The sequence below is a fragment of the Trachypithecus francoisi genome, unplaced genomic scaffold (genome assembly GCF_009764315.1).
Source record: "Trachypithecus francoisi isolate TF-2019V2 unplaced genomic scaffold, Tfra_2.0 Lachesis_group3, whole genome shotgun sequence".
Taxonomy (NCBI): Eukaryota; Metazoa; Chordata; class Mammalia; order Primates; family Cercopithecidae; genus Trachypithecus; species Trachypithecus francoisi.
Window position 1 is genome coordinate 35,355,903 of NW_022681468.1, and position 60,948 is coordinate 35,416,850.

The following is a 60,948-nucleotide window of genomic DNA, read 5'->3' on the forward strand; positions in this document are numbered from 1 at the left end:
TGTAGCCTTGTATCTAGAGTTACTAGCACAAACTGTACTGAGAAAGCCACCCAACCACCTCCAGTGTCTCTGAGCAGGCAGAGTGGGTGGAATCAGCAGTGCTAAATGATGGGGTTTTCTGGGCATCCTGAAAAATCTCCTCTGCCCAAAAATATCTCGAGTAGAGAGGTTCATTATTTAGAATAAGCACCATAGGCTCCACTAACTTCATCAGCCCTATGGGTCACCAGGTCTGTTAATAATGTTCACCAGTCATGAACATCTTCCTATTTGGTGGTGTGTCTGATATTCAGGACAGCATCTCAAGAGATTGTGGCACGACAGGCAAGTTGAGGTTTTTGTTTTCTTTTCTTGGAGGGGACCTAGGCTGCTGGGACTCTCTTCTGCCTGCAAGGTGCTGCTTACAGTATGTAGCACAGACCATCGACTGCTCATCCACAATAATATTCATCAACATTCTTTTTCCTGGACACTCAAACTACACCTCCCAGACTCCTCTGCAGACAGATGGGGCCATGTGACCATGTTTCAGCCAATTACATGAAAACAGAGGTGCTCTGAGTCACTTCCAGGCACAATGGAAAGGGGAAATCCTTATGGGTGACTGGAGAATATGACCCCAGGCCATCCTTGGAAGCCACCAGTTCATGATGAAAAAGTAGCTATCATATAGGTCCTCAAATGACATATAAAAGACTCTGGGCCAGGTGCAGTGGCTCATGCCTATAATCTCAGCACTTTGGGAGGCCCAGACAGGAGGTTTGCTTGAGCTTAGGAGTTCGAGACCAGCGTGGGCAACATAGCAAGACCTCGTCTCTACTAAAGTAAAAAAAAATGTCAGGGCGAGGTGGCTCACATCTGTAATCCCAGCACTTTCAGAGGCCGAAGTGGGCGGATCACCTGAGGTCAGGAGTTCAAGACCAGCCTGACCAACATGGCAAAACCCCATCTTTATTCAAAATGCAAAACATTGGCCGGGCGCGGTGGCTCAAGCCTGTAATCCCAGCACTTTGGGAGGCCGAGACGGGCGGATCACAAGGTCAGGAGATCAAGACCATCCTGGCTAACCCGGTGAAACCCCGTCTCTACTAAAAACTACAAAAACCTAGCCGGGCGAGGTGGCGGGCGCCTGTAGTCCCAGCTACTCAGGAGGCTGAGGCAGGAGAATGGCGGGAACCCGGGAGGCGGAGCTTGCAGTGAGCTGAGATCGGGACACTGCACTCCAGCCGGGGCGACAGAGCGAGACTCCGTCTCAAAAAAAAAAAAAAAAAAAAAAAAGCAAAAAATTAGCTGGGCATGGTGGCACACGCTTGTAAACCCAGCTACATTGGAGGCTGAGGCAGGAGAATCGCTTAAACCCGGGAGTTGGAGGTTGCAGTGAGCCAAGATAACGCCACTGCATTCCAACCTAGGCAACAGAACAAGACTCCGTCTAAAAAAAAAAAAAAATTAGCCAAGTGTGGTGGTGGGCACCTGTGGTCCCAGCTACATGGGAAGCTGAGATTGGAGGATCGTTTGAGCCCAGGAGATCAAGGTTACAGTGAGCTATGATCATGTTACTGCCCTGCAGCCTGGGTGACAGAATGAAGCCCTGTCTCCAAAAAAATAAAATTAATAAAGGGCTCTGCAGAGTCAACTTGCACAAGCAACCAGAGTTTTTGTCTCTATTGTCTCTACTGCTGCATCTAGGACCAGGGCAGTGCTTGGCACATAGTATATATCACCGAACTTACGACACCAGCAAGTACCATGCACATTGTCATTTTATGTGCCAACAAAAAATTAGAATGCTGCCAATTAAACTATGACACTCTCCTTTCACTTAGAATTTTTATTTTGTACTTACTGAGAAAAGCTTTTATAGATTCAGTTCATCATAGATTTCTATTATAAATCACTTTTGTGCATAATAAAACAGTAAAGAGAAGTGAAAGAAGTTGGCTAAGATATTTCTAGAACTTCTTCTCATTCTAAATCTGACTCCTCTGTTTTTGACTCAGATTTGACAATGACCATCTTTTCTCGCACACTGTCATTCTCTGTGGCATCAAGAGTGTTGGTGATGAAACATTTTTCAAAAGCATCCATAAAAGAACTCAGGGTCATATGTGCTGGGTTATTAAAACCAGCTTCATGGCCGGGCATGGTGGCTCATGCCTGTAATCTCAGCACTTTGGGAGGCTGAAGCAGGCAGATCATCTGAGATCAGGAGTTCGAGACCAGCCTGGCCAACATGGTGAAGCCTGTCTCTACTAAAAATTAAAAAAAAAAAAAAAAAATTAACAGGGCTTGGTGGTGGGTGCCTGTAATCTCAGCTATTCAGGACGCTGAGGCATGAGAATCACTCGAAATAGGGAGGAGGAGGTTGTAGTGAACTAAGTTTGCGCCACTACACTCCAGCCTGGGCAACAGAGTGAGACTTTGTCTCAAAACAACAACAACAACAACAACAAAACAGCTTCCCAATTTTGTGGATTTAGCTTGCTGTTGACTCCTATAATCACAAATGCTGCCAAATATGTTTAATTGGCCACTTCCCCCACACCATTTGATTCTTATGGGCTAAAAGCATGCTTCATGACTGTTTGTGGATTTAGTCCTCCAAGCTATTGACACAGATTCTGCAAGTTCTGATGCTGGAATTTTTTTTTTTTTTTGAGACCAAGCCTTGGTCTGTCGCCCAGGCTGGAGTGCAGTGGCTCAATCTCGGCTCACTGCAACCTCCACCTCCTGGGCTCAAGTGATTCTTGTGCCTCAGCCTCTCAAGTAGCTGGAATTTCAGGTGCACACCACCACACCCAGCTAATTTTTGTATTTTTGGTAGAGACAGAGTTTTGTCATGTTAGCCAGGCTGCTCTCAAACTCCTGACCCAAAGTAATCCACCTGCCTCAGCCTCCCGTAGTGCTGGGATTCCAGGCATGAGCCACTGCTCCCAGTCAATGCTGGAACTTTTGATGTTTGCACAGGTAATGATAACCTCATCAAGACTGCAGCATGGCCAACAGCAATTGCAAGATGCCAAGAATTTAAGATACAACCCAACTTCAGAGATTTTTAAGTTGTGAGGGCAGTGGAGAAGCGTCATAAAATTTTAAAAAATATCTTGTAGGTTATCAATAAATATTTGTTGAATGAATGAGTCGATAAATTCCAGTTCCCTTTCTGTGATTGGAAAATGCTTTGGCTTCCTTGGCAAAAGGCCTTCAGACTTTGAGGATCATACAGTTCTGATAAAGCTAAAGTGACTGTGTTGGTTAGACTGTTCTTTTGTTTGTTGTTGTTTTTAAGATGAGGGTCTTGCTATATTGTCCAGGCTGGGCTTGAACTCCTAGGCTCAAGTGATCCTCCCTCCTTGGCCCCCCAAAGTGCTGGGATTACAGGCATGAACCACTAGGCCCAGCCTGGTTAGGCTGTTCTTGTTTGCAAATGAACAGAAAACCCAATCAAAATGGCCTAAACTGGCGGGGTGTGGTAGCTCATGCCTATAATCCCAGCACTTTGGGAGGCTTAGGTGGGAGGATCACTTGGGTCCGGGAGTTCAAGATCAGCCTGGGTGACACGGAAAAAAGTTACAAAACACTGGCCGGGTGTAGTGGCATACACCTATAGTCCCAACTACTCAGGAGTCTGAAGTGGGAGGATTGCCTGAGTCTGGGAGGTCGAGGCTGCAGTGAGCCCTGATTATGCCACTGCATTCAAACCTGGGTGACAGAGTGAGACCTTGTCTCAAAAAACAAAAAGAAAACAAAATGGCCTAAACTATAAGGAAAGGTAAATTAGTTCATATCACAAGGAGCCCTGAAATTGGGCAGATCCAGTGTTGGTTAATTCAGTGACTCTACAATTCAGTAAGGACCACGGCTTCTTGCCATTTTTCTGCTTGGCCATCTCAGACATGCTGGCTTGGTCCTCAAGCCAGTTGCCCTCACGGTCCCAAATTGGCTGTCTTAGTTCTAGTGTCATATTCAAACATAAAATACCCTGTAGAGAGAAAAGGATTGTATCTGCCCCATGACTCTTTTTTAAGGAGAGAAAATCTGTCCCAGAAGTCTTCCAGTGGGCTTCTCATTTCAGTGGCCAGCCTGGGTCGCATGCCCACTCCTAATGAAATCTCCGGTAGAGAAGTGAAATTGCCATGATTGGATTAAACTAATCAGGATTTACCCTCAAGCTTGAAATAGAGTTCACCTTCCCCTTAGGGGTGAACCAGGATTTTGTTCTTAAGGAAGAAGTGAATGAATTTCAAGTGGTAGGGTAATGCTATCCAAGTGTTTTATTGTACAATAAAACTGTTTTCAGCATCACTCCCCATATACATGTATTATATTGTCAGAGAAAATATCTCAAGGCTCAATAGTTGCTTTTTTTTTTTTTTTTTGTAGAAATGGAGTCTCACTATGTTGTCCAGGCTGGTCTTGAACTCCTGATCTCAAGTGAGCCTTGCTCTCCCAAAGCGCTGGGATTACAGGCATGAGTCATGACACATAGCCTCAATATTCACTTTTTATGAAGTACGTCATTAATGATGAGTGAATGTGAATCCATACTTAAGCACTTTTGTGGCAAACACTAATGGTTGGCTAATTTAGCAGATACTTCTAACTCCCTTCTTTCTTGCTACCACTGCCACAAAGACTAGAAAGCCAAATAGTCCCTCTCAGCCTCTTTTGCAACTGGAGGTGGCCATGTGATCCAGCTCTGGCCAATAAAACATAAGCAAAAGTTTTTGAGGTGCTTTGGGGAGTTTTCACGAAAAACAGGTCAAACGTGCAGACATTGCCTTTTATTTCCTTCCCACCTTCTTCCTGCCTTCAATGCCGATGTGATGGCTGAACATCTTGCAACTGTGAGAGAAAGGCCAAGAGAATGGCAGAGAAGCTGGCCCTCGCTTCTTTATGTGATTTAGCAATATCATCAGCTGCCTGCTTTCAGATCTCTAGATACATGAGAAAAATAAGCCTCTGCTTGTATAAACATGCCTGTAATCTCAGCATTTTGGGGGACTGAGGCAGGCAGATCACCTGAGGTCAGGAGTTTGTTTAAGCTGCCATGGTTGGGCTTTCTGTTACTTGCAGCTGAATACCTTCCCAAGTTTTCTTAATTATTTCAAATCTAGGGGGCCAACTCCTTGTTAGGTCTGATTAGATCATATTTGTTCTTACCTATTGTAATAGAGTTAACATGGCTCTTATGGGGTGGGGAGAATGTCAGCACTTCTTTTCCTTGTTGTATGCTTGTACTTGCGTTAATAGTATGACTTGCAGCTTCTTTGCAGGAAATGTTTAGAGCCATGTATGCAGTCTATGAGAGTTAACTTGTTAAAACTAGATGGTGTAATCTGTATACTCATTTCACAAGATATAAACTACAATGCACCACAATACCCTGAATTTGACATGGGAGAGTGTCATTGTCACTTCCTCCTCCAAATTGTGGCACTCAGAAACCCTCATGTTATCATGACATAACATCCCTGGCATCCAGGGTAAGTGAGGGTGCCAGTGTCAGTCCATGTATTGAAACTAAGGAAGACTTCATTTTCTTTTAATTATTTTAGAGAAGAAAACCATTCGAGAAAAAGTTTTACATGTTTATTCCCCATGGCTCAAATGGGCCATCGTGTGTGTCCCCAGGGTGCCCACACTCTTCTTTGGAGACCACTGAAGTTGACCCACAGTGTCTGCTCCAGTGACCTGGATGGCAGGTACCCTGCTCTAGATAGCCACGTGCAGGAAGCTGCCTTCCAGTGGATGAAGGCAGGCGGTCACAGGGGAGAAACAGGGATGGCGTTTAGCAATGTGTCAAGGGAGAAGTTCTATTGACTCCAAAAACAAAAACGGTTTTTCAGAAATGTGCTGATATTCATTTCCTGCAAATGTAACATTCTTCCCAAAAAACCTCCATAGGGTAGAAATTTTTTATAATCTATACCAGGATTGGAGGAGGGTTTTGAGAGCATCTAATTTCACACCCTCATTTTACAAAGGGGAGGTTGGATGTCTTGGATTAATAATTGGCTCTTCAGGATCACCCAGGCCTTCAGATCCCCAGCCCAGAGGCTTCCCATTGGCTGCCTCCTCTCTAAGACGTTACTTCTCTTCTAGAGGATACTGATGTGAGAAGTGTGGATAAGGGGCAAAGGAAAGAGAAAATCAAGAGAGTGCCAGCTTGGAAGTGGTTGAAGGCAGCAAGAAACTAGGCCTGTTGGCCAGGCACAGTAGTTCATGCCTATAATCCCAGCACTTTGGGAGGCTGAGGCAGGAGGATCACTTGGGGCCAGGAGTTTGAGACCAGCCTGGACAACATACCAAGACCCCACTTCTACAAAAATAAAATTAGTTGGGCATAGTGGGACATGCCTGTAATATCAGCTACATGGGAAACTGAGATGGGAGGATCACTTCAGCCCAAGAGTTTGAGTCTGCAGTGAGCTATGATCACACCACTGTACTCCAGCCCGGGCCACAGAGCAAGACCCTGTCTCTAAAAATAAATGAAGAAAAGAAAAGACCTGTTACTTTGGAAAGTCTTTAGTGCAGAAACTCTGAACTTCTTACATTGGACTAACCTGACTTCCAAAAAAGAAGAGTTCTTATGAGACCAGCAGTTACCAAAGAGCTGAGTTAATCCCTTAAGAACTCATGATAGGAAATCTCTAAGTGAAGATTCTTGGGACCTAGAATATAGAGGAGCTCGATATATTTACTGAATGAATGACTGAATGAATGAATGAGGCAGCAGAAGAAAGTCACTTAAAACTTTTACATTTGTTTAGGGGATGCTAGAAAAAGCACTGCCCTTGAGCTCAGATACAAGCTGAACTTCCAGTTACAAGCTGTGTGACCTTAGGCAAGTCCCTCAAACTATGTGGGTTCCATTTTTTCTGTAAATCAAGATATGTGAATACAGAAAAGAGAAATCAAAGTGAAAGAACATGGTATATAATGGACTCAGTAAGTGATGGCCAAAGCAGACTCCTTTGTTTCATATCTCAAAGGGAAGAACAAGGGTGAGACTCAACACCAATAGTGCAAAACCCCAGCAGATTGTCACCAAAACCCCTCCACCCCCGCCTTCTCCCAGAGCCTTAGCCCACTTTCCGTTGCAATTTGCAAGCCAGCTCGGAGCATGCTGCCATCTGCTGGGAAGAAGGTAGACATGAACACCAAAGCATCCCTAACACCAGGCCACCGTGGGGAGGGAGAAACCTGGAAAAGGAAAGCGTAGGGATCCAATTTCCTTTGGTTGTGACTCTCTTGTCCTTTAAGACATCCAGGGCCTTCCCCTTTGGCCAACAACTTGTCAGAAGAATTAGATTTCAATCAGGTTTTCTCCTGAAAACTGATAGGACATTATCCAACTTTAAAAAGCAAAGAGATTCTGACATATGCTACAACATGGATGAACTTTGAGGATGTTATCATAAGTGAAACAAGCCAGGCACAAAAAAAGACCAATGCTGTATAATTTCACTTATATAAGGTATATACAGTAGTCAAAAATCATAGAGACAGAAAGCAGAATGGTGGTTGCCAGGGGCTGGGGGTTAGGAGAATGGGGAGTGTCTAATAGATAGAGTTTTGGTTTTATAAGATGAAAAAGTTCTGAAGAGTAGTTGCACAAAATGTGAACATATTTAACACTACTGGCCTGTACACTTAGAAATATATGTGTGTGTGTGTGTGTGTGTGTGTATATATATATATATGTATTTTGAGATGGAGTCTCATTTTGTTGCCCAGGCTGGAGTGCAGTGGCACAATCTCGGCTCGTTGCAATCCCTGCCTCCTAGGTTCAAGTGATTCTGGTGCCTCAGCCTCCCAAGTAGCTGGGATTACAGGTGGGCACCACCACACTTGGCTAACTTCTGTATTTTTAGTAGAGACTGAGTTTCACCTTGTTGCCCAGGCTGGTCTCGAACTCCTGGCCTCAAGTGATCCACCCACCTCAGCCTCCCAAAGTGCTGGGATTACAGGCATGAGCCACCATGCTCGGCTTCTGTACACTTAGAAATATTAATAGTTAAAATGGTCAATGTTAGGTTGTGTGTATTTCACCACAATTTAAGAACCAGTAAGTAAAAGAGATAAGCACATGGTAGGCGCTTGACTTCATGCAATAGAATCACAATAAATACATGTTGAATGCAGATGGAAAGAAGTGGCTAGGCATGGTGGCTCACACTGATAATCCTACAACTTAGGAGGCTGAGGCAGGAGGATGGCTCCAGCCCAGGAGGCTACAGCAAGTCATGATTATACTAGTACACTCCAGCCTGGGTGACAGAGCAAACCTTGTCTCTCAGGGATGGAAAGAAGTGATGCTGACTGATGGTCTCAGATACAGGGTGAACATGACAATGGGCATCTTTTCTTTACCAGAAAAGCCTTCCAAGCAACTATGATTAGTCACAGTTACCTTTTCCTTGAGGTGATAAATTAGTTCTCTTTCCTATTCTCATCTCAAAGTAAAAATATATTTTCATAGAAAATTCTAAGGATGGCATGGCGCTGAGTTCTACCTGAGCCAGAACCTGACATCCTGTATGTTCTCGGTCACTGGTAGCAGTGACGGCCAATTTTCTGTTGATTTCAGGGATGCAACGTCCCAGTCATAGAATTTCAGAACCACAAGGGCTCTGAGCAGCCTGTAAGATTGAAGGGATTTCTCTCTCGCTTAGTAAAAATGCATAAATACCGTAAACATTTTAAATAGTGACTTTTCAAAAGCCACAGGAGCCAGCAAGTGGCAAAGCAAAGCCTTCCCCCACACCTACAGCAGCAGACAGTGCCCAACTTCTTCCCCTTGGTCTCATCTTGCCACTGGAGTCACTGCTCTGCAAGGGGGAAGGCTCTCTTTGTGGACACTCCAAGGCCCACCAGCCACAGCTTTTGCCAGGATTACAAGGGGAGACTGAGTCTGTTCATAATGGGACTCTCAGCCCAGAGGCAGGTGTCAGATCCTTCAGGGGAAGGGTGGTGGAGTGCAAAGAGAACATGAGCCCCCAAACGCAGCTGGCTCTGCAACTGCCTGGATGTTTCCTGGAGCCTCTGCTGTTGAACCCTTGTGAGCAACTCTGACTCACCCCAACTTCCCTGCCTGACTGTCAAGTCTCAGCCAGAGGCAAACTCAGAGTTGACAGTGACAGGTAAAGTTCACCACAAGGGATTTGGTTATTAAGGCCCCCGCCCTGCAGGACTCCTGGACTTAGAGTATTTCCTATATTTCTCATGAACACCTTTAACCCAGTAAGATGGAGCGGTGAAGCTCATTTCTGGGTCAGAAGAGCTGTTAGCCATGGGTGGAAGCCCATGTCCAGGTAAGGGAATGGGAGATGGGACGTGCAGAGTCAGGAGAACTGAACCTGGGGATGTTGACACCACAACCTTCCACACCCACTCGGAAGTTTGAATAACCAGTTTCTACCAGTTGCTTTGTGTGTCTGGGAGTGGCTGTCTTTCAAGAGGTAAAGACAGCCATTGTAATCTCTCCTAAAGCCTTGCAGCAGACATCCCTCCACTCCTGTTTGCCGGGGTCGGGTGAGATAAGAGAAGTCGGCAGCTTTTTCTCCAAGAGTCGAAGCTGCAGGGTTTCTGACTTTGGAGAGACCTTGCAAGGCCTAGGGGTCTGAGAAGCATCAACGTGGCTGATTGCAGAAACACACAGTTCCACCGGGACTGCTGGACTTTATCTGAGGGCTCCAGGACTATTTTGCCCAGTGGGTTTATTTACCTTCCTATTGGATAAAATCTGACATACCTGGACTGGCTCCCTGAGACTTGAGCAAGTTTTGTTCCACTGTCATCATTCATTTTGGACTCCAAACACAAGCTGCTCAGATTATGCTGAGCTGGGTGGGCTTGGAGTGGGTTGGGGGCAAGAATTGCATCCTTCCAGACAAATAGAGGGAGTGCATCTTTTGCATGGACTGGGAACTAGGGAGTGGGTCAGAAGCCAAGTGTTTCACAGATCTCTTGCTTCATCCATTAATATCATTGGCGGAAAAGCACACAAACCGAATAGGAGGAGAATGCAGTCATTACCATTTCTCACTAATTTCTGGTTCTCCTTTATATGATTACTAAACAAAAGCATAAACCTCTCCACATCAGAGCAGGTAAAACTGTCAGTTTCCAGCAGGGATACTGAAACAAACAGGCCATAAAGCTGTGTATCTTGGCTGGGCATCATTGTACGTGTCTATAGTACCAGCTACTCAGGAGGCTGAGGTGGAAGGATCACTTGAGCCCAGGAGTTTGAGGTTATAGTGAGCCATGATCACACCACTGAACCTCAGCCTGGGCAATAGAGTGAGACTCTGTCTCCTAAAAACAGACAAACAAAAAATAGAATACAAAACAAACAAAAAAAACCTAGGTATCCTTTGTCTCCCTGAGGCTATTCCCACTCGCACAATCAGTTCTGTTCCTTTAGTCTGTGCTAAAATCAGAAGAAAATCTAGTTGACAGTCCTTGTTACACAAGGACGGCCAGGACTTCGGGGCTGGAACACAGATTTTTCAATTAATTATTAGGAGGTGCAGCAGTGGGGAGCACTTCCTCAAATGTAGAGAAGCAATGTGCAGGAGTGTGTATTAGAGACAGGACAAGCAGATTCCATAATTCTACATTTGGCCTGCAGGGAGCAACATCTCTCTAGCAATGACCACACCACACACTTAAACAGATACTGCAGGAAATGCATTTAATTAGCCAAGGAATGAGAGTTTTGTTTTTAAAAATTAAAAAAAATTACATCAATATATTTCCACTAAGTAATTTCTAGTCCTGCATATTTTCATATAGAGATGTTGCTATTTTTCTATTTACAGTGCTAGGTGCATAGTGAGCTTTTAACAAATAAACACTTATGGATTGTTCAGTTGGCTGAGAATAACTTAGACTTGCCTGAGGCATGGAAAATACAGGGTGAGAAGAGGAGGAAGTACCGACTGGTAAATGTGCATGGAAAAGCACTGTTACAGTTTGAATGTTTGTTCCCTCCTAAACTCACACTGAAATTTAATTACCATCCCAGTAGTTTGCAGGATTAAAAAAAGAAATTTGATTGCCATTGTAACAATATGTAGAGGTGGGACCTTTTATTTTTTTATTTTATTTTTTTTTTTTTTGAGACAGAGTTTCACTCATGTTGCCCAGGCTGGAGTACAATAGCACAATCTCGGCTCACTGCAACCTCCACCCCCAGGTTCAAATGATTCTCCTGTCTCAGCCTCCTGAGTAGCTGGGATTACAGGCATCCACTACCTCACCCAGCTAATTTTTGTATTTTTAGTAGAGGTGGGTTTCACTGTATTGACCAGGCTGGTCTCAAACCTCTGACCTCAGGTGATCCACAAGAGGTGGGACCTGTAAGAAGTGATTAGACCATGAAGACTCTGCCCTTATGGATGGATTAATGTCATTATTAAGAGGGTGAATTTGTTATAAAAGAATAAGTTTGGCCCCTCTTGCTGTCTCAGCCTCTCTTTGCCTTTCAACAGTGGAATGATGCAGCAAGAGGGTCCTTGCCAGATGCCAGCACCTTGATATTGGACTTCTTAGCCACCATATCTGTGAGCCAATACATTTCTGTTCCTTATAAATTACCCAGTCTCAAGTATTCTGTTATAGCAGCACAAAGCAAACAAAGACTAGCACTTTCCTGTCTGGTTAATAGCTTGCCCAAGAAAAACAAATGCTTTTGAAAATTTATGAAAGATCTCTCTCTGAAAGCAAGCCATGATTAATTATTTTAAAAAAAGGAAACAGTAATCTTGGTTTTATAAATATTCCTCTTAAGTTCAAAGTTCATCCTTCATATGTATTAGAGAAACAAGTTCCAGGTCTATGCATGTTATGCACGTTTAAAGTTTTACATTTAGACTCAGCCCTGTCAAATGCATTTATTCCAAACTGACTCAGCCCTCTCCCCAGCTAGATTCTGCAGAGACTGTGTGAAGCCGTCAAAGTCCACCCATCACTGAAAGGAGCCACTGAGATTAGTTTTGGCAGGCAGCACTGAGCAAAGAGCAGGGCACCCCGACCAGGGCTTGGTGAGCCTAGCAGCAGATGTGCATGTGTTCTTAGAGGCAACAATCTCCTCTCCCCACAGAACAGGTTGTGGGCTCCCAGGGACTTGCACCTTTTGCTGGGACTTGCCCCAAAGCCATCTGTCTATCTCTCAGAACTTCTTGGTTTTCCAAGCAGCAAAGTATGAGCACCTTTACTGCCAACAGTGTCCAAGAGCACCATGATCCCAGGTGGACCCCTTTTCTGGAGGCCAGTAGCCTCAGGTAGCTTTGGAGGGTGGGCCTGCAGGGAGAGGGGCTAGGTAGTCTGTCTGTCCATGAGTGAGGGACAGACACACTCCTTAGCCCCCTGGAGGGTGGTGGTCTTCCACAGAAGCTGCAGATTGGCATTTCAGCTTCACTTCCAATGACACTGAGCCAACCAATGACCACTGGCCTCATTACAGGCCCAGGTTCCCCATCTCCCAGTGTTCATGGCCACATTGCTTCACAGGCTGAAGTCTCTGCAGGGAGAGGAGGCAGCAAGGTGACTAGAGCAGGGGCAGCTGGGAAGGAGACATCTGTGATCTCTCGACCAGCAGGAACACTGCCTCCCTGCCCAACCAGGTATACATAATGCAGGAACCAGAGTGACTTTCCTTCACTCCTGAGCTTGTTTTGTGTTTGTTTGAGACAGGTCTTGCTCTGTCACCTTAGCTGGAGTGCAGTGGCACGATCTCAGCTCACTGCAGCCTCAACCTCCCAGGCTCGAGAAATCCCCTCATTTCAGTCTCCCAAGTAGCTGAGACTACAGGCATGCACCACCATGCCCAGCTATTTATTTTATTTTATTTTATTTTATTTTATTTTATTTTATTTTATTTTATTTTTTGTAGAGACAGGGTTTTGCCATATTGACCAGGCTGGTCTCAAACTCTTGACTTCAAGTAATCCTCCCGCCTTAGCCTCTCAAAGTGCTGGGATTACAGGCGTGAGCCACTGTGCCTGGCCCACTCCTGAGCTTGTTATGTGTCCTCTGGGGGAGGCCCCAGCATCACTGCTGGCCCCAACTCCCAGCCAGGGCCCCAGGTGCACATGCAGGAGGGACACGGCACCATCATTCTGCCCTCGCAAGGTGCCGAGGCTGTGAGTGAGCTCACCAGAGGAGGAGGGGAATCAGTGGGTGACCCCACAGCCAGGGCCTGAGCTCAGGAAAAGCGGCACTGTGGCAGGTGTGTGGTATGTCAGGAACCCAGAAGCTGCTGTCCTAGGCCCCTTTCCTCCCTACACCAAGATGTGGTATAAATGAGGGGCCTCAGCTGAGGGACATTTTGCTGAGTGTCAGAAACAAAGGGATAGTCAGGAAACCCTGGGGAAAAAGGAATGTCAAGGTGGGTAGGTGAGGACCAGGGGCAGGGCAGCAGAGCCCCAGAGAGGTCCAGTGGGCACCAGGGAGGGCTGCCATCTTCCTCTGTGGGGCAGGCCCTGGCTGACGGCACAGTGGTAGATAGCCCCTCCCCACCCCACTCCCCAATCAACGTAAATCTCCACATACAACCAGGTCCTGTCCTCACCTCACCATGACAACCAGCACCCAGCTCGGGCCTGCACAGCCCTGGTGTGGACCCAAAGGTGGGGTGTGGGGTGAGGGTGAGGAAGGCAGCGTCCATGTCCTTTGAGGGCAAGGCTGGCCCCGAAGTGGAGCTCTGGCCCAGAGGAGAGGCAGGCTCCAGACCAGAGAGGCCGGGAGCCAGTAGAGTGAGGCCTCCCTCTGCCACCCCTTCCCCTCCCGGCCCATCCAGGGGAGACTTGGGAAGCAGGGGAGGAGCACCCATCACTTTCCCCCCCGGGAGAGCACTGAGGGGGCTCCAGGCTGGGTGGCCATGATGTGGTAGATGGATTCCCGGAAGCGCTGGTCCCTGCTGAGCCGCTTGGCCACCTCCTTTAGCTCCTCCATGTTGTTGGCATCCAGCTGGGAGGTCATGAAGGACTGGGACGGCTTCACTGGGAAAACAGGAGCCCGACAGTCCTGTGAACAGTGCTCCCTCCACGAAGGCCTGGCCCTGTCCCCAGCCTCACACCATCCCCTCACTCCCTTATGTGTGCCAAGCTTCTTCCAGTCCCTTCTCACCCATGAGCTTCCATATCCTTTGAGAAACCCAGGGCCCTGAGAATTCACCCATTTGCCCAAGGATGGTGGGGCCAGGTTCAAGGCCACACTATCGAGCCTCAGAGCTGGGCCAACCCTTCTGGCTCCCCATGTTGCCCTCTTCCTGCCTTGTCACCACCCTACCAGGGCACACAGACAGCCACACTCACTGTCATTCCAGGAGGTGCTAGACCGGCGCCGGTGGAAGCGGCAGCTCTTGATGCGGCGAGTGGCTGCCTTATGGATGTACACAGAGTTCTTCATGATCACGGGCATCTTGGCCTCCAGCTCGGCATTCCGGATGCACTCCTCAAAGAATCCTGTGGTGGCAGGGCCAGGAAGGGTGTGGTTCGACTGTATCCTTACCCTCAGCCAGTCCCTCCCCTCCCAAGGATCCTGGTGAGGTTGAGTAGGAAATATGCTGACCCCGTCCCTTGAGATTCCAGAGCCACCTGCTGAAGTGGACTTTCTTTGCCTTTCAAACCACAATCTGCAGCCATCTCAGGGCAGGCCTGCTGAGAACAGAGCTCTGAGCTTTTGATAATGGAAGAAGCTCCGGCTTTCCCCCCACCGCAGGTCCAACAGCCACAAGAAAGCAGTGGTGCTGAGATGCATGCAGGCAGGTAACTGGAGAAGAAATCCTTCAATAGCCATAGAGCACCTCATGCATAGAAGAGCCTATATGGGGTTCCTGGCTCTATAGGGCCGGTATCCCATCTGGGGCTGAGTGCCAAGGTTGGGGGCCAGGACCCAGAGGCAGAGCTTACTTTTCAGATGGCTCACATCAGCCCGCATCCTCTCCTCCTTCTCCTTATTCCGCACCTTGGAATTCAGCCCCTGTTCCAGGCTTCGCAAGGCCCCCTCTGCCTCCCGGAGTCGCCTCTCCAGGTCCATGCGGACCTTCACCTCAGCCTGAGGTTGAGGAGAGGGAAATGAGAAGGGAAGTCAGGTCCTGGAAGCAGCTGCCATCTTCCCCAGAAGCCTTCCCTGGTCACCCCTGGCTCAATGGGCTTGGATGGGAGTTATCACATCCTGCCTCTGAGTATTACCCTTTGAACCAGATGGACTGGACTTGGCACCTGCACCCAGCAGCTGTCTGTCAATGATGCAGCAGACTCACTGCTTTCCTTCGTGATGGTTCTACCCCTCGTGCCTGGCCATCTGGTCAGACCGACAGAGATAATTCATGCAGCTACCCAGTAAAGTACAGGGGTGGCACAGGAGTCTCCAGGGGAAGGGAAGGGCCCTGGCACCAGCTGCTCCCAGCAGGCCAGGTCACAGCACCTTGAGCTCCCGCTCAGCCTGCTGCTTCTCTGCTGTCAGCTCCTGCAGCGAGTTCTGCAGTGCCTGGGACTGGCTGGAGTAGAACTCACGCTCCTCCTCCAGGGCCCGTGAGCGCTCCTCGTTCTCCTTCATCCTGTGGGGACAGAAGAGGCACTTACTCAATGCTCACTCGCCAGATGGGATTGCCAATGGGTGGACAACTCCCCTTAGAGACTGGGCTGGAGAAACCTTGAATCCCAGGCTTCATGAGCTCCTGAACTTTGTGAGTCCATGCACCCAGGGGATGAGACGGATGGTGTGGTCAGTGCTGGGAGCCCTAGGTTTAGAGTCAGAAGACTGGAGTCCTGGGTCCAGAGCTTGCTAGTTCTGTGACCTCAGAAAAATCATACAACTCCTCTGAGGCTCCATTTCCTCATTTGTAAAAGGGGGCTTAAAAACTTGCCCAGCCTTCCACAAAGCATGGTGACAAGGACCTAGTAACTCTGCATGGTTCACACCACTGCACGAGATAATTATCAAGCCAGTTTTGGGTAGTGAAAGTTCTCTTCCCACTTTCCTGGTGGGGAAACAGAGTCCTAGGCAAAAGGAAGTGAGTGAGCCCTACTTGGTCAGTGCCAAGCAGAACCCAAGAGTCCGGGTGTCCAGTTCAAGGAAAGTCCCCAGACCCCAAAGCCGATGGTGTCCTCAGGGGTTGGGGCTCCCTCACCGCTTCTCTGCCAGGAGCTTCTCCTCTAAGAGCTGCTGCATCTTCTCTTCGATCTGCTGTAGGTTGCTATGGAGACCCCCGCTGGGAGGGGGCTGCTCACTCTGATTGGCCAGTGTCTGCCGGTGGTTCTCATTCTCCTCCAGCATTTCCAGGGTTTTCTTCTTCTCTATGGAGAGTTCCTGGCATGGAGGGAGGGAAGGAAAAGAAAAGCTCAACTTAGGTTCTCCAAGGTGGCTGCCCTCACCTGCTTTTCCCTTCCGGGGAGTGACCCACTCCTCTCTCAGTCCTCTGTGGCTGCTGAAATGTCTTCATTCTTCTCCAGAGCTAAAAGGCCCAGATCTCTGCCACAAGAGGGCAAGGTTACTCCTCCATCAAGAGCCATAAAGGAACCCAAAGTGCCTTCCAGTGGAGACAGCACCTACCAGAAGGGGGTCGCATGACCTTCTGGGGTCCTGGCTCCTCCAGGGCTGAGTGAGGAGACATATTGGGCTTACGTGAAAAACACCCAACAGGAACACCAGCCCAAGAACAGATTTAGATGCTCTCACAAACAGAGCGAGGCTGCAGTGAGCTATGATTGCACCACTGCATTCCAGCCTTGGCAACACAGCCAGAACCTGTCCCCCCACCAAAAAAAAAGAGATGTCCTCTCCATTTATCAGACTGGGATCTTGTACTAAATGGCATTACGCAGAAGCAGAGTTGAAAATATCCATGGGAACCACCTCCCACGATGTGAAACAGGGAAACATAAATGAATAAAGGCTCCACAAGCTCCAAGGCTCCAGTCAGTCAAGGGAGACAAGAAACCTTTGCAGCCTTGATGGTAATTCATGGATACAGCGCAGATTTGGGCCATATACCATATGTGCCAGGCCCACTTCAGGGGATGGGCTTGGAGAGACCATGAAAACACAGTCTAGTGAAATTCACAGTTTGGAATACACACCTAGCATGTTAAGTCCCATAAAATGTGTACAAAATGCCATGGGAGCCAAGAGCTCAGAGTAGATACCTGCCTAGAAAATTAGTGAAGCTTGACTGAGGAGACATTTGAGCTGAGTCTTAGAAGGGTGTGAATAGAAGTTCTCCAAGCAGAGAAGAGGTGGAAATGCTACACTGTGTAGAAGGAACAGTATGGACAAAGGTATGGAGCATGACAGAGCTTGCTTCCTTGGGATACCTGAGCTCCACGGTTTGGAGCAGGGGTTGGGAGTCTTTGTGCCGTGCATGGAGGGGCAGCAGAGGGAAGAGTGAGGCAAGAGGGAAGGGGAGGCTGGGGCCAGAGTTTGTACTTGCTTGCCATGCTAAGGAGTTTGTACTTTGTCCTTGAGGCATGTCACCTCCCCTTCCCATCCCACTTTCTGTGGTATCAGATGATGGTGACGTGGCAGTTGATTTCCCTTTAGGTTCAATGTCACTCAGGAGCAGCTAAGTAAACAAGACACAAGAAGGAAGTGGTGGGTGGCTCCACTGCCCACCTCAACCAATCCTCCATCTGCTATAAAAATAAAAGCACCTGGCTGGGTGCGGTGGCTCACGTGTGTAATCCCAGCACTTTGGGAGGCCGAGGTAGGCAGATCATGAGGTCAGGAGATCGAGATCATCCTGGTTAACAAGGTGAAACCTCGTCTCTACTAAAAATACAAAAATTAGCCGGGTGTGGTGGCGGGTGCCTGTAGTCGCAGCTACTTGGGAGGCTGAGGGAGGAGAATGGTGTGAACTCGGGAGGCAGAGTTTGCAGTGAGCTGAGATTGCGCCACTGCACTCCAGCCTGGGCAACAGAGCATGACTCTGTCTCAAAATAATAATAATAATAATAATAAAAATATAAGCACCAGAGGTGGATTTCCTGAGGCCGTCGTAATAGCACGAACAAGCCTGAATTTGTCCTTTTGGGTCTGAGAACAGACACTTCTTGCCTTGGGCCTCATGCCTGGGCTGGAGCTTTCAATGACCCATAGAGAAGAGATCCTTTAGATCAGCACCCCTCCATGCCCATTTCTCTTACAGATCACCCCCTGGTGAAACACTGCTGGAAAAAACAGTGTCATGTGGTCCAACCAACCAGCCTGCCACCTGGTCAACTAACCCACCAGTGGCCCCTCACCTCCAGCGTCTGCTGCAAGGACTCCGTGAGGCGCCTCAGTTCCTTTTTCTCTTGTTCTACACCCTTAAGGCATCTTGCAGTCAGTTCCAGCTCCCTGTGGGGACAGAGGGCTGAATATGGCAGTGCCCACTCTCCCCACCCCCCACCAATCACCTCTGCATATAGAAATGCTTTTGCTTCACTTCCTGTTGGTACTGAGAAAGGCTCTTGAATGGCCAACCCCTCTGCACAGCTGGGCCCTGACAGCAGCAGTAGGGGCCTGGAGCTGAAAGGAAGTCCTAGCCACATGGGTTGGAGTCACTTCCTCCAGGTACACATGCATCTGTCACCTGGAATAAACCTAGGGCCACCCCACAGGCAGAGGGAAACACTGGAGAAACAAAGGGACCCCGGCCTCACCCTGTCTTCTCTGGACAGTACTTGCTAGAACCCATGGTCATTCTGACATAGAACATGGCTAAGGCCTCTCTCTGGGGTAACAAGCTCCTTGCTGCCTTCTTCACAAGCTTCAGTCACCTTAGGCTTTTACACTAGTTTTCCCTCATCCTACTGGGATCCTTCCCTCATCCTTCCCTTCTTCTGCCCAATTTTCTAAATCCTACTCACCTTTCAAGGCCTATCTCAATCAGCCCTGTATTCAAGCCCACAAGGATCACAAGGATCATGCATGTGTCTCAATTCCCGTAACATGGGAAATCTGCATGTTTCCTGGGTGCGAACCTGGTTTCCCCAACCAGATCATATGTCCACTCTTCAAGGGAGTGGACTTGTCTTCTACTCCTTCTAGTACCTGGCAACATTCTGGAAGCTGAGTAGGTGCTTGGCTATTTACTTAGTAACAGCCTCTGGGTTTTTCCCTCCTCAAAATATATAGTTAATTGATACCCTTGGATAAGGTAGTTACAAGAAAACTGTTTCTGGGCTATCACTGATTATGTGTGGTGATGATAATGATGAGGATGAGGATGATGATGATGACCACCACCACCCACGGCAGTAGTCTCCACATTCCTGGAGGCTGCCTCAGACTCACCTGGGGTGTTTTTAAAAAATATATAGATTTCTGGCCCAGTGCGGCAGCTCATGCCTGTAATCCCAACACTTTGGGAGGCCAAGGTGGGAGGATCATTGAGGTCAGGTGTTGGAGACCAGTCTGGCCAACATGGCAAAACCCTGTGTCTACTAAAATTACAAAAATTAGCCGAGCATGGTGGTGCATGTCTGTAATCCCAGCTACTCAGGAGGCTGAGGCACAACAATCACTTGAACCCAGGAGGCGGGGCTGCGGTGAGCAGATTGCACCACTGCACTCCAGCCTGGGTTACAGAGTGAGACTGTCTCAAAAACAAGCAAACAAACATAGATAGATGATAGATGGATGGATAGATAGATAAATAGATAGGTAGATAGATAGATAGATAGATATAAGTATATATATATGTATACATATATATAGAGAGATCTCTAGGCTCTACCTTCAAGAGATTATAATTCAGTAGATGATTATAATGTACAACTAGGTTTACAAACAATACATGGTACTAAAGATCTCAAATGACACATTCCCAAAAAGGACTATGCAGGAAAGACAGCGAATATTGAGGGTCCTGGCCAACAGCAGGCATCCCTAGGCCAGCATGTCCTGTCTGGCCCTGGGTGAGAGAGGCTTTCATGAAGGCAAGGGGCTTTGTGGCTTAGAGGGATGCTCCGATGCCTTATGCTCTAGTGGGCAGAAATGAGCCCGTTTGTTTGGGGCAGAGGAGTCTGCAGATTCTTCTGGGAACACCCACGCCTGGAGCCTTGGAAGATAGACTCAAACTGGGATAGAGCCTGGAGCCTTAGGAAGATAGCATCTCTGAGGTGGGGGCCTCCTCAGGTCTGACGGGGAAGGTGGGCTCTGCATGCCCTAATTTAGTGGCACCCCCAATTCCCGGGCACCACCACCACCTCTTGATCTGCTCCTGCTCCATTCTCAGCTCCTGTACCACCTCCTCGAACTGCTGCTTCTCGGCCTCCAGCACCTGGTTAAGGCGCTCAAGCTCCTGAAGAGACCAGAGAGGAAGAGAAGAGTCACAGGCAGCAAAGGAGCCCTGAGATCAGGATCCCCCACTCTATCCCACAGGACCCTCTGGCATTTGGCACAGCGTGGGGCATGTGCTGCACCAGACCGGGAATTAAGTTCTAAGGCCCACTGGCACCACTCAATGACATGTAGTCTTGACAAACCCAAAATCCATGATGAACTGAGCCCACTGAAAATACATTTTGCATGCTGAAGACTGGGTTTAGGAACACTCCCAACATTACTCGCTGTGGCTGGAGGAAACTAGAATTCTAAATGTCTACTCCGCAGGGCAGCCTCAGTCACTGCCACCATCAGGCAGGTTGACTGTCCCTCACACCCGGAGAAAAGAGTGTTGAGTGTGTGCAGCCTCAGTCACTGCCACCATCAGGCAGGTTGACTGTCCCTCACACCCGGAGAAAAGAGTGTTGAGTGTGTATTTCCATTCAAGATCCCTGGAGTGATGTCTGTTAGAAGTGGCAAGGAAGGGCCGGGCGCGGTGGCTCAAGCCTGTAATCCCAGCACTTTGGGAGGCCGAGACGGGCGGATCACGAGGTCAGGAGATCGAGACCATCCTGGCTAACACAGTGAAACCCCGTCTCTACTAAAAATACAAAAACTAGCCGGGCGAGGTGGCGGGCGCCTGTAGTCCCAGCTACTCGGGAGGCTGAGGCAGGAGAATGGCGTAAACCCGGGAGGCGGAGCTTGCAGTGAGCTGAGATCCGGCCACTGCACTCCAGTCCGGGCGACAGAGCGAGACTCCGCCTCAAAAAAAAAAAAAAAAAAAAAAAAAAAAAAAAAAAAGAAGTGGCAAGGAAAAGCTATTCCCAACCCCAAAGTCAGAGAATAAGGACTCTTTTTTTTCTCGAGGTACCTGGGAAGCAATGACTCCAGGTGACTTCGGCTTCCTCTACTCCGGCCCCAAAGTGGAGGAGAACTAGAAAATGCAAGACAGGCCCCAGGGGACCAGACTTGCCCCTTCAGGAATCCCAGGAAGCTCAAGTGTTTTCCCAGCAAGTATGCATCCTCCAGGAGTCCTATTTTCCTGGGGTTCAGTGGCAGGTGGCATGGGGGGCACATTTCATGTAGTTTGGCTTGAACCATTTTTGTGACAACTGCTTTGTTCCTCCACATTTTACACTGTGGGAGGATATTATTTCCATATTCAATTCCTTTCTCATCTTCCAGCTCCAAATTCCACTCTCATTTTCACCTGGGGGCTTTGTTCCCAAATTTAATGGAAACCCCACTGGGGAGGAAGGCTGTCTATATGCAGAAGTTGCCATGGGCCTTGAGGAGATGCAAAGAAGGAATAAAATATGAGGCAGAGGAAGGAGCCTGCATTCAAATCCTATGACCTCCATCTCTAAACTACTTGCCCAAAGAGTTGCTATTTCTTTCCTTTCTAATCATTATTGGCACTTTGGGCATGGATCATTGGTTACAAACTGACCTCAGTTTGCCAAACGTTGTCACCACCAAGGCTGCTCGCTGCTCACTGGTATTATTATTATTTTTTTTTATTTTTTTTATTTTTTTTTTGAGACAGAGTCTCGCTCTGTCGCCCAGGCTGGAGCACAGTGGCCGGATCTCAGCTCACTGCAAGCTCCGCCTCCCAGGTTTACGCCATTCTCCTGCCTCAGCCTCCTGAGTAGCTGGACTACAGGCGCCCGCCTCCTCGCCCGGCTAGTTTTTTGTATTTTTTTTTTTAGTAGAGACGGGGTTTCACCGTGTTAGCCAGGATGGTCTCGGTCTCCTGACCTCGTGATCCACCCATCTCGGCCTCCCAAAGTGCTGGGATTACAGGCTTGAGCCACCGCGCCCGGCCTGCTCACTGGTATTATTATTAATATTATTATTTTTAGAGATGGAGTCTCTGTCACTCAGGCAGAGTGGCACTCATGCAGTGTCACAATCATAGCTCACTGCAGCCTTGAACTCCCAAGCTCAAGCCATCCTCCTGCCTCAGCCTCCTGAGTATCTGGGACCACAGGCTCGAGCCACCAAGCCCAGCTCTCACTGGTATTCTGATGCTCCTTCTGGGCACACCGCATGGCCACAGTGCACCTGCTAAAGGTGAGTGGGTCTGTAGGACTAGCTAAAGCCAATGGAATGAGAGCAGAAGTGGGTTACTTACAGGCAGTTGCCTTTAAGAGGCAATGAGTGATGTGCTACGTTCCCTTCCGCCTGCCATGGCAACCAGTGTCTATATGTGAGATACCATATATAGACATAATGTAAATATAATTAAAATTTTATTTTATTTTATTTTTTTTGAGATGGAGTCTCACTGTTGCCCAGGCTGGAGTACGGTGGCACAATCTCAGCTCACTGCAACCTCCGCCTCCCAGATTCAAGCAATTCTTCGGCCCCAGCCTCCTGAGTAGCTGGGATTACAGGCACTCACCACCACACCTGGCTAATTTCTGTATTTTTAGTAGAGATGGGGTTTCACCATGTTGGCCAGACTGGTCTCAAACTCCTGACCTCAGGTGATCTGCCTGCCTTGGCCTCACAATAAAATTTTCTCCTTATAGACCCTAACCCCTCTTTGATGAAATAAGAGTTTGGAGCTTCAGAAAAGTTTGAAACTCCCTATTTTATTCATTCTCAGTAGCTAACACATGATATTGGATATTGCTAATGACGATAAACCTCTTTATAGCCTCAGATTCAACAAACCTCACATATTCCCTCTCCTCAGTGGGCTCTGCCTGCTGGCGCAGAGCCGTTTAGAGGCCTGGGGAAATTACGAGCTGTGAGCATCCCTGGGCTTACACCGGAAAAATCACAAAGGCGCCCAGCTCTTTTTTTTTTTTTTTTTTGAGACAGAGTCTCACTCTGTCACTCAGGCTGGAGTGCAGTGGCACAATCTCGGCTCACTGCAACCTCCGCCTCCCTGGTTCAAGCAATTATCCTGTCTCAGCCTCCCTAGTAGCTGGGATTACAGGCGCACACCACCACACCTGGCTAATTTTTGTATTTTCAGTAGAGTTGAGGTTCCACCCTGTTGGCCAGGCTGGTCTCAAACTCCTGACCTCGGGTGATCCACCCACCTTGGCCTCCCAAAGTGCTGGGATTATAGGCGTGAGCCACCATGCATGGCCAGGCGCCCAGCTCTTACGGGTCTGAGGCCTCTGCTGCTTCAGAAATGATCACCCTGGACCCACCTGGAGGCTCCACCCCATCCCTGGAAAGCCCCTTTCTCTGACTCTCCAACTTGCAAGTATTTCCCATTACTTAATATTACGCTGGGGTATCTTTTCGCAGTTGAAAATGGGAGGAGCGTCAATGATTAAAACCCATTCCTTCCCTCCCTGGCATTTAAGTGCCTCGTGAAGCCAGCAGATCCCAGCTATGCCTCTGAGAAGCAGAAAGTGAATCTGATCCACCTGAAAATAATATGGCAAGACAATCATTTGGCTTGGAATGATTGGAATCCCCTCCTTTCCCCAGTTGTCCCAGATATGTGCGATAAGGTGCTTTTCTACCTGAGTCTGTACTACATGTACCCGGGCAGCATTTATTGCTCTGTTAAAGGGCCAGAGAAACAGGCACCCATGAATCAGAACCTTCCAGGGTCAAAGGAACTTTAAAAGCAATCGAGGCCTCCATCAGATGCTTTGATCTGCTTGGTTTTCCTGCCAAGAGATGGTCCAAGCTCTGCTTGACTGGCTCTCATGACAGCCCATTTCACCCCTGAACAACCCTGATAAAAGCCTTTTCCTTACAGGCTAAACCCTCTGCTATGCTCAGCACTGCCACTCCCTGACAGCTACAAATACAAAAGCATTTATGAATAATGAAGATTTTTGTTGAAAGTTTTGTGGGGCTTCAATGAGAGCGTTCTATTTCATTCATGGAGCAAAATTCCCCTCCAAAATCTCATAAGCCATCTCTGTCCCTTGCCCACATTTTTTCTCCCTTCAGCAGCTGCCTGGCTTCCTGGGCCTTTCTCTCTGTCTCAGCTATACTCTCTCCTGAAGCCCCTCTCCTCAGCTAGGAAGCCTGCATGTCCCTGTCACCAAAATAAGAGCTAGGGAACACCTCTTAGCAAAACAAAACACAGGCAAAGCCAAGGATAGCAGCCAAAGCCCGGCCACTCTGGGCTGCTCAAGCACACCTAGGGGAGGAGGCACCCCATTTCCACCACCAACTCTACTTGAGCCAAAAGCTGCCTACCTCATAATCCTTCAATGGGTACGGCTTATCCCCCTTGAGGCCATAAAACAAGACTAACCTCTTTTCTCTTCAAGTATTTAAAAGAGCAATTCTGTCCTCAAGTCTCCTCTCCTCCAAACCAAATAATTCCTGTTCACCACACTTCACAGGGCATGATTTCTCATCCTCAGTGAAACTAATTGTATTCTTGAAAAGAATGCAGTGACATAGACTCCTGATTAGGAAGATTTAATACAGTGAAGATTCTTTCCAATTAATTTATAGGCTCAATGCAATTCCAGTAAAAACCTCAGCAAGATTTTTTCTTATAATTCTATTAATTCATGCCACACATATTTATTGTCTAATATGTTTCAAGCATCTGCCAAACTATGCACTGAGGACATGAAGATAAGCAAAAACAGATGTATCCTTGCTCTCAGGGAGCTCACAGTCTAGTGCAACTATTAATAAAAATCAGGGCCAGGAGAGGTGGCTCATACATGTACTATAAGAGGCCGAGGTGGGAGGATTGCTTGAGCTCAGGAGTTCAAGAGCAGCCAGGCCAACATGGTAAACTCCATCTCTACTAAAAATAAAAATACAAAAAATTAGCCAGGCATGGTGGTACAAGCCTGTAGTTCCAGCTACTGGAGGGGCTGAGGCAGGAGGATCCCTTGAGTTCGAGGGACAGAGGTTGCAGTGAGCAGAGATCATGCCACTGCACTCCAGCCTGGGTGACAAAGTGATGCCATGTCTCAAATAGATAGATAGATAGATAGATAGATAGATAGATAGATAGATAGATAGATAAAATCAGACCAGGATTTTAGATCAAATGCAAACATCAAATATTACCAAAATAATCAGATACATTAGAGTAGCATTACAAACCAAGATACATGATATGCAGGGCAGGGACCATAGTTCTATGTAGAGCTACCCTGATGGGCGCGAGGCAGGTATGCCATGTGAGGTTTGGGGAGATCAGATGATTCTTCAGCTGACAGACGAAGGTGAATCAATAGAAGGAAAAAGAAGGAGCATTCCAGGCAGAAGGAAAGGTAGGTACAAAGGCCCTGCGGAAACCTGCTGCCCTGAAAGAACCAAGACTGGCCCACGTGGCTGGGCCCAGAGTGAGAGTGAACAGGACGGGAGGGAAGCTGGATGGACTGACAGTGGCTATCATTTATTAAGCACTTCCTATGTTGCAAGCAGTTTGTATGCAATCCTCCCAACAGCCCTACCATGAAGTACTGCCTCAGTTCAGAGAGTACTGCCTCAGTTCAGAGAGTGCTGCCCGTGCCTTCTCTCTGTCCGCACTAGATCCAAGGCAATCTAGACCACTCCCACTCCCCGGCCCCTCCCTGCTTCATTTGCCATTTATGTGCAAACGACTCCTATGTTGATATCTGTAGTCCCTACTCTTGGTTGAGCTCCATCCTCTTATATCCAACTGTTGGCTTCATATCTCCAGCTATCCAAAGATATCACAAACACATGTCCAAGAACAAATTCATGATCTTCCCCACCAGAGCTTGTGATCTTCCAGTGCACCCTGTCTCAGGGAATGCACCACCATCCACTGTTTATGCAGGTGAGAAACTTGGGAGTCATGCTTCACCCCATCCTTCCCCTCTCTACTCTTTCTCATTCCACCCTCAAGTCCAGTTCGTATTACCCCCCACCCCCAACCCCTACTCTAGAACCCGACAGGCAACTTCTCTTCATCTCACTGCCCTGCTCTGGTTCACACTGCTATTAGGTCTTGCCTGGACTAATGCAGTGGCCTCCCACCTGGGCTCTTTGCACTCTTTCTGGCCCCTCTTCATCCTTTTCTCCATATTGTAGCCAACATCACTATTTAAAATAGAAATCACTGTAATCCCAGCACTTTGGGAGGCCAAGGCAAGTGGATCGCCTGAGCTCAGGAGTTCGAGGCCAGCCCGGGTAACACGGTAAAACCCCATCTCTACAAAAAAATACAAAAAATTAGCTGGGCATGGTAGTGTACACCTGTGGTCCCAGTTACTTGGGAGGCTGAGGCAGGAGGATCACTTGAGCCCAGGAGGTCAAGGCTACAGTGAACTGAGATTGTGTCATTGCACTCCAGCCTGGGTGATAGAGGGAGACAGCCCTCCCCCCGAAAAAGGAAATCAAATCACATTACCCACCCTTTTTCCTTACTCCCTGCTCAAAACCTTCATTGCTTCTTCTTGGTCAGTAAGAAGGATCAAAAATAGAAGATTATTTAAATAAAACATCACATACAATGAGTCAGTACATTGCCATTAAAATTGATGTTTTCAAAGATGTTGAATGACATGAAAAATGTATAATGTTAATGAGAGTACAATGAAAAATATAATGAAAAGGCAGTCTATAAAACTAAATATCCAATATGCTCATAATTATATTTAAAATATACCATATATAAGAATAGTATATAGGGAAAAAAAGACTAAAATGAAAAACACCAAAAAGTTTGGTGACAGTTGTCTGTCAATTATGGGATAAAGGATAAATTTTATATTCTTATTCATGTTTTACAAGTTTTCTACAAAGAACATGATTTCTACAATTAAGGGAAAAGTTATATATTAAGGAGGAAAAAGAAAGAGAATTGAAGAATTTCAGTTTCCAGTTCAGCATGTAAGGAATTTAGAAGTTGTCACTTCATTCTAATAAGTAAAAAGCTGAACAAGCCGGATGCAGTGGCTTGTGCCTGTAATCCCAACACTTTGGGAGGTGGATCACTTGAGCCCAGGAGTTTGAGACCATCCTGGGCAACATAGTGAGACCCTGTCTCTAAATAAAATAAATTTAAAAATCAAACAAACTGAAAAATCAACAAGTCTTCTTACATCATCAGAGAAGTGAGATCTTAAAGCAAAGTTCTATTCCCAAAATTGAAAAGACAGGCAGATTAATAGAGCTTGGATATTTGTTCCTGCCCAAATCTCATATTGAAATGTAATCCCTAATCTTGGAGGTGGGGCTTGGTGGGAGGTAGTTAGATTATGGGGGCAGATCCTTCATAAATAACTTGGGCCATCATCTTGGTGATAAGTGAGCTCTCGCTCTGAGTACACATGAGATCTGGTTGTTTGAAGTGTGTGGCACTTCCCTCCGCCCATACTCTCTCTCTTGCTCCTGCTGTGGTCATGTGACATGCCTGCTTCCCCTTCACCATCTGCCATGATTGTAAGCTTCCTGAGGCTTCCCTAGAAGCTGTGCAGATGCCAGCACCATGCTTCCTGTAAAGCCTGCAGAACCATGAGCCAATCAAACCTTTCTTTATAAATTACCCAGTCTCAGGTATTCCTTTATAGCAATGCAAGAATGGCCTAAGACACAGATACAGAGAGTCACACTAATGAGGCAGAAACTACCAGCAGAAACCTCCATGGGAACCAGTACTGGGGTAGGAAAACCTGAACTGTACTTGACAAATTGCTGGAGGTTCAGTTTGAAGAGTTAAAACTCCAGTGGGGGCCAATCTTAGGGAGGTCTCCTCACTTCTGTGAGTTATAACTCCAGGAGCCCTACCAGGTTCTCAGTGAATGTAAAGGGAAAGCAGCCATTTGGAAATGGAACACAGCATTCTGTTTGTTTGTTTGTTTGTTTGTTTGTTGAGACAGAGTCTTGCTCTGTCACCCAGGCTGGAGTGCAGTGGCGTGATCTTGGCTCACTGCAACCTCTGCCTCATGGGTTCAAGCGATTCTCCTGCCTCAATCTTCCATGTAGCTGGGTCTACAGGCATGCACCACCACACCCAGCTAATTTTTGTATTTTTAGTAGAGACGGGATTTTGCCATGTCACCCAGGCTGGTCTTGAATTCCCGACCTCAGGTGATCCACCCACCTTGGCCTTTCAAAGTGCTGGGATTACACTGTGCCTGAGCCCATTCTGTTCTTCTTTACAAAGCCTGCCATACATAAACTATTATACCAGAGCCTAACCTGTTTTATCAGAATGTAACCTACTTGGGAGAAGGGAAATACAAAATTCCAGCCCACTGTACCCATGCTGTTCTGCCTAAGGTGGAGGAAAGCACTGAGAAGCACATGAGGTTCACAGTCCAAGGAAGCAACTCACCAAAAAGCTAAGATCTAATCATAGGACTGTAGAATGCTTCCCCTCCCACTGCAGCTCACCACCACATCACTAAAGGTCTATTCACACACACAACTCCTTTTACCCAGTACATCATGGCTGGGGGAAAAATAAAGGGGATTCAACAAAAAATCACAAGGCATACTAGAAGGCAAAAAACACAATTCAAAGAGGTAGACCAAGCATCAGAACCAGGTCAGATACGGCAGAAATGCTGGTATTATCAGACCAGGAGTTTAAACACAAACTGTGATTAATATGTAAAGAACTTTAATGACAAAAGTAGACAACATGCAAGAACAGATGGATAGCATAAGTAGAGAGATGAAAATTCTAAGAATAAAAAAGAAATGCAAGAGATCATAAACACTGTAAAAGAGTGAAGAACACCTATGATGGGATCATTGTGAGACTGGACATGGCCAAGGAAAAAAATCTCTGAGCTTGAGGCTATGACAATAGAAATTTCCAAAACTGAAAAGCAAAGAGAAAAAAGGCTGGAAAAAAAAAAAACAAACCCCAGAACAGAATATCGAAGAACTGTGTGACAACTGCAAAAGGTGCAACATGTATAATGAGAATAATCAGAAGAAGGACTAGAAGCAATATTTGAAGCAATGACTGAGAGTTTTCCCATATTAATGTCAGACATCAAACCACAGATCCAGGAAGCTAAAAGAACACCAAGTGAATAAATGCCCCAAACAAACCATACCTAAAAATTTCTTATTTAAACTTCAAAAAATCAAAGATGAGGAAAAATACCTTAAGAAGCCAGAAGAAGAAAAAATTACATATTGAAGAAAGAAGATAAGAATTACATCTGATTTCTCCTCAGAAACCATGAAAGCAAGAAGAGAATGGAGTGAAATATTTAAAGTATTGAGAGAATAAAACACCAACTTAGAATTCTGTACCCTGTAAAATCATCCTTCAAACGTGAAGGAGAACTACTTTTTCAGACAAACAAAAATAGAGGGAATTTGTTGCCAGTAGACCTGCCTTGCAAGAAATGTTAAAAGAAGTCCACAGGGAGAAGGAAAATGATACAGGTCAGAAACTTGTATCTATATAAGGAAAGGAAGAGCATCAGAGAGTGAATAAGCGTGGTAAAGCAAAATAAATATGGCCTGGGAAGAACTCCATACTTTCATATTTGAGTCCTTGTGGATGAACTGTAACCCAGCTTAATAGACAAAACTGAAAACCTAACTTAGTAGTATGCAGCTGTAACAATAGCGGAGCGTTGCCAATTCCAGCTGCCATACTTCAACCTCTCATAGACTGCTGAATGTCCAAACTGCATTCAAATAAGGCAAATGCCAAGCTGTAACCAATCTTGTTGCTTCTGTACCTCACTTCTGATTTCTGTATGTCACTTTACCTTTTTTGTCTATAAATTTGTTCTGATCACAGGCACACCTGGAGTCTCTGTCAGTCTGCTGTGATTCTGGAGGCTGCCTGATTCACGAATCTTTCATTGCTCAATTAAACTCTTTTATTTTTTATTTTTATTTTTATTTATTTTATTTTATTATTTTTGAGATGGAGTCTTCCTCTGCAACCCAGGCTGGAGTACGGTGGCGCGATCTTGGCTCACTGCAACCTTCGCCTCCTAGGTTCAAGTGACTCTCCTGCCTCAGTCTCCTGAGTGGCTGAGATTACAGGCATGCACCACCACGCCCAGGGTCTTGCTGTCACCCAGGCTGAAGTGCAGTGGTACAATCATAGCTCACTGTAACTCCTGGGTTCAAGTAATCCTCTGCCTCAGCCTCCTGAGTGGCGAGGACTACAGGCATATGCCACTATCCCTGGTGAAATTTTTTCTTTCTCTCTCTCTCTTTTTTTTTTTTTGGTAGATACTGGGCCTTGCTGTGTTGCCAAGGCTTGCCACGAACTCCTGGCCTCAATAAGTCCTCCTGCCTTGGCTTCCCAAAGTGCTGGGATTACAGGCATGCACCACTGTGCCCAGACCACAAACATAAAAGAATAGAAATCATGTAATGTCTGCTCCTAAACCAAAGTGGAATTGTGCTAGAAATCAACAACAGAAAGTTAGCTGGAAAATCCGCAAAATACTTGAAGATTAAAAAACACATTTCTAAATAACACGTGTGTCAAAGAAGAAACATCAAGAGAAATGTAAAGATACTTTGAACTAAATGAAAATACAACTCATCAAAATTTGTGGAATGTAACAAAAGCAGTGCTTTGAGAGAAATGCATAGCACCAAATTAATATATTAGAAAAGAAGAAATATCTAAAATCAATAATCTAAGCTTCCACATTAGGAAACTAGAAAAAAAAAAAAGAGAAAATTAAATCAAAGGTAATCAGAAAAAAAGAAATAAAACTTAGAGCAGAAATCAATGAAATTGAAAACAGGAAATCAACAGAGAAAATCAACAAAATCAAAAGCCAGTTCTTTGAAGAGATAAATGAAATTCGTAAGACTCAGCCACATTAAGTAAAAAGAAAGAAGACACAAATTATTAATATCAGAAATGAAAGAGGGGACATAACTACAGATGCCACAGACATTAAAAGGATAATAAAGAACTATGATGAATAACTCTACGCCAACAAATTTGATAATTCAGATGAAGTGGACCAACTCCTTGAAAGACACAATCTGTCAAAACTTACACAAGAAGAAACAGACAATTTTAATAGGCCTATATCTACTAAATAAATTGAACCAATAATTAATACCCTTCCAAAACAGAAAGCACCAGGCCCAGAGGGGCTTACTAATGAATTCTACCAAACATTTAAGAAACTATACCAATTCTCTACAATCTTTTTTTCTGAAGATAGAAGCCAAGGGAATACTTCCTAATCCATTCAATGAGGCTAAAATTACCTTACCAAAACCTAATAGAGACATTGTGAGAAAACTACAGACTGGCCAGGCACAGAGGCTCATACCTGTAATCCCAGCACTTTGGGAGGCCAAGGCAGGCAGATCACTTGAGGCCAGGAGTTTGAGACCAGCCTGACCAACATGGCAAAACCACGTCTCTAATAAAAAATACAAAAATTAGCCAGGTATGGTAGCACACACCTGTAATCCCAGCTACCTGGGAAACTAAGGCACGAGATCCCTTGAACCTGGGAGGAGGAGTTTGCAGTGAGCCGAGATGGTGCCACTGCACTCGAACCTGGGTGACAGAGCAAGACTCTGTCTCAAAAAAAGAAAAAAAGAAAGAAAAGGAGAAAAAGAAAACTACAGACCAATATCTTTCATGAACACAGATGCAAAAATTTTCAACAAAATATTAGCAAATCAAATCCAGCAATGGGCTGGGTGAGGTGGTTCACGCCTGTAATCCCAGCACTTTGGGAGGCTGAGGCAGGTAGATTACCTGAGGTCAGGAGTTTGAAATCAGCCTGACCAACATGGTGAAACTCCGTCTCTACTAAAAATACAAAATTAGCCTGGCATAGTGGCTTATACCTGTAATCCCAGTTACTTGGTAGGCTGAGGCAAGAGAATCGCTTGAACACAGGAGGCAGAGGTAACAGTGAGCCAAGATGGCACTACTGCAACTCTAGCCTAGACAACAAGACTGAAACTCTGTTTCAAAACAAACAAACAAACAACAACAACAGACAAAACCAAATCCAAACAAGTAATATATCACAACTAAGTGGAATTTATTCCCATGTTTAAAAGATTGGTTCAATATTTGAAAATCAATTAATATAATCCAGCATATCAACAGGCTAAAGAAGAAAAAAAATCATATGGAAAAAGCATTTGACAAAATCCAACACCAACTGGTGACAAAAACTCTCAGCAAACTAGTAATAGAGGGGAACTTCCTCAATGTGATAGAGAACATCTACAAAAACCTATAGCTAGCATCATACTAAATGGTGAGAAACTAGAAACTTGCCTGATAAAATCAGAAAGGAAGAAGATAAGGATGTACCCTCTCACCAGCGCTTCTCAACATTGTACTGGAAGTCCTTACTAATGAAGTAAGACAAGAAAAAGAAATAGAAGGTATACAGATTACAAAGAAATAAATAATACTGTCTTTGTTCACAGATGACATGATTATCTATATAGAAAATCTGGAAGAATTGACCCCAAAAATTCCTGGAATTAATAAGTGATAGTAGCAAGATTGCAGGATACAACATTAATGTACAAAAGTCAATTATTTCCCTATATACTGGCAATAAAAAGGTGGAATTTGAGATTTTTATTTTCTTTTGAAGATAGGGTCTTGCTCTGTCAACCAGCTGGAGTGCAGTGGAAATTTGAAATTTAACAACACATTACCATTGACATTAGCACCCTCCAAAATGAAATACTTATGTATAAATCTAAAAACAGTACAAACTCTATATGTAGAAAACTACAAAATGCAATAAAAGATATCAAAGAACTAAAATGAAGAGATATTCCATGTTCATAAAGAGGATGATTCAATATTCAGAAGATATCATTCTTTCCCAACTTGATCTGTAGGTTCAGTACAGTCTCAATTAAAATCCCAGCATGTTGTTTTGTGGAGACTGACAAACTGATTCTAAAGTTTATATGAAGAGGGAAAAGACCTATAATAGCTAACTCAATATTGAAGGAGAAAATTGGAAGACTGACACTACCCAACTTTAAGACTTACTATAAAGCTACAGCAATCAAGACATTGTGGTATTGACGAAAGAATAAACAAATATATAAATAGAACAGAATAGAGAGCTCAGAAACATACATAAATATAGTCAATTCAACTCTGACAATGGGGAAAAGGCAGTACAATAGCATTGCAAAAAATAGTCTTTTTTTTTTTTTTCCTTTTTGAGATGGAGTCTCGTTCTGTATCCCAGGCCGGGGTGCAGTGGCGTGATCTCAGCTCACTGCAACCTCTGTCTCCCGGGTTCAAGTGATTCTCCTGCCTCAACCTCCTGAGTAGCTGGGATTACAGACATGCACCACCAAGCCTGGCAAATTTTTGTATTTTTAGTAGAGATAGGGTTTTACCACATTGGCCAGGCTGGTTTTGAACTCCAGAACTCAGGTGATCCGCCCATCTCGACCTCCCAAAGTGCTGGGATTACAGGCATGAGCCACCACGCCCGGCCTAAGATACTCTTTTCAACATATGGTATTTGAACTACTGGACAGTCACATGAAAAAGAAAAAAAGATTCTATTAACAGACCTTAAACACCTTTCACAATAATTAAATCACAATGGATCATAGAGCTAAACGTAAAACACAAAAGTATAAAACTCCTAGAAGATAACATAGGAGACAACCTAGGTGATGTCTACAGAAAGTTTTTCATCAGGGTGGTGAAAATCTATGGTGCTGACTTTTTTAGACATAACACAAAATGCATGAGCTTTGAAGGAAACAATTGATAAAGATGGATTTCATTAAAATTTAAATTTGGTGCTCTGTGAATGACATCAAGAGAATGAGAAAACAAGTCACAAACTAGGAGAAAACATTCCCAGACACATCTAATAAAGGACTGTTATGCAAAATATACAAAGAACTCATAAAACTCAACAATTAAAACAATGGGCAAAAGACCCAGACATCTTAGCAAAGAAGATACAAAGATGGCAGGCCAGGCACAGTGGCTCACATCTGTAATCCCAGCATTTTGGGAGGCCAAAGTGGGAGGATCACTTGTGTTCAGGAATTCAAGGCCTGCCTGGGCAGTAGAGCAAGACCACATCTCTACAAAATGTTGGGAGCTGAACAGGCCAAAGGGATCGTGATCAACTCAGCATTCCCCTGGAGGCTGTATGATCAAGCAGCAAACTGTTTATCGTGAATGCAGGATGTGAGCAAACTCACCCTGTGCCTGCCACCGAAAGGTTTGCTGAGGGACATCACCCCCTGGCCGTGGTTCCTTGAAGTTATCTATTGAGAAATCTAGCGCCTGTTGTTCAAAGAATGCAGTCTCGCAAGCCTGCTGTGAACCAAACAGCCAACTGACAATTACCCGAGAGTCACCCCCACTTTCTCGCTATCTCTTTTGCCTAATAAATATGGAGGGCTGTGTAAAGCTCAGGGCCCTTGTCCACTAGAGGCAAGGTGCCCCCTGAGCCCTTCTTTCAAATATACTCTTTTGTCTCTTGTCTTTTATTCCCATGTTCGCCCCACTTTGTTCAGTCCACCAGGAATCGTGGCAGGCTACAATAAAAAATAAAAAATTAGCCATGTGTGGTGGTGCATGCCTGTAGTCCAGCAACTTGGGAGGCTGAGGCAGGTGGATCACTTTAGCATGCGAGGCTGCAGTTAACCATGATCATGCCACCGCACTTAACCTGGGAGACAGTGTGGGACCCTGACTCAAAAATATGTGTGTGTGTATCTGTGAGTGAGTGTGTGTGTGTGTATATATGTATGTATATATATATATATATATGTTTTTTGAGATGGAATCTTGCTCTGTCACCCAGGCTGGAGTGCAGAGGCATGATCTTGGCTCACTGTAACCTCTGCCTCCCAGGTTCAAGCAATTCTCCGGCCTCAGCCTCCCAAGTAGCTGGGATTACAGGCACACACCACTATGCCTGGCTAATTTTTGTATTTTTAGTAGAGACAGGGTTTCACCATGTTGGCCAGGCTGGTCTCAAACTCCTCACCTCATGATCCACCTGCCTCAGTTTCCCAAAGTTCTGGGATTACAGGCGTGAGCCACCACACCTGGCCTAAAAAAATAAATAAAAATTTTAAAGATGGCAAATAAGCATATAAAAGGATATCCAACATCATATATGATTAGGTAATTGCAAATTAAAGTATCAATGAGCTACCGCTAAACACATATGAAAATGGCCAAAATCAGCCAGGCACAGTGGCTATGCCTGTAATCCCAGCACTTTAGGAGGCCAGGAGGGGAGATCATTTGATCTCAGGAGTTCAAGAGAAGCCTGGGCAATATAGGCAAACCCTGTCTCTATAGAAATAAAAATAAAAATAATTAGCCAAGTGTGCTGGAGTGCACCTGTAGTCCCAGCTACTCAGGAGGCTGAGGTGAGAGGATCTCTTAAACCCAGGAAGTCAAGGCTGCAATGAGCCGCACTCTACTGCATTGCAGTCTGGGCAACAGAGCAAGACTCTGTCTCAAGAATTAAAAACTGAAATAAAAAATAAAATAGGCAAAATCCAAATATCAGACAACACCAAATGCTGGCAAGGATATGGAGCAACAGGAACTCTCATTCATTGCTACTGCAAATACAAAATGGTACAGCTACTTTGGAAGACAGTTTGGCAACTTCTTACAAAACTGAACATACTTTCACCATGCAATCCAACAATCACACTCCTTGTTACTTTTCCAAATAAACTGAAAATATATGTCCACACAAAAACCTGCACATGAATGTTTATAGCAATTTTATCCATAATTGTCAAAACTTGGAGGCAACCAAGATGTCTTTAAGTAGAGAGATGGATAAACAAACTGTAGGACATGGGGATAATGTAATATTCAGCACTAAAAAGAAATGAGCTATCAAGCCATAAAAAGACACGGAGGAAATCTGAATGCACATTACTATCTGAAAAAGCTACATACCATATGATTCCAACTATATGACATTCTGGTAAAGGCAAAACTATGGACACAGTAAAAAGATCAGCAGTGGCCAGGCACAGTGGCTCATGCCTGTAATCCCAGCACTTTGGGAGGCTGAGGCATTGGGGTCACGAGGTCAGGAGTTCAAGACCAGCCTGGCTAACATGGTGAAACCCTGTCCTTCCAAAAATACAAAAAATTAGCCAGGCATGGTGGCACACGCCTGTAGTCCCAGCTACTTGGGAGGCTGAGGCAGGAGAATTGCTTGGACCCAGGAGGCGGAGCTTGCAGTGAGCCGAGATCACGCCACTGCCCTCCAGCCTGGGCAACAGAGCGAGACACACGTCTTAAAAAAAAAGAAAAAAGAGGCCGGGCGCGGTGGCTCAAGCCTGTAATCCCAGCACTTTGGGAGGCCGAGACGGGCGGATCACGAGGTCAGGAGATCGAGACCATCCTGGCTAACACGGTGAAACCCCGTCTCTACTAAAAATACAAAAACTAGCTGGGCGAGGTGGCGGGCGCCTGTAGTCCCAGCTACTCGGGAGGCTGAGGCAGGAGAATGGCGTAAACCCGGGAGGCGGAGCTTGCAGTGAGCTGAGATCCGGCCACTGCACTCCAGTCCGGGAGACAGAGCGAGACTCCGCCTCAAAAAAAAAAAAAAAAAAAAGAAAAAAGAAAAAAAAATCAGCAGTTGCCAGGATTTTTAGGGCAGTGAAACTATTCTGTATGATACTACAGTGGTGGATACATGTTGTTATACATTTGCCAAAATCCATAGAATGTACAACACCAAGAGTGAACCCTAATGTATGCTATGAACTTTGGGTGACAGTGTGTCAATGTTGACTCATTGATTGTAACAAATGTATCACTGTGGTGCCAGATATTGACAATGGGGAAGATCATGTGGAAAATCTCTGCACTTGCTGCGTAGTTTTGCTGTGAATCTAAACTGCTCCAAAAAATAAAGTTTATTAAGGAAAGAGAAATTCTCACTTCCTTGCTCATTTCTTTTCCACTTTCCATTTCACCTGTATGTTTCTTAAATGAAGCCAGTGTCCAAGTGTAGCCTGAGAATGCTGATAAGAGTGGAAGTTACCACTTACAAACCTGGAGCAGCCAGAGCTTTCTGTTCCTGAAGCCGAACACAGCTTGAGTGTTTCTAGCAGCCCCATCAGAAACTGAGTTATCAGCTAAGCCCCGCCACGATCCAAACCTTTCTCCACCATATCGTGTGTTCTGCTGACTCGGCTCTGACTTAAGTTGCAGGAGTATAAGGGTGGGAAAAACTCACTAGAAGGCACATTTCAGCTCAATGAAAGGAAGAGCTTTCAAATAACTGAGGAATCATGCAAAGGACACCTCTGGAAGTAGTGAGTCATTCATCACAGAACCAGGAACAATGTCCACCAGAAAGGTTGACAAAGAGCTTCAGTCGTAGTGGCACATTTTTCCCAACTCAAAGAGTCTGTATTCTGACTGTGAACACTCCAGGTGGCAAGAACCTTGCCAGAAACCCTGCCCTACCCTGGGCATTTCTGATTTTTCCCCTGCACCTGCTCATATGCATGGCTAACCTCTCACAGCTCAGTCAGAAGGGGAAAGGTAGGCAGGCTGCTCTCCTCCAGGGGTGAGAGGGATAAGGCCAGAGGGAGCCAAAGACCAGGAACCCAGGGAAGGGCATGGTCTTCTGGCTCTGGCAGGATGAGTCAAGAGGGTTCCCTCTGCACGCTCTGCTCATTCCTCCAAAGTCCAGGCCTTTTCTGCTGCATGGAGGATGTCGGGACTGTACATCAAACAGTGCACAAGGGCCTTTCTAGTTCACAAATCACTTCCCCGCATTCTACTTTGTTGAGCCTCGCAGCAACCTTAGAAGTAGGCAGCAGCCAGCATAACTCTGATCAGACATCCCAGATGGGGAAATTGAAACTCAGAGAGGGTAACTGACATGCCCAACATCACACGACCAGTGATAGTGTTGAGACTCCAATCCAGGTCTCCTGGTTCCATATCTTCTTTAGGCCAGGCTGTCTCAAAGAGACTATGGGAATCAGCAGGAGAACCTTCATCTTACCACTGGGCCATTACATCAATTGCCTCAGTGGCTCAAGGAACGTCCAGACAATCACTGACCTGAGTGCAGATGGGAAAGGTGCAGGAGACAGACGGGCCCATCCTATGCATGAGAAAGTTAAGGAAGAAGAAACTTTGACCAAATGACTCAGTGGCAAAGACTAGAACCTGAGCTCTATTCCAGACCTAGAGCATGCAGCTGACAAAAAAACAAGAACTGAGGCACAGTTCTCTCCCTGCCCAGAACAGCCTTCATTGTGGCTGGGCCTGAGTCTCATTCACATTTTATACCAGAAAGCCAGGGAGTTCACAGCTGACAGGCCTCCCTCCTTCACTGTGCTGTGGCATTAAGGGAGGCCTGTGTGCAGTGGGTCTCCGCTGTCCTAATTTCCTGGCTAAAGACCTAGATAGAGTGTCTAAATTTTCCTCTAGCCAACTGCTGCCCCAGATTTAGCCTCTCTGATGGATAAGTCTGTCTCTCTCCCTGCCAGTGGCCATATCTGCCACTCCATCCCATCCCTGGGCACCTGCTTTTAATTTGCTGACAATACAGAAGCCTCGCTTGAAATGTATAGAATTGTATGCAGAAAATGCCAAAACCCTAACATAGAACCTAGAGGAGAGCCTGGAGACACAGAGGCCCAACCTGAGTGGTGGAAGAAGACTCGGTGCCCTCATGATGCCAATCCTCAAATCCATGCCATCCAAATACAAATCCCCAATCTTTTTTATTTTACCTTTAATCAACAAAATGATTCTGAAGTCCAGCTGAAAGGATAAATGAGCAAGAATAACCAATACAATTTTAGAGGAAGAAAAATGAGGGTGGATTATCCTGTTGGATTTAAATCAAGATGTAAAGTTACAAAAATCAATCCCATTCATTTACTAATTCATTCCACAAACATTTATCGAGAATTCATCTTGACCAAATGACTCAGTGGCAAAGACTAGATAGAGTGTCTAGTCTGCAGAGCCCAGGGAGTGCTCGCAGAGCCCAGGGAGGGGTGGTTGGGAAAGGTGAGGACTTCCCAAGAGTCAAGTTAGAGGGTCTGAGCCAAGGCTGATAGCTCCTGCCCTGTGACTTGCCTGGGAGAGGAAAAGGACAAGTGATTAGGCAAAGAGAAGTGAACTAAATCCGGCCCTGCCTCTGCAGGCTGCTCTGGTCACATCACTCTGCTGCTTCAGGGCTCAGACAGTTCACTCGCAGCATGGGCCTGTATTAATAATATGATCATAATGCTAACACAGATATTCTTTAAGCATGTACTATGTGCCAAACACTTTATATGCAACATCTCACTAAATCCTCACAACATCCCTAAGATGGATTCTATTATCATCTGCATTTTTCAGATAAGAATATTTGGAGAATTAAATAACTCACCTGAGGTCGCAAAACTAGAAGTAGTGAAGGTCAAATACAAATACAGGCAGCCTGGCTCCAGAATCCACGGTGCTACCCACTACCGCCCCCTGCCTTTCAGATGTGGTAATGACTCCTCAGAACTGGCAAGGCCCGGTGCTGCACGGAGATTCTATTTTTTTTTTTTTTTTTTTTTGAGACCGTGTCTTGCTCTGTCGCCCAGGCTGAAATGCAATGGCGCAATCTCACCTCACTGCAACCTCCGCCTCCCGGGTTCAAGCGATTCTCCTGCCTCAACTGCCCGAGAAGCTGGGACTACAGGCACACGCTACCATGTCCGGCTTTTTTTTTTTTTGAGTAGAGACGGAGTTTCACCATGTTGGCCAGGCTGGTCTTGAATTCCCGACCTCAGGTGATCCCCCCGCCTTGGCCTCTCACAGTGCTGGGATTACAGGCATGAGCCACTGCACCCGGCCTGCACTGAGATTCTAAATGAAGAAGAGGGCTTCGGTGGCTCCCCACCTTCAGACAAGGCAAGAGTCTCCTTTAGCCCTCCAGGCTGCCTCAAGCCAGTGCTTAGCCTGCTCAGGACTTTTGACTTTCCGAGAACGAAGGAACTTCTGAGATCATCAAGCCCAATTACCCTCAGGTGCCAGATGCCCCTCTATGGATAACAGCGGGCATTATAGCCCCCTGTGAACATCATTGACAAGCAGCTCATTACCTACTGATGCAGCTGATGACATTTTGGATGACTCTTTCTCTCGAAGGTGATCACCCACCCTTTTCACTTTACTCGCAGGAGTTGGTAAGGAGAAAGACACTTCTTGCCAACAAGCTACAGCAAGTCCCAAGCAAGCACTGTGATCCCACTTGGCCTCCCCTCCCTGCCCCATCTGATCTTCTAGCAAGTCCTCTGTGCAACCAGCTCCCCTGCATCACACCCTAATGCTAGAAACACGAGCCATTACACCACGGCTGCTGAGGGCTCCTGGGTGTGCACCTACCTCTCTCTGCTCCCTCTGAAGGCAGAGTTCTTCGGTCTCTTCCATCAGTTTGTCTGCCAAAACAAGCACACGCACACACACACACACACACACACACACACACAATCAGGAAAGTGCTCTGAGGTCCTGAGGGAGTTGGTGCCTGAGGTGATCACTGTCACCCCCAGCATCTCCCAAGGAAGGGACCTGCAGCCCTGCCAGCCAGAGGGTGGACCATCTTCTGGTGATGGAAGCTGCCACTCTCCTTCCCCATCATCATCCTGCTTTTTCTATTCACAGGGTTATGAGAGGCCTCCTCCTTGGAAGTTCAAAGTGGTCTCTGCATCCCCCAGGGCTGTTGCATCTGGGCTAGTTCCACACCCACCTTCCACCTGCACTAATGTCTCGCTAGTAGGGAGGGCAGAGTCCTGGGGCAGGGGAGGTTCTGAAGCAGGCGTAGGGGAGCCAGTGCTGGGGCCCCAAGTGTCTAAGCAGACAGAGGGGAGAGGGTCCCGGCCGAGGGCAAACCCTCAGTCTCATCTTCTTTCCCAAACAGTGCACGTTTACCAACCAGTCAGGGGCACAAGGACCTGGAATGCTGTGGCAAGGTTTAAGATGGTCTGGGGCAAGGGTGCTGGGGACAAGCCAGACCCTGGGGACCCAGGATAGGATAACAACATCAACTCCACTTACGAAGCCCTTACTGCATGTCTGGCTCAATCACTTACAGACATTTTCTCATTTAACCCAATCACCTAAAAGCTAGAGACTATTTTTAACTCGATTTTAAGGATGAGGAAATTGAGGCTTAGAGAGGCTGAGCTGCCTAAAGATATACACAGTTGATAGATGGGTGACAAGTGGTGAAGCTGGATCCAGAGCCCGGACTCTTAACCACCAGACACTCCTGCCTCTGGTCATGCTGGCCAAAAGGATGCGTACTGCACCAGAAAGCCCTCCAGGTGCCGAACCTGGTCTCTGTCCCCTCATAGCCCCACCTGAGAGACCCTCACCCCTGCTGGGTCCTTTATCAAGCCCCTGGCTATAGCCCCTGGTCCCCACGTGCTGCTACCATTAGGGAACCACCCCTCCAGCCAACCTAAATACTCCTGCTTTTCCTTAGCCAACTGCAGCCCCTGGGCCTCCAGGCTTTTGATCATGGCTTCTCCCAGCTGGGCATTCTTCCAGGTCCTGGGGAAGGAGGGCAGATGGGACAGAGGAGGGAAGAGGAAGAAACAGAAAATCATTAAAACGGAAGGGTAGAGGGGAAAGAGAAGGCATACGTTTTGTACTCGCCCACCCTTTCTCCTCCAGAATCTCAGCTTGCGTTCACTCTGGCACCCATAGCTTTGGGCATGCCACCAGCATGGATCAGTTACAGTAGCTGGAGGCTGGCCCAGGCTGCAAAGTGGGCCACTGGGGGCTGGGCCAACAGCACTTTTAGAGCAGGGAAGAAATTGCTTCCTGGGTGGCTTTTTACATCACTGAATGTCCACAACCCAGTGCAAGGCCTGCCACAGAGCACACAGTCGGTGTTGTTTGTTGAACTAAAAGCATGACTTAGCCTGACTAGGCAGGTGTCAGGACAGTGGTTTACATGCAGATGGACTGGGTTAGCTGGGGATTTCTGTGATCTTGACCCTAATTCACAAAGCACTAGCTCTAGTCCTTGCTAGAATTAATTATGGACCTGGGGAGGTAAGACGGGTATCACGAGGCATCAAATACAACTCCCAAGAGTTGGAGACAAATGGTACCTACACCTGCCACCTGTGACCTAGACACTTTCCAAGCTCACTCAGGGGACCCCTCACAGATGCTCTAAAACCTGGCCTGTCTCCTCTCACCCACCCTAGCCATCTCCCACAGCTCTGGCCCTGTCCCCACCAGGATCCCAGCAAAGAGGCAGGGAGTTCAGGGCAGCCCCGCCCAACCCGTCCTGGATCTGCAGGCCACCCTGCTGGCTGTGAGCACTTACACCTTCCCAGACTCTTGCAGCATCTCCAGCCACTGGGTCTGCTCAAACTCCGACTCAGCCGCAAGCAGGATGTTCCCCTGCCAGGAAGAAGAGCCATGGGCATGCCTGAGAGGCAGCCACGCTGAGGGTGATGGAGGCCCAGTTCTGCCCTGTCACCCACCCCACATCCCTGGGTGCTGATGCCCCTCTCCCAGGCCAGGACTTAGGGGGTTTCTCCTGAAGGGGCCTGAGAGGCTGGTCTGCTCCTGCGAAGCCCAGACTGAGGAAAGAGCTTTACTCACATGGAAGTCCTGGTGGGAGATCTTCATGGCATAGGGCATGCTGGGCTCTTCTTTGGGCTCCACCAGGCAACCCCCGAGAGGGATGACGCCCTGAGGAAGAACCAGAACAGGCAGCCCCCACCCCACCCAATTGGGATCACTCAGGGGTTCTGGGGGACCCTGGACAAAGCCACATCCTGACAAGTGCCCCAGGATAGAAGCTCGACCCTGGGGCCACAGGACAGAGGCCAGAACTGATGTCCAGAGAGAAGAGGAAAGGCTGCAGCAGGGTCTGGGGCACAGAAGGGTCGGGATCCAGCCCAAGACAGGGGCAGGAGGTCTTTTTCCCCAAGAGGATTTGCCCTCCAGACTGTCTGCTAGGCCAGAGCAAGACAGCAGTCCCATCCCCTCACAAGATGCAAGCCCTGATGCCCACACTGGGCTTTCCCCTGCTGTGGCCCTGGCAGGGGCCGCCTCACCTTAGGATGTATATTGAAGTATTTGTTGGTTTCAAAGCTCTTTTTTTCACTCTCAGAGTAGTAAAGCAGAAAGCTCTCTTTGATGATGAAAAACCTATAGTGGGTGGTGAGGAAAGAAGGGCAACCAGGAGAGAAGGGGTGAGGTTTCTTGGGACAACAAGAGCACCCTTGGGGGCCCTGGACTCACATGGGAGCCCACGGGGGCACCAGCTCAGACATCCTTACCAACTCAAGCTCCACATCCTCACAAAGGCCTCAGCTGGCCGGTAACCTCCCCACAGGCAGCTGGGCCCCTGCACAGGTGGCCAGCTGGAGCGGGAGCCCCACTACTGGCTTCCAGGTCTGGCTGCCTCTGTCTCCCTGAACCACCACCCGGCTCAGCACAGCAGGACAGCTGTGGTTCTTCCCCTTGGGTACCTTCAGCCCCTTCAGCTCTCATCTCCAGCCACTTAGAGTCTCCTCTAGGAGGAGAAGGAAGGTAAGACGATGCAAGATGCTAAGATGGGTCTTTGGCAAGTAACATGAAAGCTGGTAATCTACAGCCCCAAACACCCCAGTGTGACATTGGCATTCCCTTTGTCTCAGACTGCTCCCCGTCTCCTTCCGGGACTTAGGTCTAACTGAGGGGCTCTGTGACTTTGGTGCTTTTTGACTGCTGGGGAGGCCACACCCTCGATGTCAACACGTGGAGCATTTGGACCCGCCCCACAGGTTCTCCCAGGACTCATGTTTGGAGCTGTGATGAGCCACCAGGCACCCTCTAGGGGAAGGTCCGATTGGGACTCAAAGCCCAGAGGCTGAGGGATATCCAGAGTGTGGGCTCCTTCCTCCAGGGCCCCTGCTAATAAGTGTTGTTATAGTGACGAGGTGTGAGTAGAATGTGGTGGTGATTCTGAAAGTTGGTGGAGCGTGTGTGTATGTGTGTGTGCACGCACACGTACGAGAGTTTAAAGTTTACATGCAGGGAGAGTTGGAGCCAGCTCAGATGGGCTCATAAGAGCCCACAGTGTCAATCTCTTCCCTGCTCTGTGTTTGGTCACATGGTGTTGGTAGCTTGATAGTGGCTGTGATGGGAGTATTTACACCATACAAGTCAAATCCTACAGAATTGCCTCAGCTTCCTCACTCAAGAGCCTAGTGTAAGCATTTGCCAGCACACCACTGGTTGAATGGGCCCTCAAGTGAGAGGCTTGAAAACTTGCTGGTGAGGCTGTGCTCTGTGGCTCACACCTGTAATCAATCCCAGCACTTTGGGAGGCTGAGGAGGGCAGATCACTTGAAGTCAGGAGTTCGAGACCAGTCTGGCCAACATGGTGAAACCCTGTCTCTACTAAAAATACAGAAATTAACTGAGTGTGGTGGAGCACACCTGTAGCCCCAGCTACTTGGGAGGCTGAGACATGAGAATCACTTGAACCTGGGATGCGGAGGTTGCAGTGAGCCAAGATTGTGCCACTGAACTCCAGCCTGGGCAACAAGAGTGAGACTCCATCTCAAAAGAAAAGAGAAGAGAAGAAGAAAAAAGAAAAGAAAAGAAAAGAAAAAAAGATAAAGAAACCTTGCTGGTGAGCATAACGAAGTCAGACAATCTCTGAAGGTCCTACCAGCCACATGACCTTTCCTAAGGCCTCAGCTGCTGCTGTGAGGCAGGCCTGGGACTACTGGCAGCTGCCTTCTGAGGGAAGCTCAGCTCAGCTCTGTGCTTTGGTGTGAGGCTCATGCCAACCCATTTTCTTTTCTTTTCTTTTTTTTTTTTTTTTTTGAGACGGAGTCTTGCTCTGTCACCCAGGCCGGATCTCAGCTCACTGCAAGCTCCACCTCCCGGGTTCACGCCATTCTCTTGCCTCAGCCTCCCGAATAGCTGGGACTACAGGTGCCCGCCACCTCGCCCGGCTAGTTTTTTGTATTTTTTTAGTAGAGACGGGGTTTCACCATGTTAGCCAGGATGGTCTCGATCTCCTGACCTCGTGATCTGCCTGTCTCGGCCTCCCAAAGTGCTGGGATTATAGGCTTGAGCCACCGCGTCCGGCCTTCTTTTCTTTTTAAAAATAGAAGGCTGGGTGCAGTGGCTCACACCTGTAATCTCAGCACTTTGGGAAGCCGAGGCGGGTGGATCACTTGAAGTCAGGAGTTTGAGACCAGCGTGGCTAACACGGTAAAACTCTGGGTGCGGTGGCTCACGCCTGTGATCTGCCCGCCTCGGCCTCCCAAAGTGCTGGGATTACAGGCTGAGCCACTGCACCCAGTCCCATTTTCTTTACCCATTTACTTGCCCCAGTGAGGCATCAGGCTCCTGGAGGACAGGTCCGTCCCACTTCAGTCCCATGGGCCCAGGTAGGTGTCCCCTGGCTGTTCCAAGGGAATTTCACAGAGTAGTTAAGAGCATATAGGCTTTGGCATCAGAGAGACCTGACATTTTCCAGCTGGGGTTGGGGGTCCTTGGGCAAGTCAGCTCTCCTTTCTGAGCCTTAGTTTCTCTACCTGTAGAATGGGGATAATAACAACTACCCTCTCTAGCTGGCCACATAACACACACAGCCCTGCTCAGGTTGATACCCTACTAATGCCAACTCTCTCCCTAGGCCTTTCTGCCCCCACTACAGAAAGAGCACACGAATACCACCTGCTGCAGAACCTCAGTGACATTCCAGGCCTGCCAGCACCTGACCTCTGCCCACCTCTCAGCTATCCTGCCAAATCTGCCCTTCAGCCTTCTGTCCTCCAGGCAACTGCCGAGCTCACTGTCCCCTGCCTGCTACACTTGCATGGTCCTGCACATGGAGATTGTGCGGCTTGGCCTGAAACGCCCTCCCTCTTGCTCTTCAGCCAGCGGGACCCTTCCCACCCTTGGTGACCCACGCAGCCCACACTGATGTCTGGGCTCCTTCTGCACTTGTTAGCAGAGCCTGCACTTGGCACTTAGGCTCACTCCATATCCCGTGTGTGCATCTTGCCCCAGTGAGGCATCAGGCTCCTGGAGGATAGGTCCGTCCCACTTCAGTCCCATGGGCCCAGGTAGGTGTCCCCTGGCTGTTCCAAGGGAATTTCACAGAGTAGTTAAGAGCATATAGGCTTTGGCATCAGAGAGACCTGACATTTTCCAGCTGGGGTTGGGGGTCCTTGGGCAAGTCAGCTCTCCTTTCTGAGCCTTAGTTTCTCTACCTGTAGAATGGGGATAATAACAACTAGCTTATGCGGTTATTTTGAGGGTCAAATGAGATTGTGCTCATCACCCCACCAATCTACAGAGGACTCAGGATAGGGCTGAGTGATGCATTCCATCGTCTGAATACAGTCACTGCAGGGAGCAGCACACGACTGTCTCCAGGGCCACCGCCTCCTCTCAATGGCTTTGGAAATACTGCTATGAACTCAATATGTCTCCTCAATGTTCATATGTTCAAGCCCTAACCCCACATGTGACTGTATTTGGAGATAAGATCTTTAGGAGGTAACTAATGTTAAGGAAGGTCATAAGAGCAGGGCCCTAATCCAATAGGACTGTGGCCTTATAAGAAGAGCTCTCTTTCCTGGCTGGGTGCAGTGGCTCATATCTGTAATCACGACACTTTGGGAGGCTGAAGCAGGGGGATTACTTGAGCCCAAGAGTTCAAGACGAGCCTGGGCAACATAGCAAGGCCTTGACTCTACATTAAAAAAAAATTAGCTGGGCATGGTGGTACATGCCTGTAGTTCTAGCTACTCAGGAGGCTGAGTGAGAAGATCATTTGAGTCCAGGAATTCAAGGCTGCAATGAGCCATGATCACACCACCACTGCACTCCAGGGTGACCTCCAGCCTGGGTGACAGATCAAGACCCTGTTGCAAAAATAAATTAATCAAACCTCTCCCACCCTCTTTTTCCTCTTCCTCCACCATGTGGGGACATATTGAGAAGGTGGCCATCTGCAAGCCAGGAACAGATGCCCTCATCAGAACCTGACCATGCTGGCAACTTGATCTTAGACTCTCAGCCTGCAGAACTGTGACCAAATACACCTCTGGGGTTTAAGCCACCCAGTCTATGGCATTTTGTTATAGTAGCCCAAGCTGACTGAAACACATAAATACCTTCATGCCTTCCTGCCACTCCTGGAGCCCCTCCCACTTAAGGCAAAGCACTGTGCCAGGGCTGGGAAGTGGGTGGGCAGATGATCGTTAGACACATGGCAAGGAGAGCACAGGGCTCTGGGGTCCACCAGCTCCCATCCTTCAAGCTGCAGCCTCAGGCAAACTCCCTCCCTTTCTTCCTCTATAAAATGGGGGTACAAATAACTGTCTCTTAGGGCTGTTGTAAAGATTCCTCCATTGATTCAACAATTACTGAGTTGCCACTGTGTGCCAAGCACTGCTCTGGGTGTTGGAGATACTGTTGTGAACAAGACAGGCAAAAATCGCTGTCTCCATAGAGCTTACACTACTTGCATGTAGTGGGTGTCAGATGGTGAATACATGAGACATAGAGATGTCATGTGCCAGATGCTGATATGTGCTATGGAGGAAAATAAAGCAGGTTAGGGGGAATTAGAAGTGGGCACGGATGCATGTTAAAGAGGGTGGGCAGGGACAGCCTAATTAAGAAGGTGATCTTTGAGGAGAGGTAAGGTGTTTCCAGCACAGGAGCTGCAGGTGCAAAGGCCCTGAGGTGGGAAGTGTGCCTAGCTCTCGATGCAAGGCAACAGCAGTTGGGCCAGATTGCAGAGGGCTCTATGGCTAAGGTAATGACAATAATGATCAAGCTAACATTTATTTAGTACTTTCCACACACCACATCTCATTCCAAGCAGTTACTGCTGTTAATGCACTTAACACCACTCACAATGATGCTAAGAGAGAAATGCTCCCTGCATTTAACGTGGGCAGAAATGAAGCAGAGAGGAGGCATGACTTGCTGAAGGTCACAGCACTAGTTGGTAGAGGCTGGCTTTTTCTCTGAGAAAGAGAGGCAGCCACCGGAAGGCTTTGAGCAGGAGTGACCTGGCTTACATTGCAAAAGGCTCATCCTAGCTGCTGTGTTGAGAGCAGACTGTCAGGGTAAAGGCAGGGAGATTCATTAGGGGATATTGCCACATATCGTTAGGGGGCAAGAGAGGATCCAGTGGATGGAGGCATGTAAAGTCCTCAGCGCTTGCCTGGCACACAGAAGGTAGCCCCTTATGTCATGTCCCTTCTTCTACTCCTGCTTCTGAAGGACAGCATAGAAAGGGACAGGGGAAGGACAGTGGATGTTCAGGGGAGCCTTTGCTCTGTGAGGTCCAGAGTTCAGTAGGGATTGTGAAGGGCCCACATATCACACATGCCACACCCAGTCTGACTGCACCGGTCCCCAGGTTGGCTTGGGTGGAGGTGGGGGTTAAGGGAGGGGAGCTAGCATGGACCTGGAGGAAGAGGAGGATGGCCTGGCAGGCAGGAATGAGTTCTGCCCAACGAAGGCCTCACCTGGCAAGCACATTTCTAGGACCCAAAGGTCTGGCCTTTCTTATAAACCTGAGTCAGTGACAGCCCTGCTATTCTAGCTGCCCCTTCTCAGCGCCTTCTCAGCAGGCGGGGGCTCAGAACCCCAGTGCCCTGCACAGAGGAACACTTCCTCTTCCCATCCCTTATTCCAAAGTCCCCTTGTTCCCCGACACTCTCATTCAGACTGCAAGCCAGGGGCCACATCTTCCCAGGCCCTGCGCAGTTGGTCTGGCTAGAGACGGCCCAAGGGCTAGAGATGGCTGCCCTTTCTGCAGCTGTTCTAATGTGTTGGCTCCTGTGCTAAGGGGTCCACATGTATTTGATCCACGTCACAATCATGGAGGGTTAGACATATTATTCTCATTTCACAGATGAGGAAACTGAGGCTTAGTGGCAAAATAGTGTATGCAAAGCCACACTCCCAGGGCAGAGGTGGAGCTGGGATTGGAACCCATGGTTCCAATGGACAATAGTCCCTACACCTACTTCCCACAGCCACTGCCTAAGAAGCTGCTCCATCCAGCTCCTGGCCAGGAAACAGATGGGTCAGAGGCTGTAAGTTTCAAGGCTGGAGTAGCCAACGTTAGAGTTCTGCCACTGACTGGGAATGTGACCGGGGCAAGTTACCTAATATATTTAGGTCTCAGGTCCCCCCCTCCACCATACAACTTGAGGATAATAGTAATAACACCTATATCTCACAGGGCTGTCAGGATAATGTTCCCCTAAAGACTTAGAACATGGTGGTAAATATGTAATAAATGATTGCTTTTATGATTATAATGATTATTTATGATGATTGGGTTCCGACTCAGTAATAATAAGCTGCACTCTCCCCTGATCTCCTTTTCCATTCGTGCTCACATGGCTGCTACTGGAGGGAGCTCTTGGCTTCAGCCCAGCTGGCCAGCTCCCTGTCCTCCCAATACACGGCTTATCCCTGCATCTGTTGCTTCCCCCTGCCCCCTGTGTGCAGCCCATCCCTCCTTCCAGACCCAACATCCGTCCTGGGAGAAGCTCTGCCCATCAGCTGTGGCCCTTGTCTGTCACCATGTGTTGGGGTGAAGCCCAGAGCATGGGTGAGGTAAAGGCTTGTGTCAACTCTGGCTGCCTCTCTCTCCCATCATAAAGAATAGTATTTTCATATCCAGATTAAAGAGCATTCGCAAGGCGCCTGGACACTCACCTTGCTAAGACAGTGACCAGGGAGAGCCTAGTTAAGAAGTAATCTTTGAGGAGAGGTGAGGTGTTTCCAGCAGAGGAGCTGCATGTGCAAAGGCCCTGATGCTAAGTGTTTTATTGACTTTATCTTATTTAAATTTCTCATAACAACTCTAAGAGAGTTAAATAATATGCCCCAGATTACACAACTCGGAATGGGGGAGCTAGGATTGTTGTAAAGGTGTTTGTTTTTTCTATTTCACTAGTGAGGAAACCGAAGCACAGAGAGATTAAGCAACTAGTAAGTGGCAAACTCAGAACGCAGTTATCTCTGCTGACAAAGCCCAAGTTCTCACCTGCTGTGCTCTGTGATGCCCGGTCCTCCTCATTACATGTGACTGCAATAGTTTCTCTTCCTAGGGCTTATCTCTGCTCTCTCTGCAGAGTGACTGCAAGCTGCTGGTCAGCTCAGGTCAGAGAGCATGAATGATTCCCCTGGTACACCCAGGTACTATGTTAGGCTCTGGAGCTTGATGATTTGCTTACCTCAGGGAGCTGATAGTCAAAAGCAGGAGAAAGAGTGTAGAAAACAATAATTTTAAAAATAGCTAATATTGGGCCAGGCACAGTGGCTCACGCCTGTAATCCCAGCACTTTGGGAGGCCAAGGTGGGTGGATCACAATGTCAGGAGTTCGAGACCATCCTGCCTAATATGGTGAAACCCCGTCTCTACTAAAAATACAAAAAAATTAGCCGGGCATGGTGGTGGGCACCTATCGTCCCACCTACTCGGGAGGCTGAGGCAGGAGAATGGCATGAACCTGGGAGGCAGAACTTGCAGTGAGCTGAGATCGCACCACTGCACTCCAGCCTGGGTGACAGAGCAAGACTCTGTGAAAAAAAAAAAAAAAAAAAACTGCTCATATTGGCCGGGTGTGGTGGCTCATGCCTGTAATCCCAGTACTTTGTGGGGCCAAGACAGAAGGTTCATTTGAGCCCAGGAGTCCATACCAGCCTGGGCAACATAGGGAGACTCTGTCTCAACAAAAAATTTAAAAATTATCTGTGTATAGTAGCTTGTGCCTGTGGTCCCAGCTACTTGGGAGGCTGAGGTAGGAGTACTGCTTGAGACCAGGAGGTCGAGGCTACAGCGAGCCATGATCATGCCACTACCCTCCAGTCTGGGCCACAAAGCCAGACCCTGTCTCAAAAGACTATAAAAAACAAAAACAAAACACCTAATATTTATCAAGCTCTTCCTTTGTGCTAGGTGCTAAACACTGTTCTAGTAACAGTATTGTGCTAACTCATTCAACTCCTCACATGAGGTAGGTGAGGAAACTGGGGCATAGAGAAATTAAATAATGTGCCCCAGATCACACAACTGGGAATGGGAGAGCTAGGATAGTTGTAAAGCATCAAGAGGATACACCACAACATTGTAAAGCACCAGGGTAGGCTTTAACTTTGTAACATACCAGGGAAGTACTCTGCAACATTGTAACATACCACAGTACACTATAACTTTACAACACACCAGGAGAGTACACTGCAACATTCTAATGTGCCAGAATCTATTGCAACATTGTAAGTGTATATTAGGTACAGGAAGAGTGAAGACCAGGAGGAATCAAGGGTTTAGGGGTCCAGCCAAGGGAGATGTGACAATGAAGCAGGGCTTTGAAGAATGAATAGGAGTATCTTGGGAATCTGGGAGGAAATGGAAGGGGGAGAGATCCATTCCAGACAAAGGGAACAGCATAGGCAGAGAACAGTGTGTTCAAAGTTATAAAAATATATCTGGTATTATTGGCAGAAAGTGTAAAGGGTGCGCAGTGGTGCAGGGGAGGTGCAGTAAGGAGTGAGTTAAGGTCAGAGAGCAGGGACAAAGCGGGGCAGAGTGAGTAGTCCTTGTGAAGATGCTGGACTTCTTCCTGTAGACAAGGAGAGCTGCCAGCAAGTTTCAAACAGGGCACTTGTAAGGTCATATTGTAGTTTTAGCCATGGGGAAGTCCACAACCAGGCAAAGGGAAAAGTAAAGTTATTGGGAGGTACAAATCAGCAAGGTCCATTGAAATGTTCAACAAGGGCAGGGTGAGCAGGGACTGGGATGACACAATGACCAGGACGCTAGCTTGGGTCACAGAGTGGCACAGGTGCCATCCAACATGAATCAGGGAACCCAGGAAGGGTTTTCTTAAGCTTCAGCTTTGTCCCCATCTTCTGCTCTCCTCCCCAGTGCTCTGAATGCAACAAGGGCTCAACCAGAGCTTGATGGTCACCACTGCCTCATGATAAGTCCAGTTGGAGCCAAGGAAAATGTTATCTAGAACCGCAAGTATCTTCTGTGTTGGCCAGGTCCTGTTAAACAAAGATCTATCCACTCTCTGTCCACTCTGGTGAGCTTCCTAATGTTTGGAGATGCAAATGACACTGAGTTTAGGAGTACGAGCTGGAAAGGGCTTTGCGTAACAGAGTGAAAGAAATTTGAATTTGGGGAAAATCCTGTAGGACAATGGAGAGGAGGAGTGATGGGAGAGTGCAGAGGAGAGAGGATCCTGGGAGGATCCAAGAGTCAAGAGAGAGAGGTCACCATCTCTGACGATGATAGCGAGGTAGGGTGCCTACCAGGGAGCTAACGCTCAATTTGAAGATGTTTGCACTTCTGTAATTTAAATAGCTCCTCTGCCCTCCTCTTTGCCACAGCTTCCCTTCAGGATAGGCTGCCAGACTCATAAATACCTTGATGAAAGGCTGCTGTGTTTATGCAGCAGTGTGGAAGGCTGGAGAAACTGAGAAATAAAAGCTGAGTTCCTTTACAAATTTACAAGAAAAAAATCAACCCCATCAAAAAGTGGGCAAAGGATATGAACAGACACTTCTCAAAAGAAGGCATGTATGCAGCCAACAGACACGTGAAAAAATGCTCATCATCACTGGTCATCAGAGAAATGCAAACCAAAACCACAATGAGATACCATCTCACACCAGTTAGAATGGCGATCATTAAAAAGTCAGGAAACAACAGGTGCTGGAGAGCATGTGGAGAAATAGGAACACTTTTACACTGTTGGTGGGAGTGTAAACTAGTTCAACCATTGTGGAAAACAGTATCTAGAACTAGAAATACCATTTGACCCAGCCATCCCATTACTGGGTATATACCAGAAAGATTATATATCATGCTGCTATAAAGACATATGCACATGTATGTTTATTGTGGCACTATTTACAATAGCAAAGACTTGGAACCAACCCAAATGTCCATCAATGATAGATTGGATTAAGAAAATGTGGCACAGGCCGGGCGCGGTGGCTCAAGCCTGTAATCCCAGCACTTTGGGAGGCCGAGATGGGCGGATCACGAGGTCAGGAGATCGGGACCCTCCTGGCTAACACGGTGAAACCCCGTCTCTACTAAAAAATACAAAAAACTAGCCGGGCGAGGTGGCGGGCGCCTGTAGCCCCAGCTACTCGGGAGGCTGAGGCAGGAGAATGGCTTAAACCCAGGAGGCGGAGCTTGCAGTGAGCTGAGATCCGGCCACTGCACTCCAGCCTGGGTGACAGAGCCAGACTCCATCTCAAAAAAAAAAAAAAAAAAAATGTGGCACATATACACCATGGAATACTATGCAGCCATTAAAAAGTATGGGTTCATGTCCTTTGTGGGGACATGCATGAAGCTGGAAACCATCATTCTGAGCAAACTACGGCAAGGACAGAAAACCAGACACCGCATGTTCTCACTCACAGGTGGGAATTGAACAATGAGAACACTTGGACACAGGAAGGGGAACATCACACACTGGGACCTGTCATGGGGTTGGGGGATGGGGAGAGATAATATTAGGAGATATACCTAACGTAAATGACAAGTTAATGGGTGCAGCACACCAACATGGCACATGTATACGTATGTACCAAACCTGCACGTTGTGCACATGTACCCTGGAACTTAAAGTATAATAATAATTTAAAAAAAAAAAAAAAGCTGAGTTCTGCCTCTGGTTGTGCAACAAGGACCATGTACGTTGGTCAGCAAATTAATCCATCAACAAAAAACCTAGTTTAGAGCCTCTTGGGGATTAATAGAAACCTTGGTACAGATTTTAGACTTCCTTTAGACATGGGATTTGGTCTTGGGACCAAATTTATCTCACTCCCAAGAGGGCAGCAAGAGCCTAGTGTATGTGTGAGTTACACATGAGTGACATTTCCCGGGAAGGCGAACATCCAGACTGGCTTCCCCTCTTCCCCAGGCACAAACTTCTGGAATAGGCCCAGCAGCCCGTCTCCCGCCTCTCTGAGCCTCCTGGATACTGAGAATGGCTATGTAGGGCGGTGGAGCTGGAGAAGGACTGCCCTCAGAAGTATCCTTTTCAGAACTGGCAGAAGGAAGGTGGAAATGACACAGCCCCCCGTATGTGTCCCTTGTGTCCACTCTGGGTGGCCTGCTGTGCTCAGGAAAAGGTCGTCCTGGCCCGTGCTTCTCATCTGGTATCCAGTCTAAGATGGCAGAACAGCAGAAATCCTATCTGTGAAATGCGCGAGTCATGACACATTAGAGTTCAGAGAGATTATCAAGTCCAAGGGGGCTCAAAAAACTTAGCCCAACTGTTCCAACAACAGTAAGACAACCATAATGTGTAAAACAGGGGTCCTCCACCCCTGGGCCCTGGACCAGTACCAGTCCATGGCCTGTTAGGAACTCAGCCACACAGCAGGAGATGGGCAGGTGACACTTCATCTGTTTTTACAGCTTCTCCCCGTGGCTGGCATTACCGCCTGAGCTCTGCCTCCTGTCAGATCAGTGGCGGCATTAGATTCTCATAGGAGCACGAACCCTACTGCAAACTGTGCATGGCAAGGGATCTAGGTTGCACAGTCATTATGAGAATCTAATGCCTAAAGAAACCACCCCCACCCCTGTCCTTGGAAAAATTGTCTTCCATGAAACCAGTCATGGCACCTGGTGCCAAAAAGGTTGGGGACTGCTGGTGTAAAACATAACAGGTGGCTCATGTCTGTAAACCCAGCACTTTGGGAGGCTGAGGCAGGCGGATCACCTGAGGTCAGGAGTTCGAGACCAGCCTGGCAAACATGGTGAAACCCCATCTCTACTAGAAAACACAAAAATTAGCTGGGCATGGTGGTATGTGCCTGTAATCCCAGCTAATCGGGAGGCTGAGACATGAGAATTCCTTGAACCTGGGAGGCGGAGGTTGCAGTGAGCCGAGATCACGATGCTGCACTCCAGCCTTGGTGACAGAAGGAGACTCTGTCTCAAACAAACAAACAAACAAAACATAACAGTGCAGAGGTACTGCTTGAAGTGGGCAGAGAGACTTGGAGCTGGACCCCTGTTCCCCATTCCCTTGTAGTAGACTCAAGGCACCTCTGGGGTCATCTGTGGGATACTATTTGACCCATCCCACTCCCACTCTATAGATGAGATACTGCTGGCCAGTGGGGTGAAATGCCACAGTCTGAATCATGCAACTGGTTACTGGCAGAGCTGGGGCTGGAACTTGGAGCACCTGCCTCTAAGCCTAGATTCACTTCCTTTTTTTTTTTTTTTTGGCGGAGTATCACTCTGTCCACCAGGCTGGAGTGCAGTGGCTTGATCTTGGCTCACTGCAAACTCTGCTTTCTAGGTTCAAGCGATTCTCCTGCCTCAGCCTCCTGAGTAGGTGAGATTACAGGCACCCACCACCACGCCTGGCTAATCTTTGCATTTTCAGTAGAGACAGGGTTTCGCCATGTTGGCCAGGCTGGTCTCCAACTCCTGACCTCAAGTGATCCGCCCCGCTTGGCCTCCCAAAGTGCTGGAATTACCAGCCACCACACCCGGCCTTAGATGCAGTTTCTACCACACCCACAGCTGTTCTCAGAAGCAATTACTTTGTTATTTTTAAGACTTGGGGATAAGGAAGCTGAATTGTCTGCAAGCTGGAGGTCTGACCCTCACACAGATGAGACTCATTTTCAAATAGGACATCAACAGCCACTGAGTGCAGTTCCTTGGGGAGTGGGTGAGAAAGAAATGTCACTTGTTTGCACAATTAACTCACTTAATTTTGGCAGACCTGGTCTGGGTAAATGATCACATGACCACAGTGAAGCCTGACCTGATGTGTATCATTTCATTTATGGCTGTGTGATCCAGAGAGTGCGCCCATCTCCCTAACCCAAGCATTCGTTGTAACCTGGATGCGACCAGCACAGAAAGGGGAGAGGGTAGAGGAATCTGAGGAGACTCAGACAAGCACCTTCCCCCTGCCTCTGTGCCTCAGTTTCCTATCAGTGGGCTTGGGAGAACAGCTCTGGAACAAGGAGCCAGAGAGTGAAAAACACTATGAAATCTCCAGAATCAAGTCATTTGGTCACTACTTTTTTTTCTGGAGGCAGAGACACTGTTCTCCAAGTCCTTCTTCTTCATCAGTGCTGAAAGAGCCTCCTCAACTTCCCGCACACATCAGCAGAAGATCCTGCCCCTCAACTGCCACCGGCTACGGTTCCCCACACCCTATGTTGCCACTCTGGTAGAATTTTGAAGAATAGAAGTTTATTTTTGAAGGGGGGTCCTGCAGGCACCCTCCACGGCAGAAATGTTACAACTGTGCTTGTGGGATACCTCACACAGCCAGCTGAGGGGAATGCCAGGGGTGCCAGAAAGTGAGACCAAAGCCCAGTGTCACTAGGGTGAGGCTGAGCTTAGTGCGGTGAAGTTGGCATGATAGGCTCTTCTCTTTGCTCTGAGAAAGCTCGGCATTGGTGTCACCTCTGGGAAGCAGTGCTGAGAGCCAAAGTCAAAACCCTGGGCTCCAAATCCCTGTGGGAAGAAAGTCTCCTCGAGTCTTTTTGGTATGGTGACCCTCATCTGCGCAGATAATCTTTACACACTGCACAGGCTGTGGCCTGAGATTTGGGACACATGGCCACTGTCTCCATGGCTCATTCCCCTGGCACCAGGGGGACACCATGAAACTTAGCTCCCCTGAGTCAGGGACCCACCAATGTTCTGCAAGAGTAAACTGCGGAGCTGGGTTCAGGCCCTCCTGGCTACCCGGCCCCTGGGGAGAAGGAGGGGTGAGGAGGAGTAGAGATGCTCCTGTTGCAGGAAGGAAGTGGGTGGGTCCACCTCCTCAGGGGTTCTGGCCTTGGGAGGTGTTCAGGAGGGATTTGGGAAGAGGAATAGAACGCTGGAAAAAGCATTCAATCTCAGGAAAGAATTAGCCTAGGCCAAGCCCTCACAGTGTGACACTGGCTGAGGTGGAGACCTCCCACTCCCTTCCTCTTTGTTTTGGCGCTGCCCAGATCTTTGCCAGGTCTTGGCACTTCCATCTCCACCACTCACAGACCAAGGTGAGGACACAGTCAACAGCCTTCCCTTCTAGACACCTCTCCCAGATTATCTGATCTCTGCTAATTAATGCTTCTGATTCCCTTCCCCTTTTCTTGCCCCCAGGAAATAAGTTGACCCTTCAGCTCAAGGGCACCTTTCCACCCCAGGCAGGCAGGGCTGCTTGGGCAGTGGAAGTTGGAGGCACAGGTCGTAAGACAGACCCTGAGTGGAAAAGGTTTTATAGAACCCAGCTGGCCACAGCCAGTTCTATCCAGCCCATTCTTTATTAATGCAGCACTGAGCCTTTCCAGGCCCCCTCCCTTTAGCTGCCCCAGCCAGGGCATCGATCGCCCTAATGGCAAGGCTCTGCAGTGGCAGTCCTGAGCTGCTCTGTCCCCAAGTCTTCCTGTGGCTGCTAATTAGCTGAGCCCACAGACTCTACTTTACAAATGGGAAGCTGGGGCCCAGGGGGCCCTGATGGGAAGTGAGAGGGGGCTGAGCTGAGCATCATTCTTCCCCACACCCAGGCCCTCTCTGGCTGGCTCTGTCACTGACCCAAGGCTAAATAGCATGTGTGTGTGTGTGTGTGTATGTGTGTGTGTGTGTGTGTGTGTATTCCCAGAACTGAGAACACAGAGGCCTAGAGTGGGCAGGTGGGATGTTTATTCTTTCTTGAGCCCCAGGTAGTCTTTGCACAGTGGCAGCTCCAGAATTCCTACAAAGGAAGGGAACCCAGGTAACAATCTCCTTGGAAGGGGGCTAAAGGACTTGACTTTTAGCTGTATTAGCTGAGCATACATACTGTTCAGACTCTGATTGGATAGTTTTGGGTGGCTGTGGGGACCACAGTAGTGGATGGGGTAGAAGATGGAGTCTCTGGTGGGGGGACGCTAAATCTCTCCAAGCCTCCTTGGCACCACCTCTGTGCTTTTAGCTGGGGACCTATGCCCTGTACTCCTGACACTTCCCAGCCTTTGAATCAATTATGGGTACAGAGACCAGGTTCCCAATGTACCTGCAGTGGTGAAGGGGAGGACCAGGGGACATACCCTGGGGGTTACAGGCACCTAGCGTTTTCTAGGGATGCAGTCAGGTGAAGATGTCTGGCAAGGGAAGTCTCGGTTGACAGGACCCAGAACAGCAGCCAGACCCAATAGAAAAGAAAGATTGACTATCTGGAGCTGCTGAGGCAGAAGAGAGATGGGCAGTCGGGGGAGATATTCTGCTAATTGTGCTTGAATCTGAACACAGCCTTTCCACCCCAGCTCTCCTGGCCCCGGGGGCTGTAGCGCACAGAGCTCAACGCTGGAAGCTCGCCCAGATACTCTCCATGTTGCTCCAAGCCTCCATTTAGGGGGTCAGAGATAAGCTCAACTTTGGAGGAACTCAAGAAGCCTGTATCCTATTAAATCCCAGAGAGAAAACTGTCAGAAGTAACAAAACAACATGAAACCAGAGATGTAAAACGTGGGATATTGTCCACAGCTCCATTTGTTCTGTGGTCTTACAGAGACATTAAATTATTCATCAGAACAGAACATCAGCACCCACCACTACCACATCCACACGATCTGTGGTCCTGGGAACACTGGAGGCCCCCTCTGCTCAGGGGCAGACTCATAGTGTGGGATGGGGAAGGGGCATCTGGATACCCCTGGTTTCCTGGAAGGGTCATACCTCCAGGGAAGGGCTGGACAGGGTCTGCATTCTCCAGGCCATACCAGTAGTGACTCTCAGAACTGAAATTGACTAAAGAGTGGAAACTGTCCAGAAGTTGGGAGCTTCCTGCAGTCCAGGGCTGTGAATTCCCTCTTCCCTCAATACCTCCCAGGCTCATTTGTAAGTGGAGAGTGGCTACTGATGTCCGGGGAGTTGAGTCTGACTTGGGGACCAGGCAGCTAGGGCTAAAAGATGGCTGGGACTACCCTGTCTCTTCCCACCACCTCTTTCAAAGGATCAGTCCTTGTCAGGACCAATCTACCCCCTTCCTCACTCCAGCTGCCTCCCTCCTGGAATCTCTCTTCCCTGTGCTCACTTTTAAAAAAATTATTTCCAGGGACAGTTGGAGGGGTTGCCAAGGTCACTTCCCCGTGGACAAGCACCCTTCCTCACCCTTCCTCCCTCCCTGGCCTGAGCCTTTCAGAAGGGCCAGGTCCCTCTCCATCTAAGCGGGGGTGGTTGGCAGGAGGGAGACACTCTAGGCCCGGTCCTCGCGGCCTGGGTGAGGGGTTGTGAAGACGAAGGAGTTTCTCCCTGGCCTCAGTCTGGCCTGACCTGAGCTAGCTGGGATCCCACCCTGACCATGGTCTCTTCTGCCCACACCCAACATTCCCACTCGAGGGTCAGGTTCATTCCACAGAGAATTCGCCACCGCCCCAGGGCAGGGGTTCCCATCCTGTCCCAGACTAAGGTCCACATTTTCCCGCGGGAGCCACTGTAGAGTGAAGGGGTGACGCCAAGGTCACACAGGAAGGCAGAGGCATGACGGAGACTGGATGGGGCGAGAGGGGTGCCGAGGCCGAGGCTCTCTCCCTGGCGGTTCCCCTCGGGGTGCGGGGGCGCACTCACCGCCGGGACCACTTGGCGGACGGCCTCCCGAAAGGCCGCTTCCACAACACGCCGTAGAGCTGCACTTTGGTGCTGATGTCCAGCGCGTCCGAGTCGGCCTGCTCCAGGGACGGTGAGGGCGACACTGAGTTGGACTTGGACGTGAACATCCTGCCTCAGCCGGGCTGTGCCCGGCCCAGACCCCACCTCCCGGGGTCAGCAGGGACGCGGGGCTAGGGGCGAGGGGCGAGGACGGAGCCGTCGGGGGGCGTCCCAGCGAGCAGAGAAGCGGAGCGGCCCCGGCCCGGAGCTGCAGCATCAAAGCGCACTGGGCACTGGACGCGGCGCGAAGGGGGCGCGGGGTGCGCAGCCGGCTGCTCGGGCTTGGGATTGCAGAGGGCCGGGCGGGAACTCGGCGGGGAGGGCCGCTCAGCCTCGGTCCGGCAGCATCTTCCCCTCCCCCCGGCGACAGCCCCAATTCTGGTGGCCCCGATTGGCTGGGAGTGGCAGGTGAGCCGGCGGGAGGCCGGCCTCGGGCGCCAATCAGGGCGGGCGCCGGCTGGAGGGCCGGGCTCCGTGCGTCCGGAAGGTCCCTGCGGGTCGCAGGGTCCGGGGACTCGGTCGCAGCGCGTCCCTGCCCCCGCCCTCGCGCCCAACACCACCCCGGGGTCCCTCTCGGCGTGCAGCGCCGACATCGAGACGGGGGACACATCTGCTTTGCAATGGGCTTGGAGGCACTCCTGCAGACACCTGCTCGCCTCAGGATGGAGGAGAGGACTGAGCGAGGGCGTGGGGTCGCACACCCCGGCCTGAAATTCCAGCGCAGTCCCTATCTCTCCGTGAACGGCGGCGGCCTGGCTTTTCTCCCCCTTGAAGAGGCGATTCCTGATGCTGGTGCCTACCCGGGCTGGCGGGTGGCCAGGTAGGACTTCGGGAAGTGCCCGCCCGGGGAGGGGCCCCATCAAGGTTGGGTGCCCCCCTTCCCCCGTCAGGTGGGTGTCTCTGTGCTCCCCGCCGCCTCGCGCGCATCGGATCGGATTTCTCTTCCTGGAACTTGACCGGGTCTGTATCGGCATTTGGCACTCAACGCCAGTCTGGAGCTTTCAGTGCAGTGTGTGTCCGTGATTTATCTGCGCGC

At 48.1% G+C, this 60,948-nt stretch overlaps 1 protein-coding gene across 1 annotated transcript; it reads right to left on the reverse strand.

Annotated features, from left to right (window-relative positions):
- Positions 1-12,948: 12,948 nt before the first annotated feature.
- Positions 12,949-60,256, reverse strand: PLEKHD1 (pleckstrin homology and coiled-coil domain containing D1). The gene is made up of 13 exons (XM_033187606.1): positions 59,832-60,256; positions 43,300-43,393; positions 42,842-42,931; positions 42,561-42,637; positions 41,682-41,773; positions 40,604-40,656; positions 20,208-20,302; positions 18,261-18,354; positions 16,151-16,329; positions 15,445-15,577; positions 14,928-15,072; positions 14,331-14,480; positions 12,949-14,015 (listed from the first exon to the last, which is right to left on the reverse strand). The coding sequence occupies exons 1-13, from the start codon at positions 59,978-59,980 to the stop codon at positions 13,846-13,848; spliced, it is 1,521 nt and encodes a 506-aa protein (XP_033043497.1). The 5' UTR covers positions 59,981-60,256; the 3' UTR covers positions 12,949-13,845.
- Positions 60,257-60,948: the final 692 nt, after the last annotated feature.

Bases quoted from the DNA above. Each gene is read 5' to 3' on its own strand.
- PLEKHD1 (XM_033187606.1), bottom strand. From the start codon at position 59,980: ATGTTCACGTCCAAGTCCAACTCAGTGTCGCCCTCACCGTCCCTGGAG. The intron at 42,932-43,299 runs GTGAGGCGGCCC...GTTCTTCCTCAG, and splicing joins ACTTCAATATACATCCTAAG to GGCGTCATCCCTCTCGGGGG. The intron at 16,330-18,260 runs GTGAGGGGCCAC...CCTCCATGCCAG, and splicing joins CCTTGCAGCAGACGCTGGAG to GAACTCTCCATAGAGAAGAA.